The 72,089-nt window shown below is 42.3% G+C and overlaps 2 protein-coding genes across 5 annotated transcripts in view; both read right to left on the bottom strand.

The window, feature by feature from the left end:
• ACADL (acyl-CoA dehydrogenase long chain) overlaps positions 1-26,612 on the bottom strand; it is a 29,087-nt gene extending 2,475 nt beyond the window's left edge. The window contains exons 1-9 of one of the 2 annotated variants that reach the window (XM_083711928.1): positions 26,462-26,612; positions 22,676-22,837; positions 21,345-21,482; positions 20,004-20,168; positions 18,491-18,557; positions 16,730-16,894; positions 15,913-16,014; positions 12,916-13,029; positions 2,924-3,051 (exon numbers count right to left, since the gene is read on the bottom strand). In XM_083711928.1, the coding sequence (XP_083568054.1) occupies positions 2,924-3,051; positions 12,916-13,029; positions 15,913-16,014; positions 16,730-16,894; positions 18,491-18,557; positions 20,004-20,168; positions 21,345-21,482; positions 22,676-22,837; positions 26,462-26,538 (1,118 nt within the window). In that variant the 5' untranslated portion in view covers positions 26,539-26,612. Of the gene's footprint in view, positions 1-2,923; positions 3,052-12,915; positions 13,030-15,912; positions 16,015-16,729; positions 16,895-18,490; positions 18,558-20,003; positions 20,169-21,344; positions 21,483-22,675; positions 22,838-23,914; positions 26,422-26,461 lie in introns of those variants that run through there. The other variant, XM_083711929.1, reaches the window with a different exon arrangement.
• An 11,268-nt stretch (positions 26,613-37,880) lies between these two features.
• Positions 37,881-71,795, bottom strand: MYL1 (myosin light chain 1). 3 transcript variants are annotated; one of them, XM_083715202.1, is made up of 7 exons: positions 71,336-71,795; positions 55,034-55,061; positions 50,600-50,743; positions 49,018-49,191; positions 47,275-47,352; positions 38,940-38,994; positions 37,881-38,197 (listed from the first exon to the last, which is right to left on the bottom strand). In XM_083715202.1, the coding sequence occupies exons 1-6, from the start codon at positions 71,450-71,452 to the stop codon at positions 38,966-38,968; spliced, it is 570 nt and encodes a 189-aa protein (XP_083571328.1). In that variant the 5' UTR covers positions 71,453-71,795; the 3' UTR covers positions 37,881-38,197; positions 38,940-38,965. The 3 variants fall into 3 exon arrangements, with proteins under 3 accessions (XP_083571328.1, XP_083571330.1, XP_083571329.1); XM_083715204.1 differs by lacking the exons at positions 55,034-55,061; positions 71,336-71,795 and adding exons at positions 55,328-55,352; positions 56,160-56,437; XM_083715203.1 differs by lacking the exon at positions 71,336-71,795 and adding an exon at positions 56,160-56,258.
• Positions 71,796-72,089: the final 294 nt, after the last annotated feature.

Raw genomic sequence — 72,089 nt, 5'->3', positions numbered from 1 at the left:
TTTCTCCCAGCGCTGAGTTTTCCATTCCAGTTTAGAATGTGCACACACACTCTAGGATCTTTTCCCATGCAGCAGTAAAAAGAGAACAGCTCTATCTGAATACAGCCAGAGTCATACTCAGTAATGATACCAAGAAGCCGCTTTATTTAAGGAAACTATAAGGAGTTTTATTGGGATAAGATATGGGTGCCATGGGCTGCAGTATTCACCATGTGGTTATGACTATAGTTAATCCTTCTGCACAGACAAAAAGACAATGGTGATTTCCTTTTCTTAGAGGCTAAGTAAAATTACTTTCCTATCGGCATTTATACCCAAATTTCTTTTCCATAACTGGAAATACCCCATCTGGACTCTGTTATTGGTGTGTGTTTCTCTTTCTATAGTTTCCACAAGAGAAAAATCAGTATATCCTCACAAAAATGTTTTTTGTCCTTCTAATCTAGCATCTGATTTCTTTCAACCATGTAGTTAATTCAATCTGGCATCAGTACAAAGTATTACCTTAGCTGTTTTTACTTGTCTAACTCTGTCTGGTAAAACATAAGTTAATATGTAACAGCAATAACAACCCAGCGGCTTTTTCTGGCTAATGAAAAATGGAACTCTAAAGAGGCAGCCCAGGTCAGGATGTGTTACAACATGGCAAGTGGGCAACATTTCCACCCTGAAGAGTCAGAGAGATTTGGGGAAATGCTTGGTGAAAAATACCGAGTCTATGTTTATGCAGCATGCTATATGGAACTACTTATTTGATAAACCTTCAGCCGTTTTGTAATAAGATTGTGTTATGGTTTCCAAAAGCCTTTCAGCTCAGCAATTAAGCATTGTTATGGAAGCCAGACTTCTAATATCATGGTCTCCTCAAGCTGTATTTTGCCAAGAGCAATTTAGAAGCTGAGGTCAAGATGACTTGTCTACCTCAAAAGAGGAGGAGGGAGAGAAAAAGGGGGAAAGGCAATACAAGATCTTCCTGAATAAATCAGCTGACAAACTTTATTCAGTTCAAGGACTGCAAGTAGCCAACGCTGCTTTAAAACCAACCCAGCATACCCAGTTTCCAAATCTAAGGAACCAAGTAATTTCCAGTAATGGGTCCCAGAGTCTTTTATTAAAGGGTCCTCACCCATTTGTACTGCATTGTAGTCATGCAGCCAGATTCTTTCCTACTTTCTAATTACCTTTCCAGACTAGTTCATAGCCAATAAACACAGTGTTCATTTGATATATAGACCTCACCTCACTCATGGCATCATATTATTTTGAGGACAAGGCATTTTTCTCATCTAGAGGCAGCATCTGTGCTACTACAAGTGCTGCATGGGGTGTGACTGTGACTAGTATTCTGAGAGCAATCAAGAAACAACCCTCTGTCACATTCTTCTGTTTTCTTTCCATTTTAATTCCCTGCCTGCTGCTATTGTGACGAGCCCCCCTACATCCTGAAATATTCCCAGCAGTGCCTCCTGATGCCTGGTATTTGACACCCACTATGGTAAATACTGAATAGGCATATATATTGCATTTTTAATTTCCCAGTGCACATTTTCGCATTAACCCCTTTTTCACAATAGCTAACTGATTTGCAGTGGAAGTTTAGAATTATCAAGGAAGTGGAACCAACCACTAAATGAATTTCTGGTCTGCGGCCTAGACTCCTTACATCAAAGGCAGAGACTCTCCTGCCATCGGTCTCACGAAACAATGCACCTCCATTAAGACCGCAGCTTTTGTTGGTCTCCAATTTCCAAAAAATATGACAGGCTTGATCTAAATCAGGAACCTAAAGACGTTCTCATTCTCTTTCAGAACTTCTTTCTCACATGGAACACTGTATTGGTCAGGCAAGAAGGTATAATCAGCAAAGTTAGATTGACTTTACTGATTTTATTTGCAAGCCTGTGTGTGATAGTCACCTTCCATTTCCTCTCATCAAACATTCTTTAAATACTTGGGCATTTAAATTCACTGCTTTAAAATGTATTTCTCATTAACAATTTTCCCTGTGTGCTGGAGGCTGTTGAGCTACCCCCAAGTGTTCCAATGACATTTCACAGGGTTTTGTTCTGTGTCCCCTTAGCTGTAGCAAAGTAAATATCAAGCTCCTTACTGTTTATATTGTTAGAGCTTGGCTTAAGCAGAGAAGTCCTTGTCAGCTGGGCTCAGACACCCTCCCAAAGAGCCTAGAGGAGCCTTTGCTGGCAGAAGTCCAAAATGTCTGATAGAGTTGGAAGGGGCCCAGAGGGTCATCTAGTCCAACCCCAGGCTGGCAAAGGCTAACTTAGAGGGGGGATTTCACATTTCGTTTGTGGTGGCAGCCTATCAGGATATATTTGTTGTTACTGTTAACTTTCTTGCACTTAAGTGCTGAATGGCCTCATGTGGAGCATCCAGACCTAAATAGTTGCACAAGTGCAAGGATTAGCATTAGCACAATGGGCTTCCCCCACCTCTCCTCCCCGGTGGGACTTCCAAATCTGTTCCAGAGGGCTGGAGGGGAACTCAGAACAATATTACACGGTGCGGATGAGAACCTTCTGTGGTGCAAGGTGAAATCCATGTGCTGCTTGTGTGATCTGCTTCATGCTATGTTGAACACAACTCCTGTTCTACTTAAGAAGTAGTTGCACTTTCCTAACCATGGAACTTTTACTTCCATTTTAAAAAATCAATCCTGCTGTTCAAAATGAGCCCTGGGGTGTGCATCCCACTTCTCATATGCACAAGTATTTGTGCACAGAAGTAGCAAAATTAAACTGAAGGAAGGATCATGGAGACATTTGTCACCCCCCAGGAAATTCTTCGCACCCCTGTAAGAAAGGCCTTTCACAGCCTGTCAACCATATGCAGTTATGTTCAATGTAACTGTTCAAAAGACAGAGATGTTATATGGAAAGTTAGATAACTTGTTTAACACACATACCAGTACTTGGCCATTGAAGCGGTGGCAGAATCCAGCCGTTTCACGGAGTGGAGCTGGAGACAGCTATCCAGAAACGTACGACCTACACATGTTTGCGTTTTCAGTTCTGCTAACTTGTGCTGCACAGTCTTCCAATTCAAGAAAGAAAATGCACAGTTTATTTACCTGGGAGTAAGATCCATTAGAACTGAGCAGCACTGAAAATTAAGAGGGCTATTTGAAACGGAAGGTCAGGTCAGGCACCCCATAATGTACCTCTCCTATATTTTATGTGGGTTAATGATCCATAGGCTGGCAGGTTCAATTCTGCTCTCCCACCGCACAGAATGCACCACCCACAAAGTTCCAAACTATTCTTAAAATGTACATTACACTGTGTACTCTGGGAAACATTTGCGAAGGTAAGCCACTGTAGCATCAGGAAGACCTGTGGAGGTGCTCCAAGGGAGCACAGATATAGATGTGCTACATGGAAGGTGCCTGGGAAAACAGAAATGAGACAATACAGGCAAAGCGTGTGGTGAGAAGTGGATACCTATCAGCATTTCCCAAACTTGGGTCTCCAACTGTTTTTGGACTACAACTCCCATCATCCCTTTACTAGCAGGACCAGTGGTCATGGATGATGGCAGTTGTAGTCCAACAACAGCTGGAAACCCAAGTTTGAGAAGCACCGCTTGGCAGAGAGAACAGAACCTCTAAAGACAGAAGGCAGGGTGAGGTAGGGGAGAAAAGGTTTAGCGCCATCGGTAATGGCGGAATCCTTCTGACTAGGAGGGATTTGACTCAGGGGAATCGGGTCTTGCCGCTACGGCGAAAGCGTAGACCCTCCAAAAATCACAGGCGGGCGAAGCCTGTGAGCGTGGGATTCAGCGGGCACCTTTTGCGCCCCCCAAATTCGTGGGGAACCTCAACTACGGGTTCCGGAGCGAAGCGGGTGAGCGGTGCGGTGCTGTGAACTGACTGCTTCTCCCCCGGAGTGAAGCCGCACAGCCGTTACCGGAGAGCGCTGAAGACTTCTTGTGAAAATTTGACTACAAAAGTAACTACCCGTGAGTAGGGGAAATTTGGAAATATAAGAGAGACTTAATTTGATGCCGAAGCAGGGAAGGTTTAAACAGGAAGTCCGCCTTCCGCTTTTGTAAATAGATCAAAGCAAAGAGAAAACAAGCTAAAGTCTGGAGAAATTGATTGGAAAGGACTAAATTTCTAACACTAAAATATCGTACACCCCCCCAGGAAGCAGGGGCAGGAGGGGGGAAGTTTTGGACCATATATACCTGCAAGAGAAAGGGGAAAAAACTTTAAAATCCACCGCTCTAAACTTGGGAACGGCTGCCAATGGACAAAGACTGCCGTGCTTTGAACTGAGCTTTGATTGTGAACAGGAGACTTGCTGACAGTTAGTTCAGTAAGAGAGATACATTGTGGCCAGCTTCCTCTGCTGTTCCTAAGAAAGAGGGAAAGTAACTGAACAGTAACAAAAATTGGAACTGTTTATTTTTCCTATTGACTGAGTTTAAAAAGAGTTTTTTCTGGACTATTGCAACTGTTTCCCCCTAGAGGAAGATTTTGAAACTGTCAAATTGTTACCAGGGGAATTTTCCACTTGTAAAGACAAACTGCGTAGCTGGGACTGACCTTGGCCTCTCTATTGTTTAAGTGTTATGGCAGATGGGAGAGAAAAAGTAGATTCACAATTCCCAGACAAAACAACAAGGTCTGGGAAGATTTGGGCGCGAAGACAATCAGTTGCTGGCCTTCCTACTTCATCAGTGACTGTACCATCACAACCTAAACCTAGTGGAATGTCATCAGAAGATACTCTGGCGGCTGCATTGGCTAAGATTAATGAATCTTTGGAGAAACTTAATAAAAGGGCTGAAGAGACAAATAAAAGGGTTGAAGAGATAAAGGTGATAGTCGATGAGACAAAATCGAAGGTAGATGCAGCAACTACTAAAATTGACTTAAATACAGAAAGTTTAAACAGTTTGGGACAAAAGGTGAACACCAACACAGAATCTATTCAGAAATTGCAGGAATCAACTCTGACCCGACAGACAGCAGAGGAAGCCAAGAAGAAAGCTGATGCCGTGGAATTCAAGACAACCCAATTGGAAACAGAGAAAGTCCCAGATTTGGAGAAGCAAATTAAGGATCAGAAATTGACACTTTCTATGATTGAACTAAAAGAAAAACCGACAAATTTAAGGATCAGAGCAGTACCTGAATTGGAGAAGGGCAGTTTGATAGACTTTTTGACACAGGAATTTGCAGTTTTGGAAGTCGGATTTGAAACAAGAAGATTTTAAAATCGTGAGGGCCTTCAGACTGGGAAGAGGAAAGAAGATTAAAATAAGAGATTGTCTGATTACTCTCCGATCTAAGGAAGAGAGAGATAAAATTTTGAGATTGCACTTTCAGACTCCTTTGATAATTCTGCAGTCAAGAGTGGAAATCTTTAAAGATATACCAAAACATCTTTTGGATCTTAGGTCCAACTTTGGAGATCTGGTTGCCCTTCTGAGAAGGAACAAAATTATCTTCAGGTGGGAATTCCCTCAAGGTCTATCCTTTAGCTTTAAAGGAAGGAAGATAAAAATAAGATCAGTTGAGGAAAAAGACAAGTTTTTGAGAGTCCACGGAGAAGATCTGCAGAAAGAACTTGGAAAAGAGCCAGGAGTTTTCGACAGAAGCCCGCCAAAAGGAGGGAAACCAACATCATTGTCGGAACTAAAACAACTACTGGGTGCTGAAGGAGGAGAAGCAAAGTAACTACATTATGGCACTGCAAGTATTAAGCTGGAATGTGAATGGACTCAACTCCCCGGAAAAGAGACGGAGAGTCTTTCATTTATTAAAAAAAGAACAATTGGACTTGATTTGTCTACAAGAAACACATGTGATAAGGCTACATAGGAAGATTCTAAGTAATAAAAGATTAGGACATGAATTTATTTCATCAGATAAAGAAAAGAGGAGTAGTACTTTATGCAAAGGAGAGTCTATCACCGAAATTTTTATTTAAAGATGATCAAGGAAGATTCGTTGCAATTGAAATTCAATCACAGGGAGATAAATTTTTGATATTAGGTATTTATGCACCAAATGAGGGGAAAGCTGAGTTTTTCAAGAAGTTACATGAGATTCTGATGGACTATTTGGATTATAATATGATTTTGATGGGAGACATGAATGGAGTAGTGTCTACTAATATGGATAAGGCACAAAGACAGGTAGTAACAAAAAATGGTAGACTACCAAAGACGTTCTTTGACATGACTGACAATATGGACTTAGTTGACATTTGGAGAACTAAGAACCCCATGGGAAGCGAAGGAACTTTCTATTCTGAGGCCAAAATGACATGGACAAGAATTGACCAAATTTGGGTAACTAGGGGGCTGGCCCCGAAGATTAGAAAAGTGGAAATTTGTCCTAAAACTTGCTCCGACCACAATGCGGTGAAGATGGAAATGAAATTAACACCAATTGGTTCCTTTAGATGGAGGATGAATGACACTTTGTTTAGAAATGAAGAATTGATTAAAAAAGCTCAAAAAAAACTTGAGAGATTATTTTGAGATAAATTTGAACACCACATTTGAAAAAAGAGTAATCTGGGACGCAAGCAAAGCAGTTATGAGAGGGTTTTTGATACAGCAGGATGCAATTAAGAAGAAAATCCAAAATGAAAAAAAGGATAAAATTTTGGAGAAAATAAAGGAAGGAGAAAAGAGACTGAGAGCAAAACCAAAATCACAGGAGATCCTGAAAGAGATAAAGTTATACCAAGTACAATACACGAAACTGATCAATCAGGAAATTGAATGGAAGATTAAACAGATGAGACAAAAGACATTTCAATCGGCAAATAAATGTGGGAAACTGTTGACTTGGCAAATGAAAAAAAGACAAAAGCTTAATACTATTACTAATCTGGAAGTGGAGGGAAAGAATATACAGAATCCAGTGGAGATTAGGAAGTGCTTTCAGAAGTATTTCAAACATTTATACACATAGGAGACCCAGAAAGAAATGGACATTGACCGATTTTTGAAAATAATCTCTCAAGAAAACAAGCTAATGCTGAACTATAAAATAACAGACCAGGAAGTTGAAGGAGCCATTCAGAACATGCAATTGGGCAAATCCCCAGGGCCGGATGGCTTGACTTCAAGATATTACAGATCCTTGAAAGAATGGTTAGTACGGCCTTTAAAGGATGTTTGTAATGAAATATTGAAAGAGAAAAAGGCACCAGAGTCGTGGAAGGAAGCATATATTACACTTATACCGAAAACAGAGTCTGAGAAGACACAGCTTAAGAACTACCGCCCTATATCATTGCTCAATGTGGATTACAAAATTTTTGCTGATATCATGGCTAAAAGGTTAAGAAAGATATTGGTAGAAGAAATCCATAAAGATCAAGCGGGCTCTCTCCCAGGGAGACACTTGTCTGACAATACGAGGAATATAATTAACATCTTAGAAAAATTACAAGTGAAGATCAACACAAAAGCAGTTTTAATATTTGTGGACGCAGAGAAAGCCTTTGATAATATTTCTTGGAGCTTTATGAAGAAAAACTTACAGGGAATGGGGGTAGGCCAAGGTTTTGAAAACGGTATAGGTGCAATTTATTCAGAACAAAAAAGCTAAATTGATTGTGAACAATGTAGTTACAGAAGAGTTTAGGATTGAGAAAGGAACACGACATTGCTTTTTATTTCGGTCCTGGAGGTTTTGCTAAATATGATTAGAAAGGACCAATTGGTTAGAGCAGGGGTCGGCAACCTGCGGCTCCGGAGCCGCATGCGGCTCTTTAACGCCTTTGCCGCGGCTCCGGCAAGCCTCGCGCCCCAAGCCTCGCGCGCCCGACGGGAGCTCCTGCCGGGCGCGCAAGGCTTGCAGACACTCGCCCGAAGCACGGGGAGCCCTCCGGAGGGCTCCCTGTGCTTCGGGCGGCAGGCTGCCGCCCCAAGCCTCGCGCGCCCGACGGGAGCTCCTGCCGGGCGCGCAAGGCTTGCAGACACTCGCCTGAAGCACGGGGAGCCCTCCGGAGGGCTCCCTGTGCTTCGGGCGGCAGGCTGCCGCCCCAAGCCTCGCGCGCCCGACGGGAGCTCCTGCCGGGCGCGCAAGGCTTGCAGACACTCACCCGAAGCACGGGGAGCCCTCCGGAGGGCTCCCTGTGCTTCGGGCGGCAGGCTGCCGCCCCAAGCCTCGCGCGCCCGACGGGAGCTCCTGCCGGGCGCGCAAGGCTTGCAGACACTCGCCCGAAGCACGGGGAGCCCTCCGGAGGGCTCCCTGTGCTTCGGGCGGCAGGCTGCCGCCCCAAGCCTCGCGCGCCCGACGGGAGCTCCTGCCAGGCGCGCAAGGCTTGCACACACTCGCCCGAAGCACGGGGAGCCCTCCGGAGGGCTCCGCGTGCTTCGGGCGGCAGGCTGCCGCCCCAAGCCTCGCGCGCCCGACGGGAGCTCCTGCCGGGCGCGCAAGGCTTGCAGACACTCGCCCGAAGCACGGGGAGCCCTCCGGAGGGCTCCCTGTGCTTCGGGCAACAGGCTGCTGCCCCAAGCCTCGCGCGCCTGGCGGGAGCTCCTGCCGGGCGCGCAAGGCTTGCAGACACTCGCCCGAAGCATGGGGAGCCCTCCGGAGGGCTCCCTGTGCTTCGGGCGGCAGGCTGCCGCCCCAAGCCTCGCGCGCCCGACGGGAGCTCCTGCCAGGCGCGCAAGGCTTGCACACACTCGCCCGAAGCACGGGGAGCCCTCCGGAGGGCTCCCTGTGCTTCGGGCGGCAGGCTGCCGCCCCAAGCCTCGCGCGCCCGACGGGAGCTCCTGCCAGGCGCGCAAGGCTTGCACACACTCGCCCGAAGCACGGGGAGCCCTCCGGAGGGCTCCGCGTGCTTCGGGCGGCAGGCTGCCGCCCCAAGCCTCGCGCGCCCGACGGGAGCTCCTGCCGGGCGCGCAAGGCTTGCAGACACTCGCCCGAAGCACGGGGAGCCCTCCGGAGGGCTCCGCGTGCTTCGGGCGGCAGGCTGCCGCCCCAAGCCTCGCGCGCCCGACGGGAGCTCCTGCCGGGCGCGCAAGGCTTGCAGACACTCACCCGAAGCACGGGGAGCCCTCCGGAGGGCTCCCTGTGCTTCGGGCGGCAGGCTGCCGCCCCAAGCCTCGCGCGCCCGACGGGAGCTCCTGCCGGGCGCGCAAGGCTTGCAGACACTCACCCGAAGCACGGGGAGCCCTCCGGAGGGCTCCCTGTGCTTCGGGCGGCAGGCTGCCGCCCCAAGCCTCGCGCGCCCGCGCAAGGCTTGCAGACACTCGCCTGAAGCACGGGGAGCCCTCCGGAGGGCTCCCTGTGCTTCGGGCGGCAGGCTGCCGCCCCAAGCCTCGCGCGCCCGACGGGAGCTCCTGCCGGGCGCGCAAGGCTTGCAGACACTCACCCGAAGCACGGGGAGCCCTCCGGAGGGCTCCCTGTGCTTCGGGCGGCAGGCTGCCGCCCCAAGCCTCGCGCGCCCGACGGGAGCTCCTGCCGGGCGCGCAAGGCTTGCAGACACTCGCCCGAAGCACGGGGAGCCCTCCGGAGGGCTCCGCGTGCTTCGGGCAGCAGGCTGCCGCCCCAAGCCTCGCGCGCCCGACGGGAGCTCCTGCCGGGCGCGCAAGGCTTGCAGACACTCGCCTGAAGCACGGGGAGCCCTCCGGAGGGCTCCCTGTGCTTCGGGCAACAGGCTGCTGCCCCAAGCCTCGCGCGCCTGGCGGGAGCTCCCGCCAGGCGCGCAAGGCTTGCGGACACTCGCTGGGGCTGCAGGCTGCTGCCCGCAAGCCTTGTGAGCCTGTGGGAACTCCCGCCGGGCTTGCAAGGCTTGCGGATAGCTTCCTGAAGCCTGGAGAGCGAGAGGGGTCGGTGCGCACCGATGCCTCTCGCTCTCCAGGCTTCAGCAAAAGCCTGCATTCGCACCATAGGACGCACACAGATTTCCCCTTCATTTTTGGAGGGGAAAAGTGCGTCCTATGGAGCGAAAAATACGGTATATAGCATGTCTTTGTTGCTGGCTGATTTGCTGCTATTGCTTTGCAATTTGCAGCTACTGTTTTGAAGGGGAGTGAAGAACACACACTCAAAAAAAGGTAACTTGTTAATATAACGTTTATTTCTATGAGGAGGAGTAATTCTGAGGGGTCAAACAAAAAATAATTAAAAAGTGTCAAAAAAGTTATTTTTATAATGACAAGGATAACATTGGGCTAAGAAACAATGTATGCAGTGTTATATTTGTTTTAAATGTCGCAATGGTTTTGCGGCTCCCAGTTGTTGTTTTTTCTTCGGAAACAGGTCCAAGTGGCTCTTTTTGTCTTAAAGGTTGCAGACCCCTGGGTTAGAGGTATACAAGTCGGAGCTAAACAGTACAAATTGAAAACATTTGCGGATGATTTGGTATTGACATTAGGGGAGCCAGAATCTAGTACTAAAAGAGTATTGGAATTGATTCAAGAATTTGGTCAGGTAGCAGGTTTCAAGTTAAATAAGTTGAAAACTAAGGTTTTAGAGAAAAATCTAACACCGATAGAGAGGTTTCAGAAAGAGACAGGATTAACATTGGTTAAGAAAGTGAAATACCTTGGGGTTAATATGACTGTTAAGAACGTGAACCTATTTAAAGATAATTATGAAAAATGTTGGACGGAAGTGAAAAAGGATTTAGAAATATGGTCAAATTTGAATCTTTCATTGCTAGGCCGAATCGCAGCGATAAAAATGAATGTATTGCCAAGAATGTTGTTTTTGTTTCAATCATTGCAAATTTTGGATAAAATGGACTGTTTCAAGAAGTGGCAGAGAGATATTTCTAGATTTGTCTGGCAGGGCAAGAAGCCCAGAATAAAATTTAAAATATTAACTGATGCAAAAGAAAGAGGTGGATTTGCCCTGCCAGACCTCAAACTTTACTATGAATCAGCCGCATTTTGCTGGCTGAAAGAATGGCTGCTTCTTGAGAACACAGACATTTTGGATTTAGAAGGTTTTAACAATGTATTTGGGTGGCATGCATATCTGTGGTATGATAAGGTCAAAGCACATAAAGCATTTAAAAACCATATTGTCAGGAAAGCATTGTTTAACGTTTGGATAAGATACAAGGATCTGCTTGAAAACAAAACTCCTAGGTGGTTGTCAGCAATGGAAGCTAAGGCTCTGAAAAAGCTCAATATGGAGGCAAACTGGCTGAAATATTGGGAGATATTGGAACAAGGAGGAGACAGATTAAAGCTGCAGAGTTTTGAAATACTAAAAAACAAAGTACGGGATTGGCTTCATTATTATCAAATAATGGAGGTTTATAATTTGGATAATAAAATTGGGTTTCAGGTGGAGAAATCAAAATTGGAAACAGAATTGTTAGATCCTAAAACTAAGAATCTGTCAAGAATGTATAACTTGCTGTTGAAATGGAATACTCAGGATGAAACGGTGAAATCAGCTATGATTAAATGGGCTCAAGATGTTGGACATAATATTATGATGGCTGACTGGGAACAGTTATGGACCACAGGTACTAAGTTTACGGCATGTAATGCCTTAAGAGAGAATATAATGAAAATGATATACAGGTGGTACATGACACCAGTCAAGCTTGCAAAAATCTATCATTTGCCCGATAATAAATGTTGGAAATGTAAAGAGACTGAAGGTACATTCTTTCACCTTTGGTGGACGTGCCCAAGGATTAAGACCTTCTGGGAGATGATCTATAATGAAATGAAAAAGGTACTTAAATATACCTTTCTGAAGAAACCAGAGGCCTTTCTCCTGGGCATGGTCGGCCAATTGGTGCCAAAGAAGGACAGAACTTTTCTTATGTATGCAACAACAGCAGCAAGAATACTCATTGCAAAATACTGGAAGACACAAGATTTACCCACCCAGGAAGAATGGCAGATGAAAGTGATGGACTATAAGGAACTGGCGGAGATGACTGGCAGAATCCGGGACCAAGGTGAAGAGTTGGTGGAAGAAGATTGGAAAAAAATTAAAATTTATTTACAGAAACATTGTAAGATTCAGGAATGCTAGAAGGATGTTGGAATGAAGTAATGTGGTTTTAGCAGGAACAATATAAAAGATTAGGTAAAAATTGATTTTTTAATTGGTGAAACGAGAATGTAAAATTATAGTACACTAAGATAAATTATTAGGATAAAAACCAAGTGGAAAGGATTTGCTGAAATATTTAATTGAACTAGAATACAAAAAAGGGAGGTGTGAGGAGGTCAGGGAAATAAGTAAATGAAAGACAAGACATGGAAAGACGGAAATGTTTTTAATTGTTTTTATTTTTCTGTATTTTGTATTTTCTGCTCTCTTTTTATTTTGTTTCCTTTCTCTTCTTTTTTCATTTTTGTAACTTTTTTGAAACTTTAATAAATATTATTTTTTTAAAAAGGCAATAAATTATATGAGGTTGAACCCAGATTTTGTTTGAAATTGCTAGCAAGGAAAGTATTCATTTCACCTGGCAGGATACTGTTTTCTCAGGGTATATCAGGTTTGTCATGCTGTACTGTATCCAGGACCAATTCTATGGATTTCTCTAAAATTTACACTTGTAAAAATTAAGTTATTGAGGAAAACATGGTGAACTGACTCATGCACATGCTGCTAAACTATGTTTTTAGTGTGATGTGCATATACAGCCATAGAGTGGAATTCAATGTCTCGCTGTGGTGAACATTCCACCAGCGCAAGCCTTGCAGTTTGTCAGATGTCACTGTCTCCCCTTACCCCATGTACCATCCAGGAGGTTTTCCCAGCTACCCTAGAGTCAAATCTGGGGCCACGGAGATGGGGGAAAGGCCGATTGCACATTAGGTGAATCAAACCGGTAGTGGTGTGGTGTGGTGTGGTGTCAGAGCTTGTCAGAGTAATATATGCTTTATGGGATTCAGACATTTATTATGGCTTTACAGGACAAAGAAACATGCCTAAATGCTTACCTGCAAATGTGCAACTGTTTTTCCAAAAGCTTTTCTTTGTTTAACATAGTTTCTTGTCTCTTCAAACATGAATTCACAACTGGCAATTGCCATATCAGCAATCAACAACCTTTCCTTAAGAGATGGAGGGAGAAAACATTCTCACATGTGCTCATTACCACAGAAAAGCTATTCGTATGCACAGTTCTGTATTTGATATTCCCTGCCCTTTCATCACAAGCTAAATTAGTCTTCCCAGTCTTTAAAAGTGACGTGGACAAGAATTAAGCTTCTAATATTTTCAACATTCTTCAAAATCCCCACACGGTTCAATTTGGATATAAATTTTTTAGTCCCAGATCCAAATTGCTAGACATGTGTCTAGAATAGCAACATCAGCCCTGTATTGATGGCCAAAGTGTGCAGCGTATAAGCACAGCCGGGGGGGGGGGGGTGAGATTACCACTTTGCATCCATATGCCTGAGAACCTATCCACACAGGGGACCCAAGTACATGCACCTCATGTATGTACATTCTGAACACACAATATATTGTTAGGAGTTTGTGGGGTGCCACACACCCTAAATTCCTCAGGTTGTATATATATGCCTCATTGTCCAAAGGGAAACAGACTCCATGTAAAGCGCACCTGCAACTCCTGGAATCTTGCACCGCTCTTCGAGTTTGGGATGGTGCATAACAACAATGCATCCTGAGAAAAACTGGACATGGAATATATGCATGTAGGGCCATATGCAGAAGCTATGTTCAAATTACGAGAATCGGGGCAATATGTTAAAGATAAGTAAAAAGGTATCAGTTTTACACTCCTAAGAAGTAGCTGTTGCCAAAACATTACCCCATTTGCCTCTACATAGTTACATCCTTTTTTCAGACATTGTGAGATATCAGGATGACGTGATGTTCAGCAGGTGATATATCACAATATTGAAAAGCAGATATGACCCAACCCTACCCCAGACAGTGAGCAGAACACTGACTGCCTCATCTCGTCTTGCTACCTGCACCAGCCAGACTAGAAGGTGGATGGGACGGGTTTTTTTCTCATTTTTCGCTGTGCCAGCTCCAGAATGGAACAGCTGAAGATGGAGTCACTAATGTTTTGTTGTTGTTTAGTCGTTTAGTCGTGTCCGACTCTTCGTGACCCCATGGACCAGAGAACGCCAGGCACCTCTGTCCTCCACTGCCTCCCGCAGTTTGGTCAAACTCATGCTGGTAACCTCGAAAACACTATCCAACCATCTCGTCCTCTGCCGTCCCCTTCTCCTTGTGCCCTCCATCTTTCCCAGCATCAGGGTCTTCTCCAGGGAGTCTTCTCTTCTCATGAGGTGGCCAAAGTACTGGAGCCTCAGCTTCACAATCTGTCCTTCCAGTGAGCACTCAGGGTTGATTTCCTTCAGTATGGAGAGGTTTGATCTTCTTGCAGTCCATGGGACTCTCAAGAGTCTCCTCCAGCACCATAATTCAAAAGCATCAATTCTTCGGCGATCAGCCTTCTTTATGGTCCAGCTCTCACTTCCATACATCACTACTGGGAAAACCATAGCTTTAACTATACGAACCTTTGTTGGCAAGGTGATGTCTCTACTTCTCAAGATGCTGTCTAGGCCTGTCATTGCCCTTCTCCCAAGAAGCAGGCGTCTTTTAATTTCGTGGCTGCTGTCACCATCTGCAGTGATCATTGAGCCCAAGAAAGTAAAATCTCTCACTACCTCCATTCCTTCCCCTTCTATTTGCCAGGAGGTGATGGGACCAGTGGCCATGATCTTCGTTTTTTTGATGTTGAGCTTCAGACCATATTTTGCGCTCTCCTCTTTCACCCTCATTAAAAGGTTCTTTAATTCCTCCTCACTTTCTGCCATCAACGTTGTGTCATCTGCATATCTGAGGTTGTTGATATTTCTTCCGGCAATCTTAATTCCGGCTAGGGATTCATCCAGCCCAGCCTTTCGCATGATGAATTCTGCATATAAGTTAAATAAGCAGGGAGACAAAATACAGCCTTGTCGTACTCCTTTCCCAATTTTGAACCAATCAGTTGTTCCATATCCAGTTCTAACTGTAGCTTCTTGTCCCACATAGAGATTTCTCAGGAGACAGATGAGGTGATCTGGCACTCCCATTTCTTTAAGAACTTGCCATAGTTTGCCCTGGTCGACACAGTCAAAGGCTTTTGCATAGTCAATGAAGCAGAAGTAGATGTCTTTCTGGAACTCTCTAGCTTTCTCCATAATCCAGCGCATGTTTGCAATTTGGTCTCTGGTTCCTCTGCCTCTTCTAAATCCAGCTTGCACTTCTGGGAGTTCTCGGTCCACATACTGCTTGAGCCTTCCTTGTAGAATTTTAAGCATAACCTTACTGGCGTGTGAAATGAGTGCAATTGTGCGGTAGTTGGAGCATTCTTTGGCACTGCCCTTCTTTGGGATTGGGATGTAGACTGATCTTCTCCAATCTTCTGGCCACTGCTGAGTTTTCCAAACTTGTTGGCATATTGAGTGTAGCACCTTAACAGCATCATCTTTTAAAATTTTAAATAGTTCAGCTGGAATACCATCACTTCCACTGGCCTTGTTATTTGCAGTGCTTTCTAAGGCCCATTTGACTTCATCACTAATGTTAAACAACAGTTATCCATTATGCTGTGATCAAATGTGTCTGCAACAGATCTACTCAATATGGTATCATAATTTGAAATCAAATTGTCCATCCACATTCATTTTAATATTAAACTGGCATGGCAAAAATCAGTTACATTATCAAACCATTTCTTAACACACAGGTCTGTAACCCAGTAGAAAGAAGATCACACATCAGTTTCAAATGCAGTATTTCCAACATGAAGCAGCAAAAAACCCATGCTGAGATCAGCAGGTGGTGGCTGCTGAAATCCTGTGTCGGAGATCAAATGTCACACCATGCAATCTGTCGCTGGCAGTTTGCTGCAATGAACAAGTCATGCCTTTGTGTGCCTCAGTGTGGTTTTATGTCTCCCCTACCTGAGGAAGCTCTGCCATTAGATAATAGAAGCCTTTGTTCTCCTGTCCAAGCAAGGCCCCGGCAGGCAGGCGGACATCTTCAAAAAACAGCTCTGCCGTGTCCTAATTTAAAAAAAAAATCACAGAAAATTTGCCAACACCATTTTGCAAGTCTGCTTCTTGTTCCCTTCATACACACAGGCTCAGAAGTCAAACTGCTGATGAAAGTTATAGCTCACCACATCCATTTTCTAAGGACCAAATGCAATGTAGCAGCAGTAGCCATGTTTGTCTCAAATGTCTGTCCCACCGCCAACACTTGGTGAGCCGTAGGGTGTGCCTAATACTTAACATCATGCATGGGGGACAGGAGACAAATCCCACCCCTCCATCAACCCAGGTACTGTACTTTTCTCAGATGGGCTCACTTCCATTACAGGAACAGGGTTGGGGCAGGACATATATACATACACAGAGCAGGAGTTTGGGAAACTGACCTTGGGGAACTGGGGCAGTGGAAGTTAAGCTGTCTTCACCAGTGCACCATTTTTGATGCTAAGATCAGGTTCCTGCCCCACAGCTCACTTTGTGTCAAAGGGGCAAACACATGAGATGCCAAAGGTGGCTGCCACCACAATGGGATGCCGCTGCACAAGTAGCTTCTGGGTAAAGGGCTCCTTTGCGTGATGTGTGGTCCTACACCCACCTTTCAATTTTGCTGTCTATTTTAGTGCTAAATAATACACTTCTTAATAGTTTTAGAATATTTATGTCATTCCTCAAGTTGCATTCATCACAGGCAATCATCGGAGTGGCTTCTCAGACTTCCACGACTCACCTGTGCTTTAAGTCCTATTTTCTCAAGTTTACGCCCTTTGATGAATCCTTTCATTCCTTCTTCTACCAGAAAGAGGCTAATGCCATGAGCAGGGGAACGGGCCTCACGGTTTGTAACAGCCACGACAATTACTACATCACTCATCCAACCATTAGTAATGAACACCTGCAATACAGTAGAGTGGGATAAAGTAGCTACATACTATAGTTATGACTTCCTTTGTCTTGGAGACAGGGTCTCTGTTAAGGAACTCCAAAGCAGCTGCAGCCATTTACAATGCAGCGGTGATTTGCAATGAACATTCACATGGAGGAGAGGGGAACCCATCACAACAATGCTACCATAGAGTCAGCCATTCCAGTTTTTACTGGTGGATTTCTCTCTGAGCAAACCATTGCTTATTCGTTTTATCTTGCAGCTTTCATGCTAATTGTCTAGTTTAATCAAGATCACTTTGAATTCTTGTTCACAGGACAGGATACAGAAGAGACCCAAAGATATCGCACTGCCAAGTGATCCCCATCACAAGGCAGACGGAAAAAAAGAGGCTCACAATTCTTCTAATGCAGCTCAAGCTCTTAAAAAAAGAAGCAGCAAGCAGCAAACCGAGCATTAGCATAAAGTAAACTTATAATCCAGTAAGCACACTTAACTAGGGCAGACTTCCCAAACTTAGTGCCCTCCAGATGTTTTGGACTCCAAGCCCCAGACTGCAAAGCCATATTGCTTGGGGATGATGGAGACTGTGGTCCAAAATATCTAGAGAGCACCAGTTGGGGAAGGCTGCTGTAAAGCCCTTTGGAGGACAATGAGACTTAATTCTGACCAAGTAAAGATGCTTGGGATTGTGCTGAAAATCAAGCATGCCACCGAAGCCTGCAGAACACTGCTGTAACTAATTTCAGCATGTCAGAAGAGCCGTGAAGAAGTGAAAGCAATAGGAAAAATTAACAATGTTCTCATCTCTTTTCCCAAACATGGCAATAAATGCTGTTACATCCTAAAAAGCCCTGCAACTTTGTGTGGCATTGTACTGACTGACAAAAATGTTTTGTATTCTGGCCTCCCTCCATTTTACTCAGGGTCCTGCACGTGGGGCTATCTATTCTATCCTTACAACAACCTGGGAGGTAGACTGAGAGGTGGTGTTCCCCCTCCTCCTCCCTGCCCCAAACTTTTATCAGAGAAGAAGAGAAGCAGTTTGAACTAAACGATCTAATAACAAAGCAACAGCAACCTGGCTGCATGCAGTTGGCATCCAGCATGGCATTTTCCTTGAACCCTGAACAATACACTCACCGAGAAAGTAAACTCATTCTTTTTTCTCTTTTGCACTGATGTAGTCAAGTTTTTATTTGCCTCCTTGGTCCCCTCAGGCAGTTTCATACCAGGGAAGCCATTCTACTGCCAACTCTTTTGAACTGTTAAATATTTGCACACTGGTTACCCTGTGCAGGCCAACTATGTTGGAACACGAAAAGGCCAAATTCTTCAGATGGTCTTTATATCTTCCCCAGATAAAAGAAGTACAGAAGAGCACCTGCTAGGCTGATTGAGTTTTGAGGCTGCCGGCAGAAGTAGCCACATTACCTGGCAGCATGAATTCTCATAAAAAACATAACGGGAAGCAGCTTGGCACTGCTTCTTTGGCAAAAGGTACAGTGGCAAGACCACCGTGGTCAGTTTAGAAGCCATTATCTCAAAGGGCTGTAAGATGAAGTCTACACCGAATCTAGAATAATTTATCCTTCCTGCACATACCTTACTGCCATTTAGAATCCAGTCACTTCCATCCTTTTTTGCGTATGTTCGCACACCCTGCAAATCGCTAACAATAAAACAATTCTTAATAGTACAGAGGAAAAGGCACAGTATTTATTTTTAAATAACCCCAGCATAGATAGATCACACACCAGGGAATCTATTATATATAAAAGCAAGTTCTCCAAATAGTCACACAAACAAAAACAAAGAAAAAAGAACCCAAGCAGAATCCAGAAGAGAATTAGGCGTATGTGGGAGGAAATTCAGTGTTAACAAGGGATATGAAAAAATAGATCCTATTCTAATGGTGATCCATTGCCATTCACTCCTACAAGGGGGGAAAGTATAGCACTGCCCTTATGAACAGGGCTGCAATAAGGGCAAAATCTGCCCTCTGTAAGGAGGCTCCACTGTATTCAATGCGGCTTACCCACAGGTAAGCATGCACAGGATTGCACAGTAAGGGAGCAACTCTTTTTTATTATTTAAAACATTTATTCAAAGGTTACAATACAGTTTTGTTCGCTGCCATAATATCACAGAATGAGCAATTCTAAGGTCTCAGCAAGGAGCAGTGGGACAGAATAGCAGAATCAAAAGCCTCACCAGGTCTTGCCAGCCCGGGCAGAATGTGGGAAGGAGCACTTTCTCTCTCTTTTCCTGCTCCAGTAGTTGGCCGGCACAGATTGGCCCCTATCCAAGTTATGGACCAGTTTAGGATCCTGCTCCACCTTCATAATGCCCTGTTTCAGAGCCATATCAGGAACACTACTGGTAATAGCATTCAATTAGGCATGGGGATCTCTGCAGAAGGAAGAGCCCACCAACATCTGCTACATCCTAACCTCCTCCAGCAGCCAGGCTCCGGGGGTTCAGACTGCAGCCTAATTAGCCACAATAATTTTTTAAAAAGCATTATCTAAACAGGGTAACAAGAAAAATTAAAGCATACATTAACCCTTAATTTTCATGTGGAGCATTTGCATCCAATGTTACTTCAGCGGTGAGTGCTTTGCTTCTTTTTTCATCTTTTTTCAAGCTGGAATAACAGCTTCCTGTTGATAATTATTCTGCCTACTGCACTTGGAATCATGTGCATATAATTTCTTGTAACAACAGTAATGCTTTGCATTTATAGTGTTAACAATTCCTCCTGTCTGCACACTCAGAAATACTTAAGAGCAACCTTGTAAGGTACTTAGCATTGTTTTTATACAAGGAGCAGAGACCAACAGATGGTGATTTGCCAGTGGACTCTTAGTGAATTTGTGGCAGAGGAGAAATTAAAACTGGTTCCTTCCTGGTTCAGAGCTCCATCTTTCGACCACTACTCTAGCTCTCTGACCTAGTTCAGCAAAGTTAGAGGAATTTGCTCTGACAAACTGGTCCACCAATTTTACCTTATACAGGAAGACAAAAGTATTTGAAATCTTACAGAGCACACACATGCACACACACTTAATGGGACTTACTTTTTACAACAATTATTTTTTGTAATTTCTTGGCTCACCTCCCAGCACCAGGCTCTGTCATAGCTATTGCACCAATACATTTGCCAGCTGCCATTTCTGGAATGAACCTCTTAATCTGCTCTTTTGAACCATAATTTGCTATATATGGCATGACAATATCGGAGTGAAGGCTGAATCCTGGGCCTGTGCAGTTAACATACATTCTGAAAAAGAAAAAAAGAAGTCAAGAGATGTTCAAAAAAGCAGCTTCACATTGATTTCAGGCTGATTTTTAAATACAATATCAAAACATAGAGAAACCTAATTATCAAATTATTTTTATAATTCCATTGTTTTTGATATCTAAAGTTTTTGTTACTGAGGGGAAGTTATGAAGCTAGGGACTGGATTTACTTGTTCAAAATTATTCCTTAAATCACACAATAGTTCCGCATACTGGCCTTTCCTTTTTTAAAGGAAAAAGAGAAAGAGAGAGACCATGATCTAGGACTGAGATATACAGCTGCAGATAAAACATTTTAAGTGTGTTGTAAAGTGCATTACATGAATGTGGCACTAGATGGCAATGGTGAGCTATGGCAAATTATATATATAATTTCACAGCTTTTTTATGTGTCTAGATTCCACCCTAGCCTCTCAACATACTGAAGGTGTGGCATTTTGACACAAATACAGATAACTGGAATCAAGTGCCGTAGGGGTTTCTGAACTGTACCACTGCAGTCTGGGGATGATGATGGAATGGAAAGTAACATGTCAGGGTCAAGGATTATAGCCTAGCCTTCTCTGCAATGTGCAAATTTTCTATGGGAAAGGATATAGTGATAGGGGGGACATTCAAGTAGTCTGGGGAACATTTCAGCCGAGATGCTGATTCTCAGCAAGAGCTGATATAAATACATAAAATTACCATCAAACAACAACAACCAGATTCACAGCAGTCTACCATTTAGCATCAAATCAATGTCCTGCACAATAAGATCAAGCAGTCTACAACTCAACATGAGATCACTTTTTAGTCGCTGTCAAAATATGGACCCAACAGTGGCAATGGTATCTCAGGAGGGATGGAATTCCTTATCCTAAGTCACCACCACACATAGAGCTCTGATGAACACACAGAAGGACTATGACCTGCAGATCTCAATAAGTGGGTAGGATGATATACAGAGAAGCTTTCCTTCAGGTATCTACGTCCCAGGTTGTTCAGGGCTTTATACATTCCAGAAGAATTAGCAATACCCTAAAATGCTGCCATCAGGGTGCACAAGGGAGGGGAAGCCAACAACAGTGTTCCCAAAATATATGACCATAGGAAATCAAGAGCAAAAAGGTACTTGACATTGAAAAAATTATTTCACGGTGCATTTGCTACTTACTGCTCTTCCCAAACGACTGCTGCAGAGAAAAGATCCCCTCCAATGCCACCATGTTCTTCTGATATATTGACACCCAGCAAGCCCTGCTGTCCAGCTTTTTCCCAGAGCTCTCTGCTCACCTGTCCAGCTTTCTCCCACCTGCAAATAAAACAAGATTTGAGCGGAGTCTGTGGGATACTTTTTTACAGTGTGCTGGGTGGGGGCGGGGGACACAAAACTGAGGAATTGCTCTATAAAAATGCATTGACTGAAAACAAAGACGTTTAGAAGCAAACCTATACACAATACCAAGAGTTGAGGATTGCATATATGTGTCTGTACGTGCACATGCTCAATCATGTGCACACTCACACCTGCTGATTCAGAAATGCAAGATTTAAGCACTGGGGGGGGGGTGTTCGTTGGATTTGTTCCCCTCCCCCCCCAATGGAGATACTGCAACCAAATTAAAATAAATAAAGGAAGCCCCTGTCTTGGTCCTGCCACCCTCACAGGCACACTTGGTGGGGAAGCGGGAAAAGGCCTTCTCGGTGGCTGCTCCCAGACTTTGGAAGTTCCTCCATAGAGAAGCTAGACTGACTCCCTCCTTGTTGTCCTTCTGCCAGCAGGTGAAGACTTCCTTGTTCTCAAAAGTCAGTTCCCAAAAGCCAAAAAAACAGGCTTTGGAGACCTGAGTGCAGCTGGTGCCATGCTGTGTTACTGCAATTATTGGTATAGTTTCAATAGTTATTATATACATATATAGTTTTAATTTTATCCATGCTTAATGGTTTTTTAATGATTTTCTATATTTTAAGCAGTTCTTGTTTTTATCTGTAGGCTGCCTACAGGGGAAAAAGGCAAGGTATAATAATAATAATAATAATAATAATAATAATAATAATACTCAGAAGTAAGTCCCATTAAGTTTAATGGGGTAAACTATCAGGAAAGTAGGTATAGGGTTGCAGCCTTTGTTAACCTGCTGCATTACATTATTAAACCAAGGGCCAAACTATATTTATGTTAAATGCATGAATGCACAACAAGGGGAGGGCAGGATTTTTAGTCAGAGAGAGACCTGATCAGGACTACAGTGTGTGTGGTTTTGTTCTGCAATCCTTTTATCACATGCCACTGTTCCATCAAAGATACCCCAGTTCTGCAATGTTGCTAAACACTGTAGGATGGAAACTTCCATTGGCAAAAGTATAATCTCTTCTCCTATATGAACCGGCATGTAATTTAACATTGCCTCTACCAGGAGGTGGCGGGTGGGGGAGAATGGAACGAACTCCAGTTAACAAACACCACCACAGGCAAGACCACAAGATTTACAATGTTTAACTTACTCTCCATGATGTGGAAGCACAGCTTCCTGGAAGAACTTTCTTACACTTTCCCTGAAGATGTCATGATCTGATGAGAAGATCCTTCGAGTTCCTATGTCCATTAAGGTTTTAGCAGAGGAGGTTTCAAGGCGTGCCGATTCATGATTTTCTGTTTGAATATATCTTTAAAAATAAAATTAAATAAGAGGACTTGTAGGAAAAACATCACATTTATACTGATTTTCTTTTTTTTAAGCAAAACACTAGTCACAATCAAACTACTTCTGGAAGAATGTGGGCAAAACTAGGAGTTATAAGAACACAGCTTCCACTGAAAACCTATTTATTTGTTGCATTTATATCCTACCCTTTTCTCCATGGAGCTCAAGGTGGTTTACATAGTTCTCCCACTCCTCATTTCATGCCCTGTGGGGTTCAGCTATGATTCAGACTCTTCTGATTCACAGTTTAAACTGATAAAGGCTTGGTATTCCCCACAGAACAATTTCAGTTCCCTGATCTTACAGGAAACTTAATATTATTCAGATTCATGCTCACTTGCAAAAACAGGAAAGAGCAATTTAATAATTCTGATGTGTTGCAAAAGATGTCAGCCGCAATCCCTAAATTATATGAAACAAGGATGAAATAATAACTAAAGTATTCAGTGCTACACTGAGGCGAAGAGGAAAAAGCTGGCAGCTGCTGCCATCCTCTGGACTGGTTGTCACATTTATTGGTTGGATTTAAATATATTACTCTTCTGCCATTCTGCCCAATGCAATTTACAATTTCAGAACACCAAATGTAGTCTGGTAAGAGTCCTCTCAGGCCAACTTGGAGCTGACAGCATGTGCGCTCCCTAACCATAGATAGAAGCAACTTTTCCTTGGCACCACTGCTAATGGATCAGCACTGGCTGCCAATCTGCTACTGGGTGAAGTTTAAGCTTTTACTGCTCGAGTGCAAAACTCCTCAGCAGCCAAGGGCCTGAGGTCACCTTCAGCCTGCTTGAACTCTCAGGTCAAATGAGGCCCTCTTGTGGCCTTTTCAGGCTTGCATTGTTTGCTATTGTTCTCATTGGTTTTACAAATGCGTTTCAATCTATTTTTCATGTTTCAACCTCATATTTTGTTTGCACTTCTTTTCTTTGTTTTTGTGCACCGCTACAATTTTTTTGGAATGGTGGATGGTTGGGAAATTCTAGAAATAAAGCATTATCTTTTCTGCACTTTTGGATATTAGTGGATCCTCCCCTACCTCTTCCACTCACACTTTCCCCTCTGCCAGGACCTCTCCAAACCATTCATCTAGCAGCTAGCTTGACTCAAACGCTCTCTGGACCTGAACTGTGCCACGCTGGCACTTTGTACACCAGCTAAGAGTCTCCTGGCGTGAAAGATGCACTGACTGGTTTGTCAGTCAGAGAGAGAAGAGAGAGAGTTATAAATAGAACTTTAAATATTTTAAAGCCAGAGGGAAGAAAGAAGTAATTTTCTATTTTTAAACCATCAAGACGATGGCTGTCCCTTTAATAAATCATCTCTTGTAGTTAAATGATAAAGAGAGCAAAGGTATCTTCCAACAGCACCCTTGTCATGTCACAGCAACTATCTAAGCAGCGCAACACAGGCAGGAATTGGGTCAGAGTTCACAGCTGGTTTTTCCAGTCTTACAGGAGTTCTGGATTGGAAATAAGGATACAAGCCACTTGCCTTTTAATTCCTATGGCAACTTATTCCTCTTCTAATTATGGGGCAATTGACAATCACAATCAAACTGCAATTACTCCTCATCTGCACCACTTGCACCCCCTCCAGCAATTAACACTTCCTCCTTTTTTTGAGGCTGGGTTTGCACGCTATCAACAGATGTGCAGCAGGCAGAAATTAAACAAGTGAAGTGTTCAGCATTCTTGCCCCTTCAGTTCTGGCAAAGACTGTGCCAATGGCATTTATAACCTGTGGCAGGAAAACCCCTCCTTGCAATCAGGGCCGGATTTAGATGCAGAGAGGACCTGGGCTGCCCCACTTGTGAGGCCCCTCCCCACCCCCCACACTCACGAGGAGAAGAAAATGGAAGAGTGTTATAAACAAAACTGAATGAAGCCAAGGTTGATGATGGGTATTTAAAATTCTGCAATTCACAATTTCTCCTCTAAAGGACATCAGAAAACTTCATCAAAATCTGTTTGTCTAAGTTTGTCACATTCTATGTACAGAATGCTCAGTGTGGACAACCTCTCTTGAGACATTGTGGCCCTTAATTAATTTTTAATTCTTTTGGGTCTTGAAAAACTATCTCCCAAGCAGTTTTTAACCCTAACCCTAACCCTAACTAAAAACTAAGAAATAGCCACAAAACTACTTCCACATTAGGAAAGGCCATCTGATTTTTTTTCTTGTATATAATTTGATAAAGCTCTGTATGAAGACAAAGAGTGCTCTGCTGTAAGCCTATGGCTTTGTCTCATGTACAGGTGAAAGTGCAAAATATCATCAATAGGTTTCAGGTCAATATCTTCCAGGGGATACTTCCATCAACAGTTCAACACCTTGCTGAATTTCTTGCTTAGATGCTATCAGAATAGCAAGAATGGAAAAATAATTGTGCAACATCACTGTACATAGTACTTCTTTTTAAATTGGCTTCAGGTGCATCTAATATAGGAATAAAGGATTTTATCCTAAACATATCTCTTGAAGAAAGTGCATCTAAGGTATCAGATGCTCTTCTGTTCCCTTGCTCCTTATCTCCTTGTTTTGTAATTAACATTTGGCAAGATGGCTTTTGCTTGCTTCTCAAGCTCATCAAAATCTTCTCTTTAAAAATTCCAGAAGTGAACTGTACAAACTTGCACAAGAACTCAGTAACAGGTTTGATTTTTAAGGGCTTTGCTGATCTTGTGAAAATGACCAAGCACACAGATTTATATCTCTCAAATTCTGCAGATTTTGGCTATAAACTAGGGCCCCACAATTTTTTCCCCCAAGTTGGGCCCTAGAGGTTTAAACTGGGTCCCACTGGCTGGCCCTGAGTATCATAGGGTTGCCCAGGTTGTCCTGCCATCGCATGAAGTCTTGGGTTTGCAATTTTGGGGGGCAGGTGGGCTAGGGAGGCCCCCAAGATTTAGAGGCCCTAGGCTTCAGCCTACTTAGCCTATACATAAATCTGGCACTGCTTGCAATACAGTGGTATCTCGGGTTAAGAACTTAATTCGTTCTGGAGGTCCGTTCTTAACCTGAAACTGTTCTTAAACTGAAGCACCACTTTAGCTAATGGGGCCTCCTGCTGCCGCCACACAATTTCTGTTCTCATCCTGAAGCAAAGTTCTTATCCCGAGGTACTATTTCTGGGTTAGCGGAACTTGAAGTGTCTGTAACCGGAGGTACCATACATTCTGGGGACAGCTACCCACTACAGCCAAGTGATGTTATAAAGAGGCAGCTGTCTTTAATAGGGGCATAAACAGGCACAGATCTATTTATTTCCAACTAATTTTAAATTGACAAGGGTGCTTTCTTCTTCTCCCCAAGTACTGAGAGTTGCACGGAAAGGGGGGAGGGAGAGAAAGAACTTCAGCAGAAGATCCTTAATGGGAGCTGTTTCTGTTTCTGTTTCTGAAGACTCGCGATCTCAAAAGTGCCAGGCGTGCACCGAGGATCTGGGGGGCTGACTTATGTGGCTACTTGCGCCCTACTTTCCCGCCGGTGCAAGACGCTCTCCGTCCCCTGCCAGTCCTTCTCGGGCCTAAAACTGCCGCGCCCGCTTCTCCAGCCCCCCTGCAGCCCCTGCCCAAGCGCTCACCTGGCAGGCGCCCGGCCGCCTGGGAGAGAGGCGAGCAGGCGCGCGGCTCGGCGCACCGGCAGCCTCGACGTGGCCATGTTGCCGCTCGGCTTCCTCTCCGGCGCCGCCTCGCCTCCCAGGAGCCCTCCGGCGGACAGGAAAGCGCGCTGCAGCCCAGGGCGGGCAGCAGAAAATCATGAGGCTCATTCCACAGGGAAGGGTGCCAGGAAATGGTCTGGTTTTGCGGTAGAACTGCAGAGTTGGAACGGGGGTCCCAGGGTCATCTATCCCAACCCCCTGCAACGCAGGAATCTCAAATAAAGCATCCATTGCAAGTGGCCACCCAACCTCGGCTCAGGAATCGCCGCCGCTAGCAGTAGTGGCATTTATTAAATTTGTAGTTGACAGAGCAGTTCACAGCAGCAAAATACAAAACAAGAGTAATGTACAAAGTATATAATAAATCCAACATGCGCTCCCGCAAATGCGTTTTAAAAGCTGTAGAATGTTAATCAGCTCAGTTGAAGAGAAATGCTTTCACCTGGCTCCTAAACATATGTAATGAAAGCACCAAGCAAACCCCAGGGTTGCAGACAGTGTGCATCCGGCAAACGAAAGCTTCCGCGGCAAGTGGCTACCCAACCTCTGCTTAGAATTGTAGAATTGTACAGTTGGGAAGGGACCCAAGGGTCATCTAGTCCAGCCCCCTGCAATGCAAGAATCTCAAAGCATCCATGGCAGATGTTATTTTAAAAGCCTTCTTGCAGAATACTAATATATATATATTCAGACAGCCGCACAGAATGCTGGCAAGGAGCCATGAATATTAGCTCGAAACATTCCAAAGCAGTTAGTGTCTGTTAGTCATGAAAAAGATTACAGTGAAAGAGAAGCAGACTTTTCACGTATTCATAGTTTCAGGAGTTACTGTTAATGGGTCTTAACATATCACAGTTTATCACTTATTAAGAGAACAAATGATTATTGTTAGATTTTCAGTAGTTATTCACCAATTATGTGCTAACTGGCAGCCTTCTGTAGTAAAATTTCTATCTGAACTTCTGCTGGGCTGTGGCAAAGCAACACTGTTCTTTACACGTAACCACAAGATGGCAGTGCAGGAGAACATATTAAAAACAAAACAAAAAAAAATTCCTTCCAGTAGCACCTTAAAGACCAACTAAGTCAATTCTTGGTATGAGCTTTCGTGTACATGCACACTTCTTCAGATACACTGAAACAGAAGTTTCCAGACCCTTCTATATAGTGAGAAGGTGGGGAGGGGTATTACTATATAGTGAGAAGGTGGGGAGGGGTATTACTTCTCACTATATAGAAGGGTCTGGAAACTTCTGTTTCAGTGTATCTGAAGAAGTGTGCATGCACATGAAAGCTCATACCAAGAACTGACTTAGTTGGTCTTTAAGGTGCTACTGGAAGGAATTTTTTTTGTTTTGACTATGGCAGACCAACACGGCTACCTATCTGTATATTAAAAACAAATATTGATGACAGGCAACTAGTATTTTGATGCTAGCAGGAAAGAGGGATCCAGAGTATACCCTCATAATACTACTTTTGCTTCTTGTAAGCAGGTTGTTCAAGTTTTTTATTATATTGTTATAAATATTATATGATATTGCCTGCAGAATCTGTTTGACTCGAAGTGACTCTCAGCCAGAAGAAATGTATTTGTACACCAAGAAAAGAAAAACCTCTCATGTATTGCATTCAGGTCTCTCAGAAAACTGTTTGTCACCAGTCAATGAGACTGGCTGGAAAAAACCTCTGATGCTATGCATCTTAATAGAATACTCTGAAGACCAGACATTTTTGTCTCTCTTCCTTGAATTTCTGTGAAGTTTGCATCATATGGAAAGAAATACTGTGGCAGCCAGCCAATAATATGGACCAGCCACATCTACATCAGAGAAGGAATAGAGATAATTTGCAAGGCAGGACATCTGTTATCCTATATGGATGTGGTACAGAAAAAATCCTTTGTGGATTTCCTCAGCAAAACCCCCAAACAGCCCTGTGAAGCATGTTAGACTGAAAGAGTCAGATCTCATAACAGATCATTTTAAGCCACTCTGGGAGCCCTTAGCTGAAGAGCATAATAAAAATGCTTCACTATGTGGTGACCATTTCACGAGGGGGTTCCTTCCGTTCTTGTCTCCCGCATGCATCAGCGGTGCATATAAACACACCATAGACAACCCTGTTCCGCTCCTGTTCTGCCTTCTGGATCCAGCATGACACACGTGTCATGATTGCACATTAATTGGACCTATTAAAATGACCATTGCCAGTAAAACTGGACTAAATAGTCGGGTGAGCTTTGTGGCTGAATGGAGATGCTAACTTGGGTTTGCGCAAGCACTGGACAAGGATCAGTACGAGAAATTAATTGTCCAGAATAGCTACATACGGCCTGCACTCAACAGCTTTCCCTATACACTTCGCTGCCCCTGTATCTCCATTGCTTCCCACATTCTGCAAAAAACAAAGATGCTTCAGTTCCTTTTGCTGTTACTGTGGTGGCACATACCTAACTCTAACCATAACCACAACCCTAACCATGACCCCAAAATTAAACAAAACCCTAATGCTAAATATAAACCAAACCCTAACCCTAACCCTGAGCCTGAGCCTAACCCTAACCATTAAGCCCAACCATTAAACTTACCCTTACCATAACCCTAACCCTAACCCAACCCTAAAAGAAACCCTAACACTAAAACATATCCTAAACCTAAAACAAACCCTTACACTAACCCTTAACCCTAATAGTAACCATATCCATAACCCTAACACTGACACTAACCCTAACACAAATCCTAACCTAGACCCTAAACCTAAACAAAACCCTAACCTTATCCTGAAAAACCCTAATCCTAACCCTTAACCCTAATACTGACAGTAACTATAACTATAACCCTAACACTGACTCTGACCCTAAACCTAACCCAAGCAGGAATCCTAACCCTAACCTTAAAACTAACCCTAGCCCTAACACTCAGTGAAAAACAAACCCTAACCCAAATCTGGTCCATAACACTAAACCACCACTAAAAAACCCTAACCCTAAACCAAACTAAAATTCTAACCCTAACGATAGACCCAACCCTAAACCAAACTATAAGCCTAAGCCTAAACCTAAACCTGAGGCTAAGCCTTAACCCTTACCCTCACCCTAAAACTAAAAAACCTAAGCCTAACCCTAAAACAAAAGACCCTAACCCTAATACTAACTGTAACCATAACGATAACCCTAACCCTAACCCTTACCCAACCCCAACCCTAACACAAACCATCCTAACCCTAACCCTAACCCTAAACCAAACACAACCCTAAGTCAACCTTAACCCCAAGCCTAACCCCAAGCCTAACCCCAACCCCAACCCCAACCCCAACCCCAACCCCAACCCTAACCCTAACCCTAACCCAACCCAACCCAACGCAACTCTAACCCTAACTCTAACCCTAAAAAACCTAACCGTAACCCAAAAATCTTAATCTTTTAACCCTAATACTGAGGGCACAAGGAGAAGGGGACAACAGAGGATGAGATGGTTGGACAGTGTTCTTGAAGCTACCAGCATGAGTTTGACCAAACTGCGGGAGGCAGTGGAAAACAGGAGTGCCTGGCGTGCTCTGCTCCATGGGGTCACGAAGAGTCCGACATGACTAAACAACTGAACAACAAACAACTAACTGTAACCATAATGATAACCCTAACACTGACTCTGACCCTAACCCTAACCCTAACCCCAACCTTAACCCTAACCCTAAACCCAAACGTAACTGTAACCGTAGCCCTAGTGCTGGCCCCAATCCTAACTCTACGTAGTACTGGCACCTCTCTTTTTTTGGTAAAAAAGTGTGACGGTTACTGCAACACTCCATGTACCAACACCTATTTTTCTAGGCAAAAAGTGCTGGGGTTAAGGTTTGTTTTAGGGTTAGGATTAGGGTAAATTTTGGTTTAGGGTTAGGCTTAGGCTTTGAGCTAGGGGTACGGTTAGGGTTAGGGGTTGTTTTAGGGTTAGGGTTAGGCTGGGGAGGGCAGAATTGTCTGAGCCATACCGCCTGCCCTGTGCCCTCTAAGGCAGTGGAGACACTGTCCTGTCAACAGGGCGGATTAACATTTAACTGTCATTCCAGTTGATTTTTGTATGTGCAATGGGGGAAAGCCACCATCTTGTCCTTTGCCTCAGGCAGCAAAATGTTTGGGACCAGCCCCACATAAAAGCAGCAGTCTTTAGATGTCTAGGCAGAGCCAGCCCGAGACATTTTGGCACCTGAGGCGAGCCACAAGATGGCTCCTCTCCACCCGCCAGTCTAACGATTTAGAGGCTCTAGCCTTCAGCTCCACAGTCCCACCTGGCTTTGGTGCTGAGTGGAGGTGGGGAGAGCCCCTCAGTGGTGGCCAGAGGGGGCTTCCCTTCTGCTCCGGGTTCCCGAGGAACCAGTGTAAAGCACATTGCACATTTAAAGGCCAGTGGAACAATGGCTTCAAGTTCAACCATCTTACCATCAAGGGATGCTTCCCGCATTAAGTTGGTTGCCATGCTGGGAACAAGGGCACCTGTTGCATTTCTGCCTCCTTCTAGAATCTCAGTGAGGGACTGAGGTGCCAAGGACTGGAAGAGGAGTCTGAATCTACATCGATATTCAGTGCACAGAGTGACAAAGAAAGAAGTTGGAGTTAGGAGATGTGTGGATGTATTTCAGTTACTGGGTGGGGAAAGATTATCACATCTTAAACTGCACTGCTATTTAAAGGCTGCAGCCCAGCTAAATTTGTTTTTTTTAAATTTCTTTTTATTGAGTTTCACTTAAATCACCAAAAAACCAAAAGAAAAAACAAAAAACGAAACAACAGTTTCAGGAAAAAAAAGAAAAAATAAGAAAAAAAATATCCATACATAACACCAAAAAACATCAATTTCCGTTACAGTTCTTTGTCTTATTCTTTGAACCTTTATATCTTTAGGTATTTAGATATTTCCTCTACACACCTATTGACCTCCTTCCCTCCCGATTTCGGGCTTCTTGATAAAAAGAAATTTTCTTTTTTCTGCAGCTAATAATTATTGATGGTTTGCACATTGTAAGGTTTATATCAGACCTGCTGTAGTTTTTAAATTTCTATAGTTTCCTTCAATATATATCATAAATTTATTCCAATCACTAATAAACTTTGCATTTTTTTTGGTTTCTAATTTTTTGCGTCATTTTTGCTAGTTCAACATATTCAAATAATTTTGTTTGCCAATCTCTGACCGTTGGGGTATTTGAACTTTTCCAATTTTGTGCAATTAATATTCTGGCCGCTGCTGTCAAATATTGGAATAATGTCTTATCTTCTTTTTTAATTTCATCCCCAATTATTCCTAGTAAAAAGGCCTCTGGTCTTTTAGGGAAAGTGTATTTAATTTTTTTTTTAACTCGTTATAAATCAAATCCCATAATTTCTTCATTTCTTCGCAAGTCCACCACATATGGTAGAAATTGTCTTCTTTGATTTAACACTTCCAGCAGGCCTTATTTCCTGTTTTGTACATTTTTCCTAATTTTGCTGGTGTGATATACCACCTATACATCATCTTTTCCAAATTTTCTCTGAGTGTGACGCTTGCCGTAAATTTCATTCCAATGCTCCATAATTTCAACCACTTTTCATATTCTATATTATATCCCAAGTCCATTGCCCATTTTGTCATCACCTCCTTTATTTCTTCGTCTTTAGTATCCCATTCCAATAATATATCATACAATTATTCAATTATTTCTATCTGAAATTTGGATTTTTTCTCACTTATCCCTACTTTTTAAATCTTCCATCCATATTGCATTTATTTGATGATATTGCAGCCAGCCTGTTAGTCTTTCTTTCAACTCCTCATATGTTCTCAATTTCCAGCCGCTTTCTGATCTTACCAGTAGGTCTTCATAGGTCAATCTTTCTCCTTCGATATTTGCTTTTTTGGTTATTAAAATGTGAATTGGTGGTAACCACCAGGGTGTTTTCCATTCTAAAAGTTTTTTATTTTTCTCCCAAACTTCATATAGTGGCCCTCTAATAATATGGCTTGAGAACCCTTTATGTGCCTTTTCTTTATTTAGCCACAAGTATTTAGCCAGCCTATTTAGCTATTGTTGAAACCTTCTAAGTCTAACAAGTCAGTGTTTTCCAAATTGATCCAGTCTTTGATCCAGCAGAGGCAGGAGGCCTCGAAGTATAATATCAGATTTGGCGCCGAGAATCCCCCTCTTTCTTTTCGATCTGTGAGTAATTTGAATCTAATTCTCGGTCTTTTCCCTTGCCATATAAATTTCAAAAAGATTTCTGCCAATCCTTAAACATTGTGGAACCTCTAATCACTGGAATGTTTTGGAACAGGAATAACATTTTTGGGAGTATGTTCATTTTTATTGCCGCCATCTTTCCCATCCACGAAAGTTTCACTCTGTTCCATGTATCTAGATCTTTTTTAATTTCCTTCCATGTTGTCAAATAGTTGTCCTGAATTAAATTTATATTTTTTTGTAGTTAGCCAAATTCTCAGAGATTTTATTTTTTTGGCCACCCTGATTCCATTCTGTATCTCTAGTTTTTCTCTTTCATCCTTTCATCCCAGATTTTTAGTCATCATTTTTGTCTTTAATTTATTCAATTTAAAACCGGATAGTTTGCCATATTCTTCTAATATTTCCAGAGCCTTACTGACACTTTTTTGCGGCTCTTCTATGGATAACATCAAATCGTCTGCGTATGCTTTTAATTTATATTCTTTCGTTCCTACTTTGATCCCTCGAATCTCTGGTGTTGCTCTTATTTTGTTCGTAATTACCTCTAATACCATAATGAATAAAAGCAGGGATAGCGGGCAACCCTGTCTTGTTCCTTTTTCAATTCTAAATGAGTTTGTTAAATTGTTGTTTATGATCAATTTGGCAGTTTGAATCGAACAAATTGCTTTTATTCCTTCCATAAATTCGCCCTCTAGCCCTGCTTTCTCCATGCTTTTTAGTAAGAACGGCCATGAAACATTGTCAAATGCCTTCTCCGCATCGATGAAAATCAGCGCCGCATTGAATCCAGATATTCAATGATGTTTATAGTATGCCTTACTTTAAGTAACCTATTTGGGAGGAATCCTGCTTGATCTTTATGAATTAGATTTACTAAACATTTTTTAAGTCTACTTGCAATTACCTCTGCGAAGATTTTGTAATCGTTATTTAATAATGATACGGACCTATAGTTTTTAATGTTTAGTTTATCTGTATCGGGTTTAGGGATCATCGTAAGGTGGGCCTCTTTCCATGACTCTGGTATCCTTCCTCCTCTTAATATGTTATTCATGATGTCACATAGCACTGGCGTTAATTGGTTTTCTAATACTTTATAATATTTAGCTGATATTCCATCCGGTCCCGGGGCTTTCCCTAATTTCATCTTTCTTATCGCATTCTGGATCTCTTCTGTTTTTATAGATTTATTTAATTGAGCTCTTTCTTCCTCTGTTATAGTCTTCCTGCTACAGTCTTCTAAGTATTTTTCTATTTGGGTTAAATCTTCATCTTCCTTTTTATACAATTTCTCATAAAATTTGAGGAAATTTTCCTTTATTCCTTTTGGGTCTTCTATCAATTGCTCCTCTATTTTTATCTTGTTTATCACATTTTGTTTTTGCCTTCTTCGCAATTGCCAAGCAAATAATTTACCTGTTTTGTTAGCTGATTTGAAATATTTTTGCTTCATTAACATAATTTTCCATTCAATTTCTTGACTTGTCAGCATTGAATACTGTGTTTGTAATATTTTTGTTATTTGTATGTTTTGTTTGTCTTTCGGATTTGTTATTAATTTTTTCTCACATTCTCTTAACTGACTGAGGATTTCCTCTTTCTTTTGTTCTCTTACTTTCCTCTTATAATTATTTTGTTGAATAAAAAAGCCTCTTAAGACCGCCTTGCTGGCATCCCAGACTACATCTATACTTGTTTCTTTATTAAGATTCAAACTGAAATAGTCTTTTAAGGTGGCTTTAGCCTTTTCAATAACTTCTTCGCTCTCCAATAAATATTCATTCATTCTCCATCTGAACCCGCCCTGTGATACACCTTTTATTTCCAACATTATCAAATTATGATCAGAGAGAGTTCTCGGTTGAATTTCACATTTTAGAGTTCTTAATGTAAGTTCTCTTGAGACCCAGATTTGATCAATTCTGCCCCAGCTTTTATGTGATTCTGAAAAAAAGGTGAATTGCTTCTCTATTGGATGTTTGTGTCTCCAGATGTCTATTAAATCTAAATTTTCCTCCAGGTTAATAAAGGATCTTGGCAGTTTCCCTTGGTTACGCTTTTTCTTTTCTGTTTGTCTGTCGATTTCTGGTACCGGCACTCCATTGAAATCTCCCAATAATATCGTCCTGTTGCACTCTAGCTCTAGTAGTACTTGCTCCAATTTCTTAAAAAATTCCTATTTGTTCAGATTTGGGGCATATATATTTATCACGTTAGGTTTTTCACCCTGGAAATTAATTTGTATCCCAGAATCCTTCCTTCATCATCTTTACAAATCAATTTGGGTTCCCATTTTTCTTTGACATATATTGCTACTCCTCTTTTTCCCCCCGCAATGGAATTTATAAATTCAACCCCCAGTTTTTTGTTTATCAAAATATGCTTATGCTTTTTGGTCACATGTGTCTCCTGTATGCAAATTAAATCAAGATTATTTCTTTTCAAGACATTCACAATTTTATTCCTTTTGGTTTTCTCATTCACACCGTTCACATTTGTCAGGGGCATTTGTCAGCTCTGACAACATTCCATGACAAAATTTTCAGATTCATTGTTATGTTTACTTTCCAATGTACAAACTACTATTAATTTAAATTTGAGTGGTTTTGTTTTCTGTTTCCTCTTCCTCTTCTTCCACTTCTTTGTTGTTGTTGTTGTCGTTTAGTCGTGTCCGACTCTTCAACTAAATCCAGGCACGGCCAAACTCGGCCCTCTAGATGTTTTGGGACTACAATTCCCATTACCCTTGACCACTGGTCCTGTTAGCTAGGAATGATGGGAGTTGTAGTCCCAAAACATCTGGCGGGCCAAGTCTGGCCACGCCTGATAATTGCATTGAAAGCAAAGGGATTTAATCATGCCTAAATTGTTCACTTGGGCTAATTTCATGGCTAACTTTAGCTAAGTCACAGTCCTTTAATAGAACAAATACGATTTTGGATTAACAGGTGCAGTGATGCCTCTGCACATTGAACACTGCTTTTCCTTACACAATTATTCAGAATACAGCTTCACTTTTTTGGTGAGCAGTGTTTGTGTCACATGCTCTGTGTATGATCTCTGTTGAAGACTAGCGTAGAAGCAACAGAAATATGATTTGAGGTGAAAAGGCTAAAGCCCTGCTTTCCTTAAACGCAAACTCAGCTTTAGCTGAGATTTCTGCATTGCAGGGGGTTGGACTAGATGACCCTCGGGGTCCCTTCCAACTTTACAGCTCTATGATTCTATTATTCCCCTCAACCTGCCTGTGACATTGTATGGCTACCCAGTCTGACAGGTAGATGTAATAGCCTAATTAAAGTTATTAGACAGCAGCCTACTCTTTTTCTTACTGCTTCCTGAAGAACAAATGTATAGGCAGGTGTATCGCACATTGGTTAGAGTGTCTGACTAGGACTGGGGGAAATGGCTTCATATTGCTAACCCTTCATGGCTAAGTGTTTGGGACAATCACTATTTCTCAGCCTTGCCTGTTCCAGAGATGTGAAGGGAAGAATGGGCAACACATCATGTACGGTATGCCCTTCCAAACACAATGAAAGCAGTGTCTAATACATCCTTAATGTTCATGAAAAATAAAAAATTCAAGTTTGATTTCTAAATACCTTCACCCTGCATCCCAATTAAATATAGGAACTAACCCCGCAAACATAGTTTCCTAGAGAGAATCTAATTGTCAGGAATCAGGTACAAGTTGCTTCTTTCCCGTCTGCAAGCATGCACAAAATGGCTTGGCTGTTCTTCCACTTATGGAGACTGTGTTATGAATGGTTGGCAGCCTATCCATGCACAAACTAGTGCAAATATTAATTTGGACATTTGCCTGCATGCCAGGGTTTAAAATAGGAACATGGGGGGTGGTGAGGGGGTTTGGTGGAGGAAGACATGGAAACCTGACACACCCACTTCTACAGCTGGCTGGCGCATTAAGGATTACATTGCTTCTCAAACCCCACCTCGCTGATGCACCTGGTGCCTCTTGAGTGATGACCATTTCACATGTAGAAATTTAATAAGGTTAAGACAGACTGTTATAGAATAAGCTGACACTTGGCTAGGGGCTTAAAGTAGTTTTATATGTGCCCAGGGGATGGGGAAAGTGTCAAGCTGAGACCCAAGGTATGCCAGTAATGATGTAGCTTTGTTGTTTAATTACTCTACAGAGGCCATCAAAGAGTAAGATTAAACCAAGATCTTAACTCTGTACTACAAATGAAATAAACCTTGTTTTATCATTGCCGACATATAAATTAACACAAGTGGCTGTGATTGTTGTACTCCATCTAGGTGGCCCAATAATTTTTTACTCACATTTGAAATGCAGTTAAAATGAAAATATTTGTTGTTGGGTCTCACATTTTTTGTAAAATTCTGATTTGAATCACAGCTCTCCCATTTCCAAGCTGATGATAAGTTAGGCTCTGTGTTTGATTCAAACTGGAAGTTCTACTTTATGGCTCAGTCTTACGAAATTCCACTTTAGAAAATTCTAAATGAGCTATTTTGCATGGTGCAAGTTAGCTTTTAAGTTCAATGTGGCAAATGCATTTTAGTGGTATTCCTAAAATAGTTTATAAACACATTTTTAAAGGGCACTATTTGTCAACATCTCTAAATTCAATGGAATCTGTTGCTTCTGACTTTTGCTACCTACTTTGGTAGGAAGAGACATTGCCACTACCATATGCTCATTCCTTCCATTCCTTGGAGCCACGAGGAACTGGGAGGATGCTAAAGGGCACATGCCTATGACAGAGATAATTTAATTACTTATTAATCAGCTGCCTGGCATCTGTCCCTTCAATTAATAAGTTGTAAAGAATGTACTGGCCAATTAAAGTAATTAATGGACATTCTGAAGTTTTCTTGGATAAGAATTGAATATGTTCCAATGAAAAATTTGAAACCATTGAAGAACTGTTTAAAAATTCACTCTATCTCTCAGCCCCAAGAAATTAAAACCGCTCTTGGATCTACATGAAATCAAATTGAACCTCAGATAATATCTTTTTTTGATAAAACTTTATTGTATGGAATACAACATATAGAGAAAATAAATTAAGACTTCAAATTTGTTTTAATGGGGATCTGAACAGATTAAAGAAAGATTTTCCAGCCATTCACTGACCACAGAGATTTATTGTCAGATTCGTATTCCCCCGGCCAAGAACATACACTGTTTTCATGGTAGACAATATGGAAAAAAGATAATTGGGCTTAACAGCTGTGGCAATGTAGTCCTCATTTGCCTGGGCAAGTGCTTCTTCTGTGAAGTGTAAAAACTTTGAGATTCAATTGGTGTCTGATGCTGATGGCTTTAAAAAAGGGGATGATTGGAAGGCATCTATTACAATCCTTTAAGGCTCTAGGATGGTGTTACTGGATGGAGCAATAGTTTCCTAGATTTGTAGATCTCAAGTGCCCACTGATCTTCTTCTGTCAAAAAACAAAGCAAATATCATTAGATTCTGTATTTTATTATAAGTTGGGGGGGATGCCTATATTTACATTTTCAACCTGCAATAAATACTTTCTCTCTGAAATAACCCTATGAGTAGGCAGCAATAGTTCCATTTTACAGATATGAAAACTGAGACTGATAACAACTTGTTCCTGGTCAGCCATAGCTGACTTGGTATCTTCTGGATCTACTGATGAGACCACATAAGATCCTAAGTGTTTATGTCAGGTTATTTGGAGATCAGAGTGAAATGTATAATATGATTAAAGCCCAAATGCTGCCATTAGTTCTTTTTGTGTGCCTATGATCTATGTTTAAGAATCATAGAGAAGTCCTTATCTTAGAGAAAAGTCAGCATTAGACAGGAATTGTGGACACAATCCAGCCCGAGTGAAGCTCTTCTAACGGACTTTAATGAGAGACAGAATTGCTCTAAGTGGGACTGAAACACCATTCACTTGGGCTGGGCCATGCCTTATTTATGTACTTGTTACAGTTGTGTCAAACCCTTGAAAGGGATTAAATGTCACAGGGTCCTTTTTGTATTATAAACCAATGCAGCTCTTTTCAAATTGTCACCCACAGAAATTCAGCTGATACTGGTAGGGATGCCGCCTATAGTAGCTCAGTGCTACTGCTGGCTACATGCAGATAATAAAAGGCACCCACAAATAGAAGTGTGAAAGAAACCAGAGCACGTGTACAGAAGGAACTTACCAAACTACGTGTCTTGAGAAATCTGTTTAGACAGACATGATGTGCTTCACAAATGCTGTGGGATAAAACATAATCAATACGTCATGGAAGCAGGGAACTTGAAAGACATTGCAGTATCGAGTGCTCCTGCTCAGGACACTCCATCCCAATCCACCTCCCTCTCGGTTTTCTTTTTCCCTTCCCCAAGAGCCAGTCAGCATTCCATGCCCACAGAGTGTGCTTGGTCCACATTGGACTATTAGGACTAGGATTCCCCCCCCCCCGAGGTGTGGGGTTTTTTGTTTTTTGTTTTGGTACTTCTGCAAACTTTGGGGTACTCCCTCAACCCGCTGCTACTGCTACTTCCTTCTCATGCAAGGCTGGCATCATTTTAGCTCCTTAAGAACAAGCTCTCAATAGAACTGTGTTCACTGTTAGTATATATAAAAATAAAACAGACATTTCCAGATGTGTCAAAATTCTTCTGTACTGAGAGCATATTTCAGTGGAAATGATGAGCCAGTAGTAGAATTGCAACATGAGCTGAACCCAGTCGGTGGTATTTAATGAACACGACTAAGTTAGGTCCATTAATTTAAATGGACCCGCTCTGAGTAAAACTATGAGGTTGCCTTACCTAACATGTGCCCATTCAACTGATTGTTTAGTGTGGTAGCGCCTGTACTTTGAAATTTCCTGCCTATTGAGAGCAAGCAGGCGCCTTCACTGTACTCTTTTTGGTGCCTGCTAAAAACATTCCTGTTTAGACAAGCCTACCCAGATGCTTAGAAAGTTGAGATAAGGTTAATCTGTTTTAGTATTTTAACTTTTGTATGTTTTAAGGTACGGTTGTAAATTTACAATGATTTTACTAAAAAAATTCCTTCCAGTAGCACCTTAAAGACCAACTAAGTAGAAGATATTAGTTGGTCTTTAAGGTGCTACTGGAAGGAATTTTTTTTGTTTTGACTATGGCAGACCAACACGGCTACCTATCTGTAAATGATTTTACTGTTTTATCTTTTTGTAAACTGCTTTGAGGCTTTTTACAATTGTGGTGTGTAAATTTATGAAAATGATAATAAAAAAATAAAACTTGACTATCACCTCATTTAATTAGTAGCACCTGCCACCAGTCGACAAATGACAGCACTGATCCAAAGTGAGATGTGAATTCTCTGATCTCTCTTTCTTGGGATTACTTCTCATACTGTACACTCTTGAGCCCTGTTGCTTCAGTCCCAGCTACCTCACAAAGTAATCAGGTTGTCTTTGCACAGGGCCATCTTAAGCATATCCGACGCCGTGGTGCAAATATCCCTCTGGTGCCCCCCCCCTTTCCCACAGTTGCCGATCGTTTGTAGGGAGGACAGCGCTGCCGGCTACACACACAGCTTTGCAGAGCTAGAGGAGGCGGGCAGCGGGGAAGAGGCGGAGGCTGGACGCGGAGGCTGGCGGCTCAGCTGGCCGCTACCTGCCGTGGTGGCCATGGCAGGCGGAGGCTCTGGGCATGGTGCTGCTTCAGTGCGGCATGGCGGAGGCAGGCGGCGAGTTGATGCCAGGAGGTGCCACGTCCAGCCTCCGCCTCTTCCCTGGCAGCCTCCAGAACTTGGTGCCCTGCGCCACTAGCCTCTATGGCTAGCCATTCTTGTAGATAGACCTGGATCGGAGGACCACATTTTGAGATTCCTGTATTGCAGAGGGTTGGGCTAGATGACCCTCAGGGTCCCTTCCAAGACTTCTATGATTCTATGAGGATCTGCTAATGGTTCAGAGTCCTTTTTTCATGTAATTCCTGATCCCTTTCTGTCATTGCAATTTTTTCAAGCTACGGTAATTGTCTTCCCTCCCCCCCCCCCCCTTACAGTCATTCCAGCTTCCACACTGCCCCACGCTCTGGAAGCCACACTTATGGTATTTCTCTCTGATCCCTGCCTGTTGCTTTTCTAGTGAAGCCATGCAGGGATTTCTCCAGCTGCTGTTTGTTTGTTTGTTTGTTTGTTTGTTTGTTTGTTTGTTTGTTTGTTTGTTCGTTTGTTTATATGTTGGACTTATCATGATATACAAAATAAAACCTAATATTTAAACCGTTTTGAGCGTTTAGAGCAGCTGCTTCCTTCAAAACGCTATTAAAAGTCAGCATAAGCACAACAACAGCAACAACCCCCAGTGGAGTCACACCATAGTAAGAAGCCTGAGGAATGAAGTCTGCTTGATCTCACACAGGACAGCCATGAGACAACTGTTGAAAGTGCCCAGCAACCTAACCATCTTTGGAGGCTTGCATATTAACAGGGCCTGCAAGGTGTTGTTGTTTAGTCGTTTAGTCGTGTCCGACTCTTCGTGACCCTATGGACCAGAGAACGCCAGGCACCCCTGTCCTCCACTGCCTCCCGCAGTTTGGTCAAACTCATGCTGGTAACCTCGAAAACACTATCCAACCATCTCGTCCTCTGCCGTCCCCTTCTCCTTGTGCCCTCCATCTTTCCCAACATCAGGGTCTTCTCCAGGGAGTCTTCTCTTCTCATGAGGTGGCCAAAGTACTGGAGCCTCAGCTTCACAATCTGTCCTTCCAGTGAGCACTCAGGGTTGATTTCCTTCAGTATGGAGAGGTTTGATCTTCTTGCAGTCCATGGGACTCTCAAGAGTCTCCTCCAGCACCATAATTCAAACGCATCAATTCTTCGGCGATCAGCCTTCTTTATGGTCCAGCTCTCACTTCCATACATCACTACTGGGAAAACCATAGCTTTAACTATACGAACCTTTGTTGGCAAGGTGATGTCTCTACTTCTCAAGATGCTGTCTAGGCCTGTCATTGCCCTTCTCCCAAGAAGCAGGCGTCTTTTAATTTCGTGGCTGCTGTCACCATCTGCAGTGATCATTGAGCCCAAGAAAGTAAAATCTCTCACTGCCTCCATTTCTTCCCCTTCTATTTGCCAGGAGGTGATGGGACCAGTGGCCATGATCTTCGTTTTTTTGATATTGAGCTTCAGACCATATTTTGCGCTCTCCTCTTTCACCCTCATTAAAAGGTTCTTTAATTCCTCCTCACTTTCTGCCATCAACGTTGTGTCATCTGCATATCTGAGGTTGTTGATATTTCTTCCGGCAATCTTAATTCCGGCTAGGGATTCATCCAGCCCAGCCTTTCGCATGATGAATTCTGCATATAAGTTAAATAAGCAGGGAGACAAAATACAGCCTTGTCGTACTCCTTTCCCAATTTTGAACCAATCAGTTGTTCCATATCCAGTTCTAACTGTAGCTTCTTGTCCCACATAGAGATTTCTCAGGAGACCGATGAGGTGATCTGGCACTCCCATTTCTTTAAGAACTTGCCATAGTTTGCTGTGGTCGACACAGTCAAAGGCTTTTGCATAGTCAATGAAGCAGAAGTAGATGTCTTTCTGGAACTCTCTAGCTTTCTCCATAATCCAGCGCATGTTTGCAATTTGGTCTCTGGTTCCTCTGCCTCTTCTAAATCCAGCTTGCACTTCTGGGAGTTCTCGGTCCACATACTGCTTGAGCCTTCCTTGTAGAATTTTAAGCATAACCTTACTGGCGTGTGAAATGAGTGCAATTGTGCGGTAGTTGGAGCATTCTTTGGCACTGCCCTTCTTTGGGATTGGGATGTAGACTGATCTTCTCCAATCTTCTGGCCACTGCTGAGTTTTCCAAACTTGCTGGCATATTGAGTGTAGCACCTTAACAGCATCATCTTTTAAAATTTTAAATAGTTCAGCTGGAATACCATCACTTCCACTGGCCTTGTTATTTGCAGTGCTTTCTAAGGCCCATTTGACTTCACTTTCCAGGATGTCTGGCTCAAGGTCAGCAACCACACTACCTGGGGTATACGAGACATCCATTTCTTTCTGGTATAATTCCTCTGTGTATTCTTGCCACCTCTTCTTGATGTCTTCTGCTTCTGTTAGGTCCTTTCCACTTTTGTCCTTTATTATGGAAATCTTTGTACGAAATGTTCCTTTCATATCTCCAATTTTCTTGAACAGATCTCTGGTTCTTCCCATTCTATTGCTTTCCTCTATTTCTTTGCATTGCTCGTTTAAGAAGGTCTTCTTGTCTCTCCTTGCTATTCTTTGGAAATCTGCATTCAATTTCCTGTATCTTTCACCATCTCCCTCGCATTTTGCTTGCCTTCTCTCCCCCGCTATTTGTAAGGCCTCATTGGACAGCCACTTTGCTTTCTTGCATTTCCTTTTCATTGGGATGGTTTTCGTTGCTGCCTCCTGTATAATGTTATGAGCCTCCATCCATAGTTCTTCAGGCATTCTGTCCACTAAATCTAAATCCTTAAACCTGTTCCTCACTTCCACTGTGTATTCATAAGGGATTTGACTTAGATTGTATCTTACCGGCCCAGTGGTTTTTCCTACTTTCTTCAGTTTAAGCTTGAATTTTGCTATAAGAAGCTGATGATCTGAGCCACAGTCAGCTCCAGGTCTTGTTTTTGCTGACTGTATAGAGCTTCTCCATCTTTGGTTGCAGAGAATATAATCAATCTGATTTCGATGCTGCCCATCTGGTGATGTCCATGTGTAGAGTCGTCTCTTGTGTTGTTGGAAAAGCGTGTTTGTGATGACCAGCTTGTTCTCTTGACAGAACTCTATTAGCCTTTGCCCTGCTTCGTTTTGATCTCCAAGGCCAAACTTGCCAGTTGTTCCTTTTATCTCTTGACTCCCTACTTTAGCATTCCAATCCCCTATAATGAGAAGAACATCCTTCTTTGGTGTCACTTCTATAAGGTCTTGTAAGTCTTCATAGAATTGGTCGATTTCAGTTTCTTCAGCACAAGTAGTTGGTGCATAAACTTGGATTACTGTGATGTTAAAAGGTCTGCCTTGGATTCGTATCGAGATCATTCTATCATTTTTGAGATTGCATCCCAGTACAGCTTTCGCCACTCTTTTGTTGACTATGAGGGCCACTCCATTTCTTTTACGGGTTTCTTGCCCACAGTAGTAGATATGATGGTCATCCGAACTGAATTCACCCATTCCCGTCCATTTTAGTTCACTGATGCCCAGGATGTCAATATTTATTCTTGCCATCTCATTTTTGACTACCTCCAACTTACTCAGGTTCATGGTTCTTACATTCCAGGTTCCTATGCAATATTTTTCTTTACAGCATTGGACTTTCCTTTCGCTTCCAGGCATATCCGCAACTGAGCGTCCTTTCGGCTTTGGCCCAGCCGCTTCATCAGCTCTGGATCTACTTGTACTTGCCCTCCGCTCTTCCCCAGTAGCATGTTGGACGCCTTCCGACCTGAGGGGCTCATCTTCCAGCGTCATATCTTTTATATGCCTGTTGTCTTTGTCCATGGAGTTTTCTTGGCAGGGATACTGGAGTGGCTTGCCGGTTCCTCCTCCAGGTGGATCACGTTTGGTCAAAACTCTCCACTATGACCTGTTCATCTTGGGTGCCCTGCTCGGCATAGCTCATAGCTTCTCTGAGTTCTTCAAGCCCCTTTGCCACGGCAAGGCAGTGATCCATGAAGGGGCCAATGAAGTTAGCTAAATTTAAATCCCACGGAAATCTTCAGTACATCTAACTTAGACTAGATCCATCCCTTTAGGTAAATATAAGGAGCGCTCATGTTACATGCCCTTTATGCTGAGTGATCGATGGAAGAAGTTGAACACGCCTGCTATTCTGTCACGAAAAAAGGGACTTTATATGGGCAAGTGTATGAATCTGCCCTTTGTTGGAGTATAATTATAGTTGCGTTTACTTTACCCAGCTGAATACAAATGTCAGCTGAATTATTGAAAATAACCTTCATTATGTAGTGCAAGAGCAAAGAACCAATCTACTTCACTAGCAAAATTATTCTGGTAGGTTGATCCCAGGCAAGTTTACTTGAACACAAGCTTAAAAGAACTAGCTGGAGCTTATTTCTGGGCAAGCCTGCATAAGTTTACATATTGCTGTTTCTGTATGTGTATAGGGGCGGGGGTTATTGTTGAACCTGAATCTGTTTTTAATTAAGTGGATTACAGACCTTTTGTTATAGGGGACAAATAAAATAAGGAGTAGCAAGTTTACCAGAACTCTGGAGCAACTACACAATTTATTGCAACTCACCTCGGCGGAGGTTGCTAATAGTTTAATAGCAGTTTTAAATGTTTTACAATCTTTGCCTTGTATATTTGCTCAACAGTTCTGGGAAAGAGATCATTGTTATCCTCACAGAAATAGGTGGCAGTTTGCCATGGGCCGTCAATGGAATGGAGAACTAAATAGGAATTTGAACCCGTGTCCAATTCCAGGCCTGGTGCCAGTTGATCACAATTCCCCTATTAGCGGTTCAATTAAAACCCCTCAAAATCTCTCTCAAAAAAAGCGCTTCATTTTTTGCCACAATTATTGTTATTATTAATGATTAAATTTGTACACTGCCCTATACCTGCAGGTCTCAGGGTGGTTCACAGGATAAAATCACAATATAAAAACACAAAATACATAATCGTCGCATCAGGATGAGAGAGAAAAGATGTGGCAGATCTCGGTCTCATCCAGGCTATGGCGTGTATCCCCAATCCTGGCTCAGCGGAAGATATGCTGGGGTAACTTGCTCAATGTGGCTTGGCCAATGCAAGTCCCCCAGAACTGGCTTCCTGGTGGTGGGATCAGCTAGAGGATACTTAAACTGGATCCTAACTCTGTTCAGCTCAGTCACGTGACTTGGCAACCTGGCGGAACTTACACTGGCAAAATGGGTGGTGTGAGTCAAAATCTATTTTGTTTGGTCCTCTGGCAGGCTGGGGCCAGCTCAGGTGGCAGTAGTCGTGCTCTTGAAAGGGGTTGGATCTGGCACAACTTTACGTTGACCCCTGACCATTAGGTCCATTAGGTCCTGCAAGGTAGAGCTTTACATTAGGGCAGGTTGAGACAGCTACAGATGAACCTGTCTCCAAACCATTTTGGGCACTCTGAATTGGGCCCAGAAATGCATTGGCAACCAGTGCAACTGATGCAATATTAGTGAAATATGTTCCAAATGCCCGGTTTCCAAGTGACCGTGTTTTGTACCAATCAAAGTTACCAGACCATCTTTAAAGGCACCTCTGACATGAAGTGCATTATAGTAGTCTAGTCTAGATGTCACTAGTGCATGAGTGAGGCAAGCTCTGCTCTCCAAATAGGATCACAGCTGGCATACCAACCTAAACTGGCAAAAAGCATCCTTGGCCACTGCTGCCACCTGAACACGCCCAATTTGCTCTGAGTCCAGGGTCACACTCCCAAACTGCAAACATGGTCCTTTGAGAGGAGCACAGCTTAATCTAAGACCAATGTAAGACTCTGTCCAAAGTTATGGGTTCCCCTGCCCAATGGATTCAATTTCAGCCTGTTCATTCTCATCCAATCCTGTACAGCCTCTAGTCATTGGTTGAAAAGTTCAACAGCCTGTGGGGAGCTGAGGTAGAGCTGACCAAGTGTCATCTGCAGACTGATGACACTTTAACCCAAACCTACATGAAATCATTGGGAGAAGTCATTGGGAAATGCTGAAAAGCTCAACATCTAATAAATTAATAGCTCAAAAGCATCATGGCTGGTGTAGTAATGATAGGGAGCCTTTCATTCCTTTCATGGAAAGACAGGTGTTCCAGTGCCAGGAGTGTTGGATTTCAACCTAGGCGAAAAGAGAAACCACTGCTATTCATGCACCATTCTCAGTGCTGAAAGTGGGCGAGGGATGCCATACTTTTCATGTGGCCCCATAAACAATCTCCTTTCTTTTCCGGTGGACATGAACGTGGGCTAACCATCCCACTTCTTTTCTCTCTCGCTTTGGACACTGGCCACCCGCTTTCCCCTGCAATGAGCTTGTCCACATTGGGCTGCTGATAAGGGCACACGACAGATTCAGCCCCATCATTTGGGAGGGGGACGTGGCTCAGTGGTTGAGCATCTGCTTTGCATGCAGAAGGTCCTAAGTTCAATCCCCAGCATCTCTTCAGAGCACAAACAGATGTGACATGAGAAATCCATGATCTGATATGCCAACTTCAAAAGGAAAGGCATCTGTGCTTGGGTGAGGGATGGAATACACTAGTGAAATAGAGCTGGGGAGAGGATATTTCTCCCTTTCCGCCTGCACGTTTTCCCCAAAGCTACTGGGGAGGAAAACACAGGTACCACTGTTTTATATTGGGTCTCTGGCAAAGCAAAGCAAAGAAAATAGCAGCTTGGGGTGTGCAATTTACTTGGGAAAACAGCATGGGTGAGGGAAGTGTTAAATTCTCCTTCCTCCAGCACCGCTGCCCTCTTTCATTTGACCCCACCCCATGGCTGCTTTCCCCTACTGTATAGTGGAACTTACCCTCGTAGTTGATGCAGCCATTGGAGTCTTCCTGCCCTTTCATCAGTTCCTCTACTTCTTCTTCCTTCATCTTCTCACCTAAACCACAGAAGATATTTATGGTGGTGATGATGTTATATACAGTCGTATCTTGGTTCTCGAACACCTTGGTACATTTGGCTTCATACATTTTGGCTTCCAAATGCCCAAAACCAGGAAGTAAGTTTTTGAACATTCCGTTTTCGAACATTTTTAGATGATGAACATCCAACACGGCTTCCTCTTGACTTTCAGCCAAGGGTGCAATGTGGTTAGGCAGTCAAAATGCTGACATGCAGAACTCAGGGTGGATCACCTTTGTTTCCTGCTGCTGTGGAAGCAACTTTCTAGGTGCTCACAACAGATCCATGACCACACAGGATATCAAAGGAGAGGTACCCCTGCAAAAGGGCATGTTAAATTATTCAACTTTCAAATTCCAAATATGATGGATCTAAAAAGTTGTAACATGACTTGGGAATTCAAAAGATATTTTGGTTAAATTAATATACTTAAGTTTTGCTTGGTAAATAAAATGTTTGTAAAATTGCACAGAAATCATTGCAAACAATTGCCAAGTGCTTGGACTTGTAGTTTATATTCTTGTCATCATCTATCTATCATCTATCTATCTATCTATCTATCTATCTATCTATCTATCTATCTATCTATATCTATCTATCTATCTATCTCTCTATCTATCTATCTATCTATCTATCTATCTATCTATCATCATCTATCAATCTATCATCATTACCTGAGATTTTCAGAAGGTAAAATTAAAATTATCTAATTTTTTGAAACCTTCATCAAATCAAATTACCAAGCTGCATGTTTTCTAATTGCAAAATAATAGCAAATATAAATTCCTCAAACTCTAAAACATATTTTTAAGACCCTTCACTGAAGAAATTTGCAAAAATTAAGTTTCACCCCCTGAGATCACATGCTCTGTTCCTGCGGTTGTATGATTCTCAGTGTCTTTGAAATATATTTCTTTTTAACCAACCAGGATTTAATGATGCTTTATTGATGTCTGTATGTATGTTTGTATTACCTGCTCTCCATGCTAAGATCTCAGGTGGGCTACATCATTAAAACATAATATAAAAACAACTTAAAACAACTTCCAACCTTAAAAATAATGTGGGTCCAAAAACATACACCTCAGGTATCAACAGCCATGGTAAAGAGTTACTTTTAATTACATTTTTAGTTATTTTATTATAATCTTGAATGTTTTATATCACATTGTTATACTTCAGGGAAAGTGTGGATTATCCAAATTTAAATAAATAGGCCTTTGCTATTAGAAATATCTGTTTTATTACATTGGAAATAATAATTGGGCACTAATGCCAATATAGATTTAAAGTGGCTAAAAAGTTAATCTTCTCCAGCTCCAGAAACATATACTTTATTTTCCTATTTTTATTCCAACCCATCTCTCAGAGGACTCCAGAGCTTGGTTTAAGGGGATGGAAAGCCTTGGGATCCCTTACAGAGAATTCTTGGTGCTCTGACCAAAATTCCAGTTCCCAGATTTAACTGAAGAAAGCCAAAGGAATGTAACTTTTATAAAAACAAAACATATATGTAGTACAGTTAACACAGGGTCAGGGGTTCAAGCCCCGTGTTGGGCAAAATATTCCTGTATTGCACAGGCTTGGACCAGATGGCCTTTATGGTTCCTTCCAACCCTATGAGGACTTTTGGAAGCCTTACCCAGAGTGGCCAATACGTGACGGAGTTCAGCACCCATGACGGTCCCATTGCCCTCTTTGTCAAAGACACGCAGACCTTCAACGAAGTCTTCAAAGCCGCCCTGCTCCTTGTTATTGGCTGCTGCTTGCATCATGGGCAGGAACTCTTCAAACCCAATTTTCTTGGCATTCATCTCTACAATAAAACAACATTATCAACAATGTTCTCAGATATATTTGTGATGCTTTAGGAAGTTCTCCTGAAGTGCTATCCTGTGATTTACATCTGTTTCTCAACCAAAACTATGCTTCCTTTAGAAATTAAATTTCTTCCTTCACAATATGGCACTACTGCCAAAGCTTTCAGGTAGTCATAAAACACTGAAGTCTTTGCTTATTGTTGTACTTATCATCAGGTGATGCTACAAACACATAAAGAAGGCAAATCTGTATTCAGTGGAGGGGGAAGGTTTTTACAGGAATCATAATTTAAACGGTTTTTACAGGAATCATAATTTAAAGGAATCATAATTTAATGGTTGTCCAGCTCCATTTCTAAGGAAACACAAGCACACAGTGGTTGCACTGCTTGTGAAAAAGGACCTGTAGTTTAATTTGAACACACTATTTATTTCATGCATTATCTATTTATTATAGTTTTATAGTGGTGTTTCTAGTGCTGTGTACTATGGCTTTTCGTACAGCACCTTCACACTGGTAAAGCTTGCTAACAGCTTTAAAGGAAAAGAAAACAAAGGGCTGTGAGTTAGATATTGCTATGAGTCATGGGGTGAGGAGTGCCAGACCCATGGGGGCAACCAAGGGGGGATGGGGGAAGCTGCCCCCCGTAAATCAATAAAAAGCAATAAAAATACTTAACTGAGGTTCTGCCTCCCCCAACAAAAGCTTGCCCCCCTAACAAAAATCCTGGCTAGGCCCCTCTAATCCTTGGATTCAGCAAGTGTTAAAAGCTAATCAAGACTTCTGATTCCTGGAAATAGTTAAACTAGCTACTGGTGAGGTGATGGGGGCTTAAGGGGCTCAGTACAGATGGCAATTTCAAGTCAGTTTATATAGGTCCCACCAGGCACTAGTCAGATCTTGAACTATTTAATTTCATGAAGTAGCTGTATCATATGTCTTCAGATATGCCCTTGGCACATGCTTGACTCTTTCTCATCAAAGACATCAGGAATTTAATTTGGGTGGGTAGCTGGAAGCTACTAACATGAGTTGGACCAAACTGAGGGAGGCAGTGGAAGACAGGAGTGCCTGGCATGCTCTGGTCTATTCTACAGGTTCACGAAGAGTCGGACACGACTAAACAACAACAACAACAACAACAAAGCTGGAATAAAACTGTTGAGCTGAAAAAATTACTTTGCACATTCACAAGTTCTACAAACTCATGTCTATAATAACAAAATATTAAATGCTTTAATTTTTTAAAATAAAAACCCCACCCCTACAAATGCTTGTGTGGTCAAGGCTTGTATAAGAGGAAAGCACACTCCATCTTCACTAAAATTAAGGTAGTGGGAAAGGAGAATTTGACTGAACGTTAAGAGGACATATTATGGACCATTTCATCTCAGAGTCATTACCCTCATTGCTGGGGTTGCCCATGATCTTCTTGACCTCAGCATTGGTGGGGTTCTGCCCCAAAGCACGAATGACATCTCCAACCTGGCTTAGGGTGATCTTGCTTTCACCAGTCCTGTCGAAAAGGAGGAAGGCCTCCTTAAAGTCTGCAAGAGGAAAGTGTCAGTGTCACCATAGCCAAACAACTTGCCCATGCACTAGTTTGTATCTACTATGGTATAAATATTAATAGGGCCACTTTCTCTGCAACAAAATTCCAGTGGTGTGACATTTGCATAATTTTACTGGTAGTATCAAATTTATTTTTACACCCCCCCCCCCGTTTTTTGCCTCCAATAGCCATTACAAGCTGAGATTTGGCCCCCTCCCTTGTCCCTTTATTTTTAAAAAATGTGTGGTTTCATGGAAGCAGTGAGCCCCTGCCCCCAATAAATATTGACTGTTTACCATATCTTATGATGGCTAATAGAGCCCTGATAAGGTAGATACATTTTAAAATCCTCCATGTGAAACAGCCACATTGCCATAGCCCCATGGAGGAGGAGGTAAGATATGAGCTGGGGCATCTGCTCTGACACCTGATCCCCAGGAAAACTCTGCCTATCTGCTTTCACCCCACTGTTGAGAGAGAGAGATTGCCTGAGTGGAGTCTCCACAGAAGGAAGCACTGGTGTGGATCTCTCACCTTTTTTGGTTACTCTCCTCTGCGGCTGAAGCAACGGGGCTGTGTCACATGTAGGAGCTTTTATCGTAACTGCCTGCATGCATATAGATGTTATATATGTATATAGTTTAAATTAATTAATAAAAAAGGTAAAGGGACCCCTGACCATTAGGTCCAGTCGTGGCCGACTCTAGGATTGCGGCGCTCATCTCACTTTATTGGTCCGAGGGACCAGCTTCCGGGTCATGTGGCCAGATGACTAAGCCGCTTCTGGCGAACCAGAGCAGTGCACAGAAACACCGTTTAATTAATATTTATATTTAATTATTAATTAAATATTAATTAAATTAAATATTAATTAATATTAATTAATTAATATCCATGTTTAATTGTCTTTCCTGTGTTTTTAATGGTTCTTATTTTTATCTGTAAGAGACCTTGGGTCCCATTACAAGAAAAGGGAGGGGTATAAATCAATATCTCACCATCATTGCTATCATCATATAAAGCAAGGCAGAACCTTGCAATTATGGTTACAGGGGGCCATTGCAGACAGCCAAAAAGTTCAGCAAATGGAAAAAGGATCTGACACAACTAGCAGCTGAAAATAGCAAGCATTGTGTCTTGACAGTAAAAGTACTTTGAGAGGCATAGAAGCGAAGCTGTATGAATAATGTGGGAAAGCAAGCAGGTCCTACAGAAAGGCAAGACAGCGTGAATAGGTGTGTCTTTGGAGGGGTTTAAAGTTTTCACCTTCTACACTGCATTTATAAGGCTGTTAAGAACCCAGAGTGTCACCTAACTGCAGTCGCCACAGAGCAGTTTTGAAATTTCTTCTAGACCAATTTGGAATTTGTTCTGAAGCCACATCATGCCTGGCAAAGCGTAAATTTCTGCTTTATATAGAACTCTGCTCCTTCCGTCTTTCGGTCGACGCAGGCTCAGTAAGCCCATGGGGCAAATTATGCAGCCTCCATTCATTTTCTCCTGGGTGCTTGTGAAGCTGTACTATTTTGGTGCTCCCTCTTGCCCTCCTTATACTGCCTCAAGAAGTTCCCTAGCCCTCTCCTAAATCGCTGAGGCAGGACGTGCGGTTGCTAGTCTGTAACCCAATATATCTGATATTAATCCCCTCACTGTCTGATGCGTTGAGACCTGCAAGGCACTTCAATAGCTAGCCCTCTCCCATTACAGCTCATAAAGTTCTGGCCTTTTAGAATTGAAGAGACGAGACGGCTACATGCTCCCAGGCTCACATTTGATATTTCCTGAGTGGCTACAAACAACAGAACTTCACTCATTTACACCAATGGAAGATCTCATCACCAGCTCATCACCATTTTTATTCTTTTTAAAAGACTACCCACTTTCGGGAATGTAAAATGCAAATTCTTCATTTTCAGCTGCTGCAAACAGCAGTCAGTTTTCCGTGTATACTGGTGGGAAACAGGTTACAGTGTGATTCCGAACAATATTGGCTCAGCTTTTAAGCCTGGTTTAACATTTTTAACGGTAATAATAGGCTCAGTAAAGTATGCTTCAAGCACGTTCTTCTGTCCCTCAGATTCTTTTTGCTCTGCATTTTGGATCAGTGTATTTGCAGCCCAAGAACAGATGGGCATTGCTGAAACAATTGGAAGGCCAGAGATGTTTCCTTTCTTTATAGGCACACATTGTGACTGAAATTCTTTCCTCTCCCCTCTATGCAAGATCTCAATAGGTTTAAAAATATGTTTTTGCAGTAGGCAGAATGTGAAGCTAAGTCCACAGGTGTGTGGGGGTGCTTAAAGACACAGCTGGGATTCTGATTTTACCCCCCTTCATGTTGCGCAGTGCAATAATTTATTTATTAACCCAGAAGTAAAAATTTTATTTTAGGGTTCTTCCACGTCTTCTTTAATTGGCTAGGTGTTTGTCAACTTTTTAATAAGCCAAAAAATTGATATTAACGGGGGGCAACTTCTCTTTTATAGCAGTTTAATATGACTAAAGAAAGTGTTTCAACTGTTAAAAGTGTTCTTACTAAATGTTGGCCAGCTCTTTTGTTTTGAAATACTTTGGTTTTGACTGATTTAAAATTAATCTAGTAAATTAATCAATCTATGGTCACCTTAACGAGCAACTCCAAGAATACCCTTTAATCTGGAATGTATTGCTTGTGAAAGTTGTTAATGCAGAATGTGAAGCTGGAGAGAGAGCTTTTTAATTCAAAAGTACATTCTAGGCAAGGTGAGTTTTTCATTCAATTTATAGGTCTAAGAAATGTAAAAAACAATAGATACTCACTACAGCAAGGGCATATCAAATCAAGTTAAATAAATCTTGCCATTTGATGGTTTCATTTAGAAGCCCCATGTTACAGTGAACATCCAGATTTTGCTGAATGTTGCCATTTAAATGTGAATATTGGAAATCCAGAGGAATTTTGTGAATACCTGAAAACAGATATGTATCCCCCACCCCACCAAGATCTTTGTAGATATACCAGTGAATGCTGACATTCACCATATCTGGGGCATTCTGCATCATATACCGTATTTTTTGCTCTATAAGACTCACTTTTTCCCTCCTAAAAAGTAAGGGGAAATGTGTGTGCGTCTTATGGAGCGAATGCAGGCTGCACGGCTATCCCAGAAGCCAGAACAGCAAGAGGGATTGCTGCTTTTACTGCACAGCGATCCCTCTTGCTGTTCTGGCTTCTGAGATTCAGAATATTTTGTTTGTTTGTTTTCCTCCTCCAAAAACTAGGTGCGTCTTGTGGTCTGGTGCGTCTTATAGAGCGAAAAATACGGTACTCATATCTTAAATCACATAATGCAAGCCAATTATTTGACAAATAAAATCCAAAGCATTGTAGTATCCTACGTATGAGTGGTAGCATATAAACATGCCATTCAACTGCTGTGACATTGCATTAAAATGGATGATAGGCAAGAAGCCTTATAATGCTACTACTATAAGGCTGTAATTCTAGCCTCATTTACTTGGGAGTAACCACCATTGAATTCAATAGGATTTACTTCTGAGTAGAGAAGATTGGGGCTGTGGTGTTAGTGATAAAGGTGTCTTGCTTTTAATTGAATAATAAAAGACTTACATAAATTGGTATCAAATAAAACTATCTTTACAGAAGTAATATTTTAGGATATTTAATTGATAAAGTTGGGCTATTTGTTTCTTTTGTCTGACAAAGACACAAATATTTTTTGTGGGGGTAGGAACATTAATTTACTGGAATTATGAAATGTATACAACAGGCTGATTACAATAAATAAATAAATAAGCCTCAAATTCCCTTTAATTCATGACACTCATATAACATACCATATTCTTAGTTAAATTGATTTAGCTCTGCCCCACTCCAGCAATACAGCTTGATATTCCCTTAGTATTTCCTAGGAGTCATAATCATACATGCATTGGCTTCATTTATTTATTTATCAATATGCAACATTTATAGATTTTTGTTTCTCTGCTTTCTTCCTTACTAATGGCTTTAAACCTCATTCTCTCATTACTGCCTTACCAGCTCTCTGAAGAGCTCTGTGCCAAAAGGAGAAGGCAGAACTCTCTTGTGATCTGTGCTTCAAGGCAGTCAGCAGCAAAACATAAAACATCTAAAGAAGTGATTTGGAATCTGTGGCCTGATCTTTAAGTGGTGGAAGTCTACATGATTGAAGTCAATTTAGCTTCACTGTTTATACCAGCGGGCATATTCCAATGGTATTAAAATACCTCTCTCTATGTTTACTGGCTCTCCCCATAAACTTACCATCCTGTTGTTCCTTGGAGAACTCGATCTGTTAGAAAAAAAATCAATCACAAAAAGCCCCCTTTTTTAAAAAAAAAAAAATACTTGTTGGACTTGACAGCATCCAGCTTGCTCCTTGAAACATCTTCCCAAGATGCAAAGAAGGGGATTTTGTCCGATTTTTCAAGTGTAGCTGAGATGCCACCAGGTTGCTAATGGAACAATGCCTACTTAAGCTAATGAGTATCCAGTATTTGATGTTCCATGCAATGAATCACATCAACACGCAGGGAATTGAATTTATGTTCCACTTACCAGCAATCTGATCAGCGCTGAAGGACTGCATTTGGCAAAAGAGAGAGGAAAGTAAAAAGCTAGTACTCTTGGAGGGAAAATTGCATTGACAGACAAAAGTTATACATATCCTATAGTGTGTTTATGTGAACTAATTTGGCCACAAATGTATTTTATGTATTCCATTATTTGAAATCATTCCAGGCCACCTTTCAGGGCAAAGCCCTCCAAAAGCAGTTTATGTTAGAAAAATAATAATAATAATAAAAGCAGATAACAATGTCATGTAAGTATTTGAAGTCCATTATAGTGTCTTCCTGCACACAATCAGAAGCACACAATATATATACAGTATGAGCTAAATATCCTAATCCTTTTTAGAAGAACATATTATTGCATTACAGTAGAGAACATAATGTAAATCGAAAATATCATTGTGCAATAAATACTACATTCAAAAGAACTAATAAAACAGAAGGTTTAAGACCCATATGTCCTTTAAGCCTTTATTTTAAAAACATGCCATTTTGTTACTGTTCATAGGCAGGTTGTGCATCTGGATTCTACTGCACATATATTTCAGCACACATGAATTACAGACTATTGATAACAACAACCTGCTATAAAAGACGGGAAACATGCGAGCTATTACATAAGACAAGATTTCCCAAATAATCCCAGTAATTTCACATTAACAATAAGAATAGATGCACACACTCCTGCATGATTTTGGTAGGACACTATATTGGTTCTCTGACTCCCTTACGCTATGCATTAATTACACACTTGAAAATGACAATGTTAGATCAAACCACTGGCTCACTATGCAGAGCTAATTTTCTCCTGCACCCACCATGATTGTGAAAGTTGGAAGGGAAGAGGAGGAGGCAAGGCTGGAAGCTGCCTGAATCCCTGAGAGTGGTCCTGACTCCCTGGGCTTATTTCTTCTTATTTAACTTAAGCCAGTGACATCATGGGCAGGATTAAGTGTCAGAGAGTAGTGGCCACTCCCCCTAGGGGAGTTCTTTAACTTTCTTAGGGCAAAGGCAAAGAAGGATCCATTTCTTGATGGACCTCTCGTAGGCACTATTTTTAGGAGGGTGAAGAGCAGGCAGGGAGCTGCTGCTTGCTTTCCTGAGTTTGAATCCTGTCAGCACTTTTTCACTCTGCAGCGTAAAGATGGAATATTCCTTATGTAGTCTTCCTCAAAAAAGGTTGATCGCTTATGGACGCCTGTTCATATTGAGCCAGCTGGTGGGACAGTGAACCTCTCAAGGGTTTCTCCAGCTGGCTGCCTTAAGCATTTTCAGCTAGGTCTGATACCTTTGGTATTGAGAACGACATTTTCTAGCCAGTGAATTTAAGAAGCTTAATCCCGAATTATTACACACCAGGGAAACCACCCCTCCTGCTTTCAGTCAGCATAGTTCACTTGCCAGTTAAGGCAGAGAGTTAGGCAGGTTTACTTGAAGTAAGATCCACTATGTTAAGGGAATGTTACTCCCAGGTTAAGTTCACAAAGGAAATGATTAAAGATCCAAGAAAAAGTAGCAGGTTTTATGATAAATTTGGCTTGATTCATGCATTAATTTTGAACATGGTAAAGCCACTGTTAAGACGATTTTACCATATCAGTTTTGAGTGATGAGTCTATATTGTTTCCTATGTAATGTGGCATTTTACTAAGACAGAGCAAACTTTAGCCTTCAATAGTTCAATCTGGCATAGTGAATTCCACATCAAACAAACATTCAGAAAACATTCACCTGTGTAGAACTGATGGGATGATTTTACCATGAGCTCAGTGATTTTACAACATCCATGAGCAATATGTGAATTGGACCTTAGTGGTGTAAAATTAGATTCAAATAGTTTGACTTAGCCAACCAATGGCTTGATAGCCTTAAGAACAAAACTGAACAGCTTGGTGGTTGCCTGAAGTCGAATATGTAATCTGAATTACTTCTAGCATTTAAAGTATGTATGATTCATAAGATTCTGTATTTTTAGATTTTGTGAATCGTGATAAAATGTAGCTCATGTAGGTTTTGGAAAAATGATATGCTGCTGGTTCATGACAGACAGGAGAGGGTTCCCATCATTATAATAAAAAGCTGGTAGCATATTCAGAGACAGGAGTTTGGAATACGACCATTTCCCTCACTACATTTACAGGTTTATTTGCAATCCCTGTAACATTGCCCTTGCCATTCTTTGACATTTCTAGTAGCTACAAAATACAAAACTTGCATATCTAACTTGCATATTAAAGTGTGGGTAGGGAGACCACATTTTAAATATATTTTGCTTTTATGCAGTTTTGTTTATGTTCAACAGTTTAAACCCGTGTCTCAGGTTTGATTCTGGTTCAGGTAAAAAAAGTAGAGTAATTTACCTTGTTTGAAAATTAATTGATAATTACCACAGTTTTAGAGGTAACAGAATGGGACTCAACTTTGCTTCCAGAATGAGCTAAAAAGGACTCTGGAGTTCCCCTTGGACATAATGAAATGTGAAGCTTGCTGTGGGAAAAATCCTAATTCCTTTTCATTGGCTAAACAAGTAATTGCCATGCTATCATTATTTCCAATTATATTTAATAATTTGTAACTAATAAAGTTCTACAACTACAGTTCCTAATTAGCAGGTGAAGAGCAGCATCTGGAGTAGGGCATTCAGTTCTTATGGTAAATTTATTATCAGGAGGTATTTTTTCCTTGTTGAGCCGCAAGACCAAGATTGGTCCTTCTCCAGGGCATGGTTACATTTCCAATAAACTCACCCCATAGAAACTTTCAGAATATGAGATTCATGAATGAATCCCATGTAAATTTGGGTTAAAGGCAGGAGTGGGGCCACACCAGCGCTATAGATGGCATCCTACAAGCAAGGAGAATGCACATCCGGCCCCACAAACCAGGCCATTTTTGCACTTCTGTTGCTGTGGGTAAGAAAGGATTTTTCTCTTTGAAAGGGAGGCTGAAACTTCATGAGTGAAGTTGTTTCCCAGCTGTAACAGTAGAAATTCTTAGATACAGCTAAATTGGCATTATGGGATTGGCTTGCTTATAGACTATAGATTGCTGAGTAGATCCACCCAATGGGACTTACCCACCTGTAAACCGGTGAAGAATTACAGCTCAAATCACTTCAAAAATTATCAGGGTTGACCTGTCAGTTCTTCAGAGGTAATACTGGTTTAGACAGGATGAGGCCTTGATTGGTGCGTAAGAAGAAAGCTGGGGAATCTTACATGAGTTGTATTCCTCAGCAGTACAGAGTCTGCGTGTGTCGAGGCTGAAGCAAAATGGATTCTCTACAGATCCCTTTGCCTTTGGACCTTCTGAGTTTGGTTTGGTTTTGACAACGTACTATTCAGCAGAATGCAGGTGGGGCCCTTTAAGAGGTATTCAGTTTTGCTAGCCTCTCCTCCTCAAGGCAAATCCTGCTTGGGTGCTTTTGAAAGATGCCATGGGGACCTGGGCTGGCACCTGAGGTGAGCCACAAAATGCTGGGGAAGAAGAGGGGAGTGAGCCAGGATGAAGTGATATGGGAATTATTATTCACTGTCCAATGAATTTATATTCTGCTTATGGAAAAAAGCCTCTAGCTGGCTCACAAGTAAAACAAAACACACAGAATCATAAATTCAGGTTGCCAAGTAGCGAATGGCATAAACAACAAAACAAAGCTATTGGAATCAATAAGAAATTGATAAGCTTTACTGAAGATACTCAATAGGCAATATTAACCACTGAGCATATATGAAGCTGTAATATGTCAAAACTATTAATATTGCTGAAAAGTCGGGGGGGGGGCGCGGTTAAGAAAAAGTATTTGGCTGGTGCCCCAAGGATTGCACAGTGGTACCTCGGGTTACATACGCTTCAGGTTACATACTCCGCTAACCCAGAAATAGTACCTTGGGTTAAGAACTTTGCTTCAGGATGAGAACAGAAATTGCATGGCGGCAGCAGGAGGCCCCATTAGCTAAGGTACCTCAGGTTAAGAACAGTTTCAGGTTGAGAACGGACCTCCAGAACGAATTAAGTTCTTAACCCGAGGTAAGGTAAAGGTAAAGGTACCCCTGCCCGTACGGGCCAGTCGTGACCGACTCTGGGGTTGCGCGCCCATCTCGCTTAAGAGGCCGGGGGCCAGCGCTGTCCGGAGACACTTCCGGGTCACGTGGCCAGCGTGACAAAGCTGCAGCCGGTGAGCCAGCACCAGCGCAGCACACGGAAACGCCGTTTACCTTCCCGCTATAAAGCGGTCCCTATTTATCTACTTGCACTTAAGGGTGCTTTCGAACTGCTGGGCAGGAGCTGGGACAAACGTCGGGAGCTCACCCGCCACGGGGATTCGAACCACCAACCGTACGATCGGCAAGTCCTAGGCACTGAGGTTTTACCCACAGCGCCACCCGCGTCCCTACTAACCCGAGGTACAACTGTATAAAGTTACCAGGTGTCCCTGTTTCCTGGGGACAGTCCCTGGATTTACAAATCAGTCCCCTGACAAAATCCATTGAAGCTGAAAAGTGTCCCTGGATTCATTGAAAAAAATCTGGTAACCTTAGCATAGTAGGCACCAGGTGGGCTTCCCTGAGGAGGGCATGCCAAAGGCAGGGGGGAAAGCCCCTGTCTCTCCTCCGGAGGGAGGTTTTCCATAAGCCCCAGGTGAAAACCAGCACATGATTGAATAATGTAGTTTCCCCCACTGCTTCTAGTTAGGTGCTAATCAGGAGTGAGAGAAGAATTGCTATCTCCATGTTGAGCCATGCATGGGAATAAGAAATAAGGACCATTTGGAGTGTCAGATGATAGCAGATGAATTATTAGCAAGAGTTCCTGTCTTATAGTGTTACTTCTGACTGAGGAGTGTGAGCGAAAAACAACATCTCAACATTATCCTGCTATACATAGAAATTGGAAACAAACGTGAAAAGAAATAGGGTGTAGTTTTTGTCTTTGGTAGGAGGAAATTGTCATTTCCCAGGACTACTTTCAATTTTATTAGGTGACCCTCAGGGTCCCATCCAACAGTACAGTTTTCAAAATATATAAAGAGAAATGGCTATGGATATGTCTTTGTAATGTCTGAAAGTCCATAGCTGGGTTGTCCCCTTTGTTATGGGCAGTCTTAATAACTACAGAATAGGCCAAACTCAGAAGATGAAGCTTTTCTTGGATGGAGGTGTGGTGATACAGGAAAGTTGTACCACCGGCAGATTGCTGTCTGCCATGCAACTGCTCAAAGCAGGTGAACCTCTGCCCATAAAAAAGTGAGACGGATGGGTGGCAAATGTGTGAATTGTGAGGAAGGATCTAGAAGCTTTACGTTATTGGTAAATAACATTCTAGAATTCTGACACTTTTGCAAGTGATGAGTCAGACTTGTTTACGCAATATACCTCTAAAGCACATTCTTTACCTCAGAGAATTCTGGGCACTGTAGTTTGTTAAGGGGTGCTGGGAACTCTAACTCTGTGTGGGGTGCCCAGAATTCTCTGAGGGGCAAAATGTGGTCTAAAGGTGTTTGCAGCCCAATATGCCTTAACTGACATATTGGTCAGATCAGTGGTCTGATCACATTAAATTAAGCGGTCGACATTACTACAACCATGGATATCATATAATAATAATACTGGGCTGTGACACTTCAAACAGTGGTTCTCTCCCCCCCCCCCCTTCTTTAATCAGCTTGCCTGGGCTGCCTCCTGTTCCTCATGCTGCAGTTGGCATGGCTGCCTAGTGGTGGCCATGCACACGGCAGAGCATGATAGCACCTTACGTTTTTATGCATATAGAAAGAGAGTGAAATCCTACCATACAGTAAGACATTCTGTCTAGCAAGCATGTTTAGGATTACAGCCTTAATCCTTTTTGTGTAACAAATTTTGTCACTGTTGAATGTAACCGTAAATGCTATTTTCATCCCACCCCAGCTGTGAAAACACACATCTGGGTCTAGTCTCTGCACAAGCATGCAAAAGAATGCAGTGATACTGTGCCACTTCAGGTTGCAGGTGCAGGGGCTGACATAAAAAAAAATATTTAAAAATCCACGCAAGTAACAACAATCCTGTGTATGTTTATTTGGAAGCAAATCTTGTTGATTTTAATGCAACTTACTTTCAAATGAATGTGAGCAGAATTGCAAGCTTGGCCTATTCTGAAGCTGTTGTTTATTCACACCACTTTATCTTCAGCATAACCCAATTCACTTGTATATACAATGCTCACCTAAATACGAGAGGAGCTGATACTAAGAATCTGGGGCCCTGATCCATAGCTCTCACCTAAAATGTGATGTGTGTGTGTCACCTTTATGGACAACTCTAAAAAGCCTCAGTCTACATTTATGTGGTGAAAATATGGGAATGAAATTTGCCATTAACGTGTTTCTTTGGTGTGGAATTTAGAAATGGAAGTAACAAGGGCTAATTGTATATGTTTTTACGTAGCTTTAGGAGTAATGATTCTTTAAGAATAGAACCACCACCACATCTTAGCACTTCCATTTTCTTCACAACTAATTTTCTAATCAGCACGGTAGAAGATGAAGAAACACAGTGCTATTGACATTTACAGTGAGTTCCAGGGGACCTGTCTCCTTTGAGGTGCTTCCAATGGCCATGTTGAGGTATTAATATCATTAGGGTTTGTGCTATTTGCCAAAACATGTAACTTCTGTCTGTAAACAGGAAGCGTTCAAGGAGCATATTTAAAGCCCACTCTTTAATATCTCTTGATATATGACACCCCTTTGATAGTCATTATCCAAATGTACAGTTTTGTTTCTTCAACATCTTGATTTTTCAATATCAGAAAATTAAATTTGTATTCTTGGCCAGATTAATTCAACTCTAGAGTAAGAAGAGTTCTTGACCTTTTAGATGCCAAGGCACAATTAATTATTTTGCCTATGGCACCTCAAGCAGCATCCAAGCAGCAGCAGTGAGATGTTTTCTCACCGTTGCCATAAAAAGGCGTCCTCTGTAGGAACAACATAAAGGTTCACACTGTTGCTCACAGATACTGGGCTGGTCAGTGGTGGGGAAGGTTGTGGGTATGGATTAAAAGAAGACCCCTCTCTTTGCTGAAGACACACACGACTGACTTAAAAGTAAACACCATGGCTCGGTTGCTACTGTACCGCCAGCCCAAGGATTTAGGATTACCTGGCCATCTCATATGGAATAGCTTATCCAAAAGTTACTACAGGTACATAGAGTCCTATCTGTGAGGAAGTGATTTTCAGTAGCAACCATTACCTTTGCATTAACATTTAAATATTCTAATAATCATGCCATTTGAGCATCACATAATACAAATTTGGAATTTAGGGTGGATATGGGTGTGAATGCTACTTGTGCTGAATCTTCTAAAACTCATCACTTTGGTGATTCAGCCCATCAGCTGAGTTTTTAAAATACAGAAATTTCTCCTTATTTCCCCCTTATTGGGAGCAGTAGTTTTGTGTTTAATAATACAAATTTGGGCATGGCAGGAACCGAGTCAATAACTTTTAGTACTAAGAAGAATATGAATCGCTATTTAGTCCAGGACACTGAATCAGGACCCTACATGTATAAAGCAATCCTGGTAAGATCCCTGTCCAGCCTTGTCTTAAATCTTCCTCATTGGAGGGTAATATCATGCCAGCACTTTTTTGAGCTTGTTGCTTCATGCATATTCTGAATAGATATGCAAAACTCTTCTTAATGATGTACTTTTTGACATTCAAAAACCACAAGTATTCAAGCAGCACTGAAGCAAAAAAACTTATACAATCCATTTAGTTAACTGGCATGTATGTTTTACAGGCAGAGGTCATGGAATCATAGAATTATAGCTACTTCCTATGGTGTCCAACCCTAGGGAAATCCTCTTTGCCAGGGGTAGCCAATGTGGTGCCTTCCAGATGTTGCTGGAATACAACTCCAGTCATCCCTAACCATTGCCCATGTTGGCTGGGTCTGATGGGAATGTCCATCCAAAAACATCTGGAGGGCACCACATAGCCCACTTTTGTCTAGCACAACCACCTGCCACTTAAGCATAGATTTATAGGAAATTCCATTATTTAACCCATCAGGATAGTAAGTTTAGGCAATGGTTATGCTCTTGTAGGACCAGGAAGACTTAATGGTCTAATGAATCCCTTCCAACTTTATACTTCGGTCTAACAGGAGAGAAATGGCTTCCAACCCTCAGAGACCACTTGGACCAGCCTTGGGTATAGTGGCAGGTCAATAGATCTTACCCACATAGGACTTCCTTTTCTGATCATGAGCACTCATCCTCTTCATGTCTCACAGATGCAAAATAGAGAGAAATTGTGTCTGTCATTTGTCCTTGTGCAAAGCAATGCAGCAGTATGTATGGTATTGATGCTGTTATCAATTGTAAATCTAACACTATATAAGACTTTAATTGCAGATTCTTTGGCTGTGTGAGCAAACCTGCTATCAGGCCTTAGCATAATGGGGGTTTGAGGGTTGAAGATACATGGTTTGTTTTAATAAACTTTTCTTTTTCCTCTTTTTTGATACAAATAGGAGTTTCACACTATTGTGAGTTGTCTGTCAAGGCAATTTATCTGTTTACCTTCTCTCCATATACCACTTGTAGTGTTCATTCAGCGACGACCTGGTTGAGTAGTATTTGTGAAAGCCATTGAAGAAAATGGTCAAAATATGCAAAAAATCATATATACAATGGCATGCACATGCATAGTCACACGTCAACACTTAGCACATTGTATGACTCTATGCAAGACAATGCTCATTTGTCTTCTGCTTTCTCCTTTTATATTTCCCTGTTTAAGAATTGTTGGATCCAACCGAGCAAAAGTTGGGCTGCATCAATAGGAGTATAGCATCTAGATCAAGTTCTGGGCACCACAGTTCAAGAAGGACACTGACAAGCTGGAACATGTCCAGAGGAGGGCAACCAAAATGGTCAAAGGCCTGGAAACGATGCCTTATGAGGAACGGCTAAGGGAGCTGGGCATGTTTAGCCTGGAGAAGAGGAGGTTAAGGGGTGATATGATAGCCATGTTCAAATATATAAAAGGATGTCACATAGAGGAGGGAGAAAGGTTGTTTTCTGCTGCTCCAGAGAAGCGGACACGGAGCAATGGTTCCAAACTACAAGAAAGAAGATTCCACCTAAACATTAGGAAGAACTTCCTGACAGTAAGAGCTGTTCGACAGTGGAATTTGCTGCCAAGGAGTGTGGTGGAGTCTCCTTCTTTGGAGGTCTTTAAGCAGAGGCTTGACAACCATTTGTCAGGAGTGCTCTGATGGTGTTTCCTGCTTGGCAGGGGGTTGGACTCGATGGCCCTTGTGGTCTCTTCCAACTCTATGATTCTATGAAAAGTTAGTTCCAGTATAGCAGTCCAATTCTATCTACACTTGTATGGGAACAAGACCCACTGCATTGTCTACACAAAGGTAAGATTGACTGAAGTATGGGTATTTATTCACTCAGAAGTAATTGTGCATAAGACTGTGGTCTTAGTCACGACTAACTTAACAGTGCAATCCAATATATGTGCATTCAAATCATTTCTGCCATACTTTCAATGTCTACTTGTCTGAATATCCTGAAATGCTGGTGAGCTTTTTACAGGATTTGTGCCCATTGCTCTTACTGTGCTGTATATGCTACTTATTATTAACAGTCTACACTACTCTGCAGTCCCCTCATTCCAGACATTTTATTTCATGCACTGCAATCTGCGGCCCTACTCAAAGTCGGCCACAGGATGGCAGAGCTCAGGCAGGAGTTGAGATGGGCATGCAGGCAGCCCTCTGAGCTTCAACCTAAGACCTGGAGGAGGAGGAACTATCCTTCGTAGAACTTTGGACTGCCAAAATAAGAGTCCTTAAACACACAGCCTTTCACTCCTGTGAAAGAAACATGTATGGCAATACTACTTTATCAGCCTAGAGCAATACCCCTATAGGCCACAATCCAGAATCTGGTATTTGGTTCAGCTATAACCTCCGCAGTAGAGAGCATTTGTACGATGTCAGACCTTGCTCTTCCAGAGTCCTACATTGCACAGGGAAGCTCTTTGAGTAGAGAAGGCTCTTCACCGCAGACAACAGAGGCTGCTTTATTGGGGCAAATGGAGCACAGCCCCACAAAACTGTTTTCCCTCACAGCCCCCACCTGCCTCCCTTCCGATTTACAACCAGTCATGTGTTAGTTCTGTCTGTCATTGAATACGTTATTAGAAGGTAGGGTGGAGGAGCAAGTCCACTGTCAGGGATTGCTGTCATTGGACTCCCTGCTTATAGGAGCCTCCCGAAACTCCTTCTGCGTGCTGGTGGCAGCAGCTGTTGCCCTTCTGCATGGGGCCAGCACCAACTCCCCCACCTGTTCTTTCCTTCTGTATCTGACAGCAGTGGCAAAAAAGAGGATCAGCTACTGCCGCCCCAGCATCTGGAGCATCCCTACAGGCTCTCTCTTGGTCTAATGCAGGGTTTCCCAAACTTGGGTCTCCAGCTGTCTTTGAACTACAGTTCCCATAATCCCTGACCACTATTCCTGCTAGCTAGGGATGATAGGAGTTGTATTCCAAAAACAGCTGGAGACCCAAGTTTGAAAAACCCTGGTCTAATGTGATGGCTCTGGTCAGCCACTGCTGCCCCTTCTTGCCACCAGCATTTGCTACAGAGGGAGGGAAGCAGTAAGTGAGCAGAAGTGACCAAGTGGTGACAGCGGCAAGCAGGAGCAGCTTGACGTTCTCCTACAGGAAGGCTCAGTATGTTGTTTCAGACGTCCATTCTGACAATGTTGCTCTTTCAGCATACAGTATTAGAGGAGAGATCTGGTTTTCTATGAAAGTTGATTACAGTGGTACCTTGGTTTAAGAACAGCTTAGTTTATGAACAACTTGGATTAAGAATGCTGCTAACCCGGAAGTAGGTGTTTTGGGTTGTGAACTTTGCCTTTGAAGCAGAACATGTTTCCCTTCCTGTTGCGTGTGTTTCATTTGTAAATTGAGTCCACCGCTGCTGTGGGAAAGCACGCCTTGGTTTAAGAACGGACTTCCAGAACGGATTAAATTCGTAAACCAAGGTACCACTTTACTTCCCATTTTTGCTTTCCATGGATGTTTGCTTTCCTGGACTTTGGGTGTCTGGGGGAGAGGTGAACGTCTCCTACACTGTCCATCCCTGCTTGCAGCCTCCAGAGCACCTCCTCTGATACCTCATACCCCTACCAAAGAAGCCGAACCCTCTCAAACCCCCATACCAGGTTCCAGAGAAAGGCCAGACTGGGGACAACTTCGATTGGCATGTGAAGGTGACCTGTTGTCTAGGCATCCCTTGCTGAGTCCTGATGTGAGGGTGGGGTGGCTTGGGTGGGACTAAGGGAAATCTGCAATCTGCAGTACACACTTTCCTGATATGACTCACTCATTGTTGCTTTCTTTGAAACATAAATTAGGTGTATGTGATCAGCAGAGCTCTGACACCAAACCCACATAGATGTACATGTGTTCTGCTAACACAATTTTGCCTATTCTTCTAAAGGACAGGGCAGGCAGAGGGAAGGAGACTCCTCTTCCTCTGCCCCCACCCTTTAAGATGCAGGTGGGCAGCCTGCACCTTTAGGGCCATATGCACTCACAGCCCAAATTTGTACTATACTTGGCCTAATTTCATGTGAGGGGTAGGCAGAGGTGTACATAGGGGTTGACCAGGTTGTGGCCCACCAAGGGCACAGGACTGGTGTGTGTGCATACAAAAATTGTGCCTCTCCACTCTGGCTCAGAGTGGCTGCCTGTCTCTGTGCTCCCTGAGCTGCTCTGGGTGGCCAGGCAAGGCATGCAAGCTCCTCTGGGTGCATCCTCTGAGGAATCCTGTCACTGGTGTGGCCCATCGCTGCAGCCCTAAGGGGCTCCCTCCCGGTCGGTCGGTCGGCAGGCAGCAGGAAGGCAGGCAGGCAGACTAGAGGAGGAGAGGCGGAGCCAAGCCAATGGTGATGGAGGAAATCACTGGTGGAATGCAAAAGGCAACAAAAAGCAAACTTTTTGGGTTTCTGGTTTACAGTCTCTTTGGAGGTGCCAAGATTGCTCCTTGCCAAGGGAGCAAGGGACTGGGGTGGGGTGCGGGGCAGATTGTCTTCTTGCCAAGGGTGCAAGGGAACCAAGGTACACCTCTGGTGGTAGGGAGAGGAATGGAGGTGACCCCACCCCTATTTGAATCTGGCCCCACCCATCCATGCAGCCTCAAGAGCAAAAGGGCTGCCCTTCCCCCTGCTTCAGGAGATGTGGAGAGGACGAGGGATGGCCAGAGCGACGGAGGATGCTTTGCTCACTGACCTGGCCTTGAAACATATGGGGGAAGAAAGCACCACAGTGAAGGTGGGAGCAGAGCAGCTTAAGAAGTCCCCTGCGCTCTCTGTCCCTCCCTCCACCATAATAGGCATCTGCTGGATCTTTCCTAATAATGAGGATAAACCCAAAGGTCTAGCAATGTTCCTTTTGCCCTTTTCTGTTAATGATCCTATTCTCACTGGGCGCCAACTGAAGGTACTTTGTCCTGGGATTTGTAGAGGAGGCTGAACCCGCAGGCAGGTGGAATTTTCACCTGCTGTACATGGTAAACATAGAGGAAATATTCGTCACACTCCAGGAGCTCCTCGGGCGTGTTTTTATATCAAGTCGTTTTAATATAAGCATTTTATTCCAAGTCAGGTCAGTGGCAATTAAATAGATATGTTTTGTAGTGAGCTGCATCACAGAGTGGTTTGATTTGAGATGTAACTGACACGACAGGGTATTAGAAATTAGTGGAGTTTCCGGTCAGGCGAATGTGTCGCATTAAATCAGTTAGAGCTTTACTGTCCAGCAGGTGGTGCTAGAAAGCAAGCCATCTAGCACCGCCCTTCAGAAAAAACTGAATTTAAAGGCTATGGATAAGCAAATATTAGCCACCAGAGGACTGTCTACTAATGTTCAAAATTTTAAAGAGAAGCTGGAAATAGTTTATGCAGTGCTTTAAATAAAAAGAATCAACCAAGTGTGCTGAGTCAAGGCTGTTTTCAAATGGTTACTTGGGATTTTCTGTTGTAGGGAAAGGCTGCATATTTCTTCATCGGTTGCTTGAAAACTCTTGTTTCCATTGAGAAAGGAAATATCTGTTCATATGAGGGTTCCTTGACTAAAGAGCGTGAGGGTGCCTGAAGGGAAGCTGCAGAACAGAGCCAAATTGAAAAAGAATCCAGCTAAATCAGCTCTATCATCTGTTTGCCTGCTGGGTCTCAGACAAAGCCTTGGAAACTTAAATCCCCAAAGTTGAAGCAATAAACTATAGCTTTTGATCAATTTATTCAGTGGCAAATGCCATTAATGCAACTCCCTCAGGTACCAATGGAAAGGACTCTGGAACATAGCACCCAGGGAGAGGGGGAGATGGATTGAGAGTCTAGGTTGAATGTCCAAGAAAAATGTTCTCAAAAATGTAAATGGCTACAGTGCTGGGCATTTTATTCATCAAGATGGTTCTTAGGCTTGGAGACTAGATTCCCAGCACTAATCCTTGGAACGGCAACTATCTCAGGAGGTGACCTTATCCCCATGAGGCTGTCCGGGCCTCAGTTATGAGGATAAGAATATTCAGCTACCTCACTGGGGTACTGTGAGGATAAGGAGTCTCAAATGTGGTAAAGAACAGGGCCATATAAGTAAGAAGACATATGAGCAGAGCACAGGGCTAGAACACAGGAACCAACCATTATTGTTTTAGGACTGGGTACATCTAAGGAAAGGGAGTGCAATTGCCTCCCACCCCTGTTATTTGTAAGTTGGGAGGGTGGCTTTCTCACATCTAGTTTTGTTGGAGAATGGTTATTTAGACCTTTGTCCAAATGTATTTAGACATTTGATACAAGTGTTCAGAGATTACAGGGATTGTATGCTTCAGAAATGGAATACTCTTTCAGAAGTGACTGAGTGATAAAGAGCATGGGCTATGAATTGGTAAATTGCCCATGCACTCTCTAGGTGGTCTCGCATCCTCAGTCCCCACACATCAGGGTAAAAATACTGACTTTTGTTACAAGGTTGTCCTAAGAATTCCTGAGACAGTGTATATAGAGTACTTTCAACTAAAAGGCTACATCTTATGAGGTAATAATGCAAAATGTTTGTTTAGTAATTCAAAAGGTTTCTCCTCTCATACTGTATTGCAGTAAAATTGGAATATTCATTTTTTGTGCGCTAGCTAATTAGGTATAAAAGCCGGGAGCTCTGGTGCCAGTCACAGAAGGTCCACCTCTGCCATTAGAGTGACACTCTTGAGTTAGAAAAGTGCTTTCATGTCTGAAGAAGAGGGTCATGCAGGGCTGTTGTGAGGGCTGAAATTACAGTATTCCATCTTTCAGATGATAAATACACCATTAAGCATATTTATGTAAAGGTAAATTAACCGGAGCCACTAGAGTTGAAAATTCTATTTTCTCCTAATGAATTGGATACATGCAGCTTTGAAACTAATGTAAATTACTTCAGGGGAAAATACAGCCCACATTCTTCTTCATAGCTCAGTGTACAAGAAATCCACCATCTATTATAATTGGAAAAAAGTGCCACAGATGGTCTCGTTGGAGCCCTGTCTCCTCTCGGTTCAGTTTTGAGACTTTTTGTTTTTCAAATGTCTAGTATCACTGTTTAGGCAATGCAGATATAATGCTCCCTTGGATTTTACTCTGGCACCCCTGTGGCTTGCTTTTTAGGTGTCAAAGAATCAGACCTAACAACACTTTGGTACTGATTAGTGTGCTATTTCAGGATTAGTTATGGAGGACTCTTAAGACTGAAATCCTAACCATACTTACATGCTGGAAGTGGGCCCCACTGAAGGCAGTGGCACTTACTTGCGAGGAAACATGCAGCGATAGTATTGCAAAGTAAGCCACATTTGCCAGCTTAAAATGATTAAGAGTTCCCTAGAGGGACCTGGTGGTTCAAATAGAGAGCTACAGTATCAAAATTCTTGCCCACCCTTACAGCATTTTTCACTGTTTAACTTGCCATATTAGGCTTCATTTCTTAAGCAGAGTTTCCTAAATTGGTACTGTGATCAATCAAAGGGCTTGTAGGTGGCGAGATGACGCTCTGCTTAGTCACTCAGGGAATCTATCCAGCTGGGTCTGTCCCTCTGGCTTCATTCCACAGGCAGACGGCTTCCTTGCCGATCACACTTTGAGTTAAAATCCTGGGCAAAATAGTGACTGCATTGCATAACATTTAATGCCAGCATGCAACAACTAAATGGTGGCATGCATCAACTTTGAAAAAGTAAAAACACTCAAAAGTATTTTCATGTCACTGCAATTTGCAAATCATGATCCACAGAGATGAAAGATGTAGTCACTGAAACATGTCAGCTTTTCTTTTAATCTCACATCCAAGTTTGAGTCTGACCCAATTTTAAAGCTTAAAGGAAATGAACTGGTTTGCTATTTTTCTTTCACATCAACAATAAGCAAAGCAATATATCCAGAATGAATGGCTAGTCAGCCGATAACTATATATATATAATAATAATAATTTCAGAATAAAAATTGCACACTAATTAACCCTTATTAAAAAGGAGGGAGATTTGCTTAATTTAATTAATTGCAAATCTGCTGTGAACTTTGTTTATACGATTTTTTATTTATCCGACAAGGTAAGCACAGACAAATTTAACTGAGAAAGCTCTGATTCAGGCCAAATTGAAATAGATTAGACACCAGAATCAAAAAACAAAAACACCGCCATAGGTTTTTGTTTTCTAACATGCCAAGTTCAGCTACTGAAATAAATATTTGCTGTGCCTTAAAAAAAAAAATACACATAAGCTGTAAGTATTTCAGAAAAAAATGCCCAGTTTCTTTTCCAGCTCAGCTTCATTAAAGTATTCAAGCCATAAGTAAGACCAGCCAAAAATACTCTTCCAGATTAGAATAAGATAATGCACCTGTTTTTTCTAGCTTCAGTGACCACATAAGTCCATCCATTTACCTTGATGCTGGAGAGATCAATTGCTGCTTCTTTGGGTTTTGCTGGTTCTGGTGCTGGTGCTGGGGCAGGTGCTGGGGCAGGTGCAGCTGCTTTCTTGGCGTCTTTCTTTGGTGCCATTTTCTTTTCTTTCTTTTTTAAGTTAAAAGGTGCCCCAAAAAACCCTTATAAGAGATTCCTGGATGAGGAGCAGCAGATGGTGAGGATGATCTACAGCCCGGTGCCTTGGAGATAGACCCAGTGTGTTGAACACCATAAGGGCATATATATATTTCACTTAGTGCCTAATACAATCTTGACACTTGCAGCTGGATTGGACAGTTTGCTAGTCAAGGGGGATGTCATCCGAGTCAGGCTATAAATGGAATCTAAGGGGGTCAGACCTTCATCAGATTCAAGGGGACTTCTGTGCCCTTTTTTAAAGCCTCCCGAACATTTTTGCAATAGATGAAAAGGAGGGAAGAATATGACAAAGCCAGTTTCAGGTCTCTCGTTGACATTCGTTCAAGTGTAAGATTGACTGACACTTTTTTTCTTGGTAGAATTACAGTTCTGCTAAAGTTGTAAATCTTATTTTCCATCACTGTATGTCATTATGGGGGGGATTGAATTTCCATCTGGAATTTTGACTTTAAGGGTTGGGAAATGATCACCAGTTTCCATCTCCCCCTCCCCCTCCCCTCTTTCCTCCAGATCATGTCCCCTCCTCTCTCCTTTACTCCTCCTCCATTTCCTTCCTTTGCAAGATGAAAATGTT

The sequence above is a fragment of the Podarcis gaigeae genome, assembly GCF_964106915.1.
Source record: "Podarcis gaigeae genome assembly, chromosome: 1".
Lineage (NCBI taxonomy): Eukaryota > Metazoa > Chordata > Lepidosauria > Squamata > Lacertidae > Podarcis > Podarcis gaigeae.
Note: the sequence above shows the minus strand (reverse complement) of the source record. Positions and strands in the feature narration are given on the sequence as shown.

Coding starts and splice junctions, on each gene's coding strand:
- MYL1 (XM_083715202.1), bottom strand. CDS start 71,452: ATGGCACCAAAGAAAGACGCCAAGAAAGCAGCTGCACCTGCCCCAGCA. Junction 55,062..71,335: donor TTGATCTCTCCAGCATCAAG/GTAAATGGATGG, acceptor TTTTTCTAACAG/ATCGAGTTCTCCAAGGAACA. Junction 50,744..55,033: donor CTCCAAGGAACAACAGGATG/GTAAGTTTATGG, acceptor TTCCTCTTGCAG/ACTTTAAGGAGGCCTTCCTC.